This window comes from Paroedura picta, chromosome 9 (genome assembly GCF_049243985.1).
Source record: "Paroedura picta isolate Pp20150507F chromosome 9, Ppicta_v3.0, whole genome shotgun sequence".
Classification (NCBI taxonomy): domain Eukaryota; kingdom Metazoa; phylum Chordata; class Lepidosauria; order Squamata; family Gekkonidae; genus Paroedura; species Paroedura picta.
In genome coordinates, this window is record NC_135377.1 from 42,540,767 (window position 1) to 42,612,855 (window position 72,089).

The window sequence follows — 72,089 nt, forward strand, 5'->3', positions numbered from 1 at the left end:
TATTAGGCTTTATGGACAGTGACTGTATTGTTATAGCCAAGAGGATATTGAAAGTCCGTTCCTTATAAAAGAGAGGAGAGACTGGTGGGGTGGAACATATAAGAAGCAACAACAGAATACTTTCCACCTTTCATAGAGTGATTATATCGGAATTGGAGCAAATTAGTATCAAGTCTCCTCCCACAATGATTCATGATGGTGGGGGGGGGGGTAGTCTGCACTTAAAGAAACCTCAGAAACACATCCTTATACACAGGGTCTCAGCTATTGAGAGCCAGTTTGGTGTAATGGTTTGGATTGCTGACTTAAAATCTTGCAAACCAGGTTTGATTCCCTGATCCTCCCCCCCCCCCCACATACAGCCAGCTGGGTGACCTTGAGCTCACCACAGCACTGGGAGAGCTGTTCTGACTGAGCAGTAATATCAGGGCTCTCTCAGCCTCACCAACCTCACAGAATGTGGGAAGAGGAAAAGGAAGGGGATTATAAGCCACCTCCCAGCTTCTCCTTTGTCCCCCCCCCCCACCCAAACTCAAGTCCAAGTAACTAGCAGAGGGTAAGAGGGTAGAGGAAATGAATTAATTTTTAAAAAACTCTGTTTTTATTATTGTAAACTGCCCTGAGTTTGCAGGGAAGAGTGGTATAGAAATTTAATAATAAATAAATAAGTAACAATGGATTTGTTGTTAGGAGATGAGATGTTTAAAGCAAACTTGGGTTTTCAGAAGGAATGCCACATCAGCCAGTAGATATATTGCATCCAAGGTAGTTTGGAAAAATGGGAGGAACACAGAATGAAGAGAAGAAAAATGGATTAGGCAACTTATGTGAGAAAGGTACACACACACACACACGTGCTGAAAAACCTCCACTATCTGGCAGCAAATAGCCAGATATTGCTATAGCTGGAGACCTCTCAGCAGTTGCTGGTGGTAGAGGGCTTGCAACAAAACTTAAAAGTCACTTTGAATCATGGTGATGCTCTAGAGTTCACAGAAAATTCTATGGTTTAACCATAAAGTTACAGGCCAAATAATCAAGTTTCACCCCAGCATAATAGTGCATGATAGTGCAACTCTTCCAGGTTGCATTAGAAATGATATCAAATACCCCGCCCTGCAATACAGCAGGATCCACCTCTCCAGGCTCATCCCAGTTGGCAGTCATCCCTATTTACAAGACTGAAATCTTCCAAATTCTTCAAAAAAGATGGTGATAGGAAACAATCCATAAAAACAATTTTTATTAGAATGTATTCCCCTCTCTGTATGAAGCCAATGTACAAAATTATTGCAATTTTAGCGACATTTCTTACAAAATTTGATTATACAACTTTTGGTAGGGCATGTTTGCATCCCTACATTATTAAGCATTGTTCCTCATTTAACAACAGAAAGACCTGGTTTAATTGTGCATGTTTCTTGACTGAAAGTCAGACAGAACAAAATTGTTTGTGCATTTCCATTCTGTTTTGGAAATGAATTGCTATTTCTGTAGTAGCCTGCAGTTTCACAAAATGCCAAGCTATTGCAAAACCATTTCCATTTGTGCAATAAGCTTAATTGAGCAACAATTTTCATGACAGGGCATACTTTCTGTCTTTTTTTATGCATCCCTGATAACCATTCAGAAACTGCTGCTGTATTTGGAACACTGTTCTGCAGCTGCGAATGATTTTCATTTCCCAAAACAGTTTCAAATATTCATTGCATCTTTAGTGACGTCAAGTGTATACCACCTATGTCTTGGTACATAACAAGTGTTCAGTTTATCCTGCAAGCTCTTAGTAATGGATTGCCTGACTTGACTCTTTCCTTGTGTCATCATTCAAAAAGCCAATCTTCTGTAGCAGGTGGCAGAATAAGTTGCATATCTCCTAACCTTTACAAAAGAGGATTAGAAAAGGGAAGCCATTGCCAGTGTAAGAACAAGGCCTAGTTCCTTGAAAATCCTTAGCTTTCTCACCTGTGTCTGAGCACATCAATCTGAGCTAACTTGCTGCTTGATCTGGTCAGAGAAGCAGTTCATCCATTAGCTGAGTACTTGAACCACCCATAGCGGGGGTAGTCAACCTGTGGTCCTCCAGATGTTCATGGACTACAATTCCCATGAGCCCCTGCCAGCATTTGCTGGCAGGGGCTCATGGGAATTGTAGTCCATGAACATCTGGAAGACCACGGGTTGACTACCCCTGAACCATAGTACTATTTTTTTGCAAGCATCATGCTTTTAAGCCCAATTCTGAACAATTTATTTTGTGAAAGGAGAACAAAAGAAGGTAGATGGAAGAAGAAGAAGAAGAAGAAGAAGAAGAAGAAGAGTTGGTTCTTATATGCCACTTTTCCCTACCCGAAGGAGGCTCAAAGCGGCTTACAGTCGCCTTCCCATTCCTCTCCCCACAACAGAATCCCTGTGGGGTGGGTGAGGCTGAGAGAGCCCTGATATCACTGCTCGGTCAGAACAGCTTTACCAGTGCCGTGGCGAGCCCAAGGTCACCCAGCTGGTTGCATGTGGGGGAGTGCAGGATCGAACCTGGCATGCCAGATTAGAAGTCCACACTCCTAACCACTACACCAAACTGGCTCCAAACTGGAAACCTGCCATGGAACCAGATTAATGTGAATGGCTTCCTGATAGTGCTGTTCTATTAATATACTTCCTGTTCAAATCCTGGTTTACCTCTGGAATGAGGAGATGTCTTGGAGGATTGACACAATTACTCCCAGGTACCCTCTTTCAAGTGTTAGAGCCCAGATCATTGCTGCAGGGGCTGCATGTAATGAAAAGGCAAGGGAGATAGCTACAGCAATAGTGAAGGAAGACTTGGGACAAATTCCATAAGACATAGGTGAAAGCTCATTTTAAAGCCTATTTTATAGCAGCAACTGTGGCAAAGAAAAAACATTTTCCTACCACCATTGCATCTTTACAATGTAAACCAGAGGAGATGTTCCAGGTGGTCTGTTGGGACCTGTTGGGAGGAGGTAGACTACTTGGTGGCCTGCTGTGAACATTTCAAGGCAAAATCTCTCACATCCATTCCAACTTAGACGGTCCATTAGCAGTCACAGGGTTAGATGGTGCCAGGGTGCCCAGGTTTTCTGCCATGATTTTATTCTGTTTCATTCATTTGATTCTGTTGCTTGCCAAGGTGTTCCTTTGACCTGTATTGCCCTAACGTAACACAGGCGCTGTGGTTTGACACCCCAAGGTCATTTCCTGCTGCTATGTTTTATGACTCCATATCCTCCTTCCACATTTCTCCCCTCCCTTTTGTTAGTACCCCATAGTTTTCCAAATTTGTTGTCCAAAGAGCCAAATGGTTATCTCTCTCTTTTGACTCCTTTGAACTGTGCCTGGTTCAAATTCCCATGGGAGAGGGGAACGAACCCCTATATTGCTTGCTCTATGCTTTGTATCTCAGTCCTGACTATGCCTTCATTTTGGATGCTCTCATTTTCTTAAATAATGAAACTTCCATTTCTATGAGGTTACTTTTATTTAGAAATCGAAGTTCTCACAATTGAGTCTAAGAATATGAACAGGCTCCTTGGAAGTTTGAGTTTTATCACCTGCTTGAATGGTTACTTATGTCTGCTGGGTGGTGGGGGTTGGTTGAGTTTGAAAGGTGGTTCAAAGGTGGGGGCCACTTGTGTTTGAAAGATAGTTCATGCTCCCTTCTAAAGAAGCCTGACCTTCACGCAGGAGATCTCAAATGCTGGATTCTTGAGCAAGGTGATTGAATGGTGGAGGCTGGAGATTTTCAAGTTTTCCTGAATGAAGCAAATTGTTTAGTTCCCATCCAATTTTGATTGGGCCTTTCTGCAGTACTAAAATAGTCTTAGTTGCCCTGGTAGGTGACCTGTGCTGAGAGAGAGAGAGAGAGAGAGAGAGAGCAACTCTGTTGATTCTCCGTGTCCTCTCAGTAGCTTTCAATATCATTGATCCTGGTAGCCATCTGGACCACTGATCTGAGCTAGGATTGGGAGACAATGTTCTGTGGTATTTCCAGTCCTACCTTGAGAATGGGTTTTGGAAAGTGCTGCTGGAGTGCTGCTGTTCAGCCCCTTGGTCAACAGAATCCATCCTCTCTTTCTCACCTGCTTGTTGGATTCATCCCACTGTCTAAATGTATACTGACCCTTGTATGGTAATAAATGACACTGACCTAAGGATTAGCTCTTTCTCCCCGTAATGGATTGAATTTCTCAATTGCAGTGGGTGCCCTTGTCTCAGGAAAAAGGAACAAAAAATGTGATAAATCCTGTGACTCTTTTGCTAAACAAGGAGTTTTCCTCCTGTCAAGAAAGGTTCCTCATTTAGTGGAAAGGAGTTGTTGGATCTGTTATCTGCTTCTCAACCATCCAAATAATGGCATGTTTTTCCAATCCTCCCTTACTTTCAAGGCTAAGTGATTTCAAGTGCTTGACATTATTTTCCAGTTACCATCCCCTCCCTATGACTCTATATCCATCTTGCATTTTAAAAACTGATTTGCTGAAGTGCTCTGGGTTTCGTACGTGAGTCTGCATTCTTCCTGATAAAATCAAGTTCATATTTGGCAGCAAAGCACAGTAACATTGTAACTGAGCTATTATGACATATGTGCTCTTAAATCAAGTAATTATGTTATCTAGTTGCTTCTTTTTCTCCTTTCTTATCTTATTTGCTCCCTGTTCATTGTATCCAAATTCATCAGGTCATCTGAAGTGCTGGCAGCCCGGAATGGAACCCTGCTGTCATATCTGCTCTATAAATGGTCTTGAATATTTTTGGGACACTGTGAAAATAACTGTTCCAAGTGGTGCGGCACTGTGTGAGGAGGAAAGAACAAGGACAAGTTCTGAAAGATTGACCAGTGTATATTATTGTAATTCTATAACTTTCAGGTATATTAAATAAAAAGAATCTTTTTAGCAAGATATGTAAGCAGCTTTACAAAGGGGAATGATTCACATTGACCTTTCTGCATGACAGCATGAATAGGATAACTCTCCCCAGGAAATAGCTGAATGATTATGGTCTCTCAACTACTGTGTGGGAGTATATGGAGCTCAGTGAGAGTTCTGCAGACGGATCATTTCCTTGATCTTTCAGCATATGTTACTAGTTCCCAAGGAGCACCATTTATTGGTGGTATACTCGCTGTGTATCACTGCATAGTCCTCTTCTACTGAGCATGAGCAGTGCTATTTTGGATAGTGACCTGAGCCCTTCTGATTGTATCTGAGCTTTCCTATTATCACCAGTAGCCAACAGAAGGACCTGTCATTGAATTGGTGGAGGGTATCTATATCAAGTTACTATCACGCACCCTATTATTTGTCCAATGACAGTGCCTTGAGATAAGTGTTTCAGAAATGACATTTGAGATGACAGGAAAGAAATTTCTTCAGTAAGAAACTCCAGCTCAAACTGTCTCTTGAGCCATAATACTGTCAGTCAAACATGGATATTTGCAAGGAAGTTAGAATGGCAAGAGTAAAAAAAAAAAAGTGTATTAGGAAATCATAAAGGCCTTGCAAAGGAAAAAATGAAAAATTCCATAGAAACAGCTATGGGATTCATATTTATACTTCCAAATAGGTCCAAAAGCAACTAGCAACTAGCTCCCTTTCCATACAGCTTTAGATGTGCTTCTCTTGTCAAATTACATGAGTACATTAAAAATTAGACCAATTCCTGGAAATATTGGGAATACTTGCTCATTGCCAGAAATTGGAAGTACGTATAAAATGCAGGGTTTTGTTTTTTGGGGGGTTTTTTAAATTGTTTTTAGAACAATTGTATGTTCTAATAGGTCTGTTCTTAGGCATAATTCTTCGAACACCATGTATTGACTGTGATGGAATATTGGCCGAATGAAAGAAATTAGTTCTTATATAACTTTGTCAGGATCCAAAGAGCCATTCACCCAATCCATTTGCCCAGAGGGGCTTTAAATTGTCTTCCTTGAACAGCAGGCTCCTATTCCATGTGGCAAAATGGTTTTAAAACTTAGGGCATGGTAGCTGGCTGTTTTAAATATATTTATGCTTTCTAATTTCACTTGACATGTGGAACTCATTAGGTAGACTAGAGATAAGTAGCTGTCTGGATGCTAGCCTTATTCTCCAAGGCAATTATGGACTTTAGAAGCCTAAAGTCCCATATGGTACCATTTCATTTTTTAATCTATTGGATAAATGCATAGCTCTTCTTGCTGAAGTGATACTTCTTCTCCCACAAGACTAATGTACATTTTAGGACCAGCAGGTGCTTCTGTGGCTTAGACATTTTCCACACAATATTGCAGAACATTCTTTTGTAGCATGACAGTTATCACAATAAGCAATAGTCTTCTCTTATGTATATTTCTTTGCCTCAGCTGTAGTCATAGTTCTAAATTTGACTTCAGTATAAAAGATTTTTGCCTTAACCTAGAGAAAAACAGTTACACTGTAGATGAATTTAATAGGACTTCAGTTAGCCATAACTCTCTTCTAGCACTGATTTCAACAGGTAACTTTCTTTGGACTATGCACTGAGCATTATCCAGACACGGTTCATCAACTTCAAGTTCATTAATTTCAATTAAAGAGTTAAATTAGGACATAGATGTAACAGGGGACACTGTTTGTATGCAAATGAGAAAATATATCCTTTGAAATATTTACAGGATATTTATACAGTGAAAGAAAAGAAGAGATAAGTTGGTCCTGACTTTCAGGAGAAAAGGCAAAACAAGAAGGGTATCCCAATATTTTCATTAGATTACAATGAAGACTTTTTCTCATAAAGTTTCATGGAGACCCTGGATCAAAAACTCATTATGTTCCATAGTTGTTTTCATTTTGGCTTTTGTGAAATGGCTTTTAAAGAGAGCCCCCAGCAGCTACAAGTTCCCTTGATGTCTAAAGCCAGCTTAGAGTAATAAAAGAAAATAATTCTCTACACACATGAAACATAATGAAATTTTTTTGGTAATGAATGTAGACAGTTGTATGCAAGGCTTTATTTTATCCAGTCTTCTTTTCATGACCCTGAGGGCAAGTGTTCATGGCAGCTGGTCTAAAGATACCCACAGGAACTAGGATGTGTTTTTTATTGAACAATTTCACACACAGCTATGATTCTAATGCCAGCTCAAAATTGCACAGTCTCTGCTTGAACTCTTCAGAACTTTTTTGCCATCACAGATTCAAGCTCCATTCATGCAGCAAAAATCCTTTATTTTTCTTATGGAGATCTGGCCTCCCCTCTTCCCCCCCCCCAAAAAAATTACTAATCATGTAGTATCATTCTCATGGTAGTATCAATCTCATGGTATCTCATGGTATCAATCTTATGGTAGTAATGGCTGCTTGTTGGCCAGAGTTCTACAGAAGACAGACAAAAAATTAAGGGTGCTGAAGAAACTAAATATGGAACTCATCATTTGCTTTTAAAGCACAGCTAATTTTTGTTACTACCTTGTTATTTTTTCCCATTCAGATGTGTACAGTACTTCAGTAGTTGGGACACAATGGGAAATCATAACCAATCTATCATCATCCATGTCAAATATTATTTAATGCATGCATAGAAGAATCATCATAAGCAACAACAGATATTACAATTAGTATTAATACAATGGCTAATTTCCCCCATAAGCCTCCCTAAACAGTTTTCCCCACTTTATTACAATTAGTATAACTGACCTTTCTGCCATCATGGATATCAAGGCAGGATAGAGTTCTGAGAGGGTCACTCATCTAAGTACTAATGTGACTGTGGCATGCTGTATTTCAAGAAGGAGGCTTCACACACACACAAACATACAATCTATATTCTAATAGTAAATTCAGCCAAATCTGAGGATACTTAAATCCAGTGATTAGAATTGTGAATGAGCAAGAGTGATCTTTCTACAAACCTGAAAAATGTGCCAGATTTGCAAAAACAAAAAAATCTAAAACGACAACAGCAACAGCAACATGGAGAGTTTAAAAATCCTAAAAGGATAATTGTAGCACCTGTAGCTTTAAGCAACTGATTCCCTCCGTTAACCATTGCTAAGCAATCACAGTATTTCAGACTGAGTTCTGTCTGTAAAAGGCATGGGGAGGGAGACTTTGCAGGCCTCTCTTAGGCTTTGAAGGAGGACTCATTTGGTCTAGACTTGCATAGAGTTGCCAGCTCCTGGATAGAAAATTACAGGACATTTGCAGTGGAGCCTGAGGAGGGCAGGGTTTCAGGATGGGAGAAGCTTCAGTGTGATATAATGTCAGAACCCATCCTTCAAAGGAGCCGTTTTATCCAGGGTGATAGCTCGCTGTCATCTTGAAATCATTTTTAATTCTGGGAGAATTCCCATTCCCAACTGGAGGTTAGCATCCCTGGACCTGGCAGCAATCTCTATCACCCAGCTTGTATGGCTCATCCAAGACTCACTGCTGGCTGCACCATCTGGGCCATTTTTTGTCCCTTCCAAGATGTTGTATTCATGGTCCAGGTAGAAGGGATGGGGAGTGGGCTGGACCTGGATGACCTGACTCTTCTTTTCCAGATGGCCCAGGTCTGACATAAGCCCCATTGCCATGTTCCCTTTCCCCAGGGCAACTGTGGGCATGAGTCTTACCAGGCCTGGTATGGCCCCAGTCTGGTGCAGGCATCAAGTAGAACCAGGAATTTGCTCTGCCACCAGATGGTGTGGAAACAGTGAGGAAGAGCGAGTATGGATGGACTCCCTCACCCTGCACTTGCTTTCTCTCCTGGAGCTGCCAGCTTACATCAGGGAATGCCTGCCCTCTCCATCCTTAAGGAACTAGCTGGCATCAGGGAAGGGATATGATTCCCGCATCCCAGGTAGTGCCTGAGAAAGGAGGGGGCATTTAAAGGGCGCACCTAGCTAATCTGTCATGATCAGCTGATTGGTGGGTCCTTTAAATGCCTTCTTCCCTTTCTGATGCAGTGAAGAATTTTTGTGCTGCCTGGAAAGGGTGGTGATAGAGAAAAAAATCCAGACCATTTCAGATTTGGCAACCTTAGCACCAGGGGAGCAGTATAATGGCAAATTTCTAGAAACTTTTTTTTAAGGACCTTGATTCCATTTTAGATAGACCTTAGCAACATGTGATCAAGTGAGTCTTACTTGTAGGTTGGCACAAGTATTTCCTATATTACAACTCTATTCATTGAAATGGCTTACAGCAACTCTCCCTTGAGTGAAAATTGTAACATGGATTGCATCCCTTAGGCATAAAAATGTTGCCAGGTATCAACTTTGCTCTTTATATAACACATTCTATTACATTGCCTGTGGGCAGATATTGAAAAAGGCATTGCAAAATCATTTCATGGAAGCTGGTCTCTTATGCCACTTTGTTTGTTTCTCATTTTTTTTCAGCCTTTCAAAAAAAGGAAAGGAATGTAATCCCATTGAGTACAGAGCAGAAGACATGGAAAAGCTATGCCTTGGGAACTTAACCCCCCATCCCACCCCAAAGCTTCCAAAATATAACAAAATTATATTTTGTGCAGTGATTGTTACATTTGTCCTTTTGTTTTACATTGTCAGTCACACTATGTGCAGTATTTTCTCCAATATTCAGTGTTGCATATCACCAAACAATATTTTAAAGGTTTTATTTATATTTTATTTTACTGCATTTTTAACTCACTTTTCTCAATGGAAACCCAAAGCAGCTTACATCATTCTCTTTGCCTTCATTTAATCCTCACAACAACCCTGTTGTTAGGCTAAAAACATGTGACTGGCCCAAGGTATCACCCAGCAAGCTTCCATAGCAGAGTGTAGATTGGAACCTGAGTCTCCTTGATCCTAGTCCACTGTTTAAAGAATGTGTCAAGAAACATAGTGAGTTATGTATAGGAAAAATTTCAATATGTGCCACCACAGTAGAGTCATGTCCCATTCAAAAAATCTGTTTAAACTAAGGTGACCAGATTGTCCCACTTTTGGAGGGGCATCTGGGGGTACCTGGCAAATTGTACTTATGTTAAAATTAAAAAATATATATTACAATACTATATTTCCATTCTATGCGTTCTATGAAACGTTTTGTTGCTCCATATAGACCAAATTTTTAATCAAGGACACCCCCGGTCAATGATGTCCCGCTTTACCAATGTTAAAATCTGGTCACCTTAGTTTAAACCATTTAGAATTACCTATGAAAACATGCCATGGTTAATAATTTGCCTCAAAAAATCACAAAAGGCAATAATATTGAGCCCCTCTTTAAGAAGAAATTAACATATGGTTCAATTGTCAAGGTTGTCAACAGCTTCCCTTAGTTGTATTTACACAGACTTTGACCTTGCTAAATGAAGAGAGTCTGAGGTACTTCATCCACGTACTATTGCAAAACTGTTAGAAATATGGAAGGGAGGTGATCACCACCCAACCCAAACTCCTGCTTGAGCCCTGAATCTGATCTAAAATCAAGTGCTTATAACTGTCTACTCAGAGCAAAGCAGTGTGAAAAGAGGAGTGGGATGTGCAAGGTAAGTGAACTAAGTTACATTAGAAAAACCCAGTATCCATCACTGTCTCAAGAGTTGTGAGGATGTTTGGTGTGAAAGACAAATTTCCCCTTCTCAATTCTAATCTGAAACATAAACTCACCAAATGGCTTTAGAAAATTTAGGCCGCACAGTTCTATACAAACTTACTTGAAATAAACCAAAGTTTACTTGCAGCTTATATCCAGTTCAGCATGGCTAGAACTATACTACAACCAAGCTCCATCTGCACAAAATAATAATGACCTATTTTATAGGGTTGTTTTGAGGATGACCAGAACTGTGCATGAAGTGCTCTATGAATGCTCAGAGGTATTATTATCATGAACATTCTAGGGGTCAGTCAGCATAGCCGTTTGTATGATAAAAGAGCAAGGGAAGCTGAGGATTTCAGAGAACAAAAGCTTTCATGTCGCATAAAAATCCATAAAGTCTCGACTCACACCACACATATTTATCTTTAAGGTTCCAGAGGGCTCTTTCTTGAGTCAGGGATGCTGGCAAACTCCATACCAGTCTGATTCAATGAAAATCTAAATTTCCTTGGTGGCTCCTAAAGACTCGAGATGAAAAACTAGACAGTGATTTCCTAATAATTTTATTAAAGTTTGACAGGGGGGGAAATCGGCATTAAAATGGACTCTTCTTGTCAGAGATTAGGAGTTAAAATGTTTCTTCCCCTTCCCCAGTAGTGTAGCTGACCTTTGTTATGCCGATGAATCCGAATGGCCAGCAGGTGTTTCTACAGAGAGTGTAAATCGTTAAAAAATCATTCTTGGTATCTTTTAGAGAAAATTATACTTTCTAGTTGAGATGCAGAAGCAGGCTTAGTTGGGGGGAGACAAAGGAAGAGAGGGGAGAGAACACAAATGAGAGTTGTGCTGTATTTTATATTCTTAAATAATGGAAGTGTTACAAAATGCATTAAGACTTCAGTGCTTTCCTCCTCCAAAGAGAAATAGAAACCATGCCCTTAGAGCCTCAAATAAAAAGCAGACTTTTTAAAGCAGACATTGATCTTCTAGGAGCAAGATAAAAGATAAAAGTTGAGATTATTCCAATGTTTGAACAATAACAGCAGTAAGCATCACAATGGACCAAGAGACCAATCACACATGTCATCCTGGAGAAGTTAAAAAAGTTGTAAAACAGAAATCAAAATATTCATTAACAAACTGCATCTGACTCTCTGCCATGGCGTCACAGACGGCACAGCAAACAAACAGAAGCTACGGCTCCTTAAGCAGAGTGAAATGAAAGTCCCTCCAAACCAACGAACCAGCATTGGAATTGGGATAAGCACATTGGAAAGTCTGGCCTCTCAGGTGTAAGGCTTATCTGTATATCTGCCTGTTGGTGCCTGTCATTTACATAACCACTGAGTCACTGTTGCTTATTCTCCCTCCTCTCTTTGAGGAGGCATACTGAATAGAGAATACTGAAAATTTCCAGCTATTATTGACCATATTTAATTTTTAGAATAACAATATTAAAGATTAAGACATTTTCAGTTATTTGTTAAAAATAATTCTAGTCTAAATGCGCATCCCTAGGTATTACATAGTTAACTTTTTTGGAAACCTACCACTTTTCATAGAATCATAGAATAACTGAGTTGGAAGGTACCTCCTGGGTCATCTAGTCCAACCCCTCACACAATGTAGGACACTCACAACCCTATTGCTCATCCACTGTAACCTGCCACCCCCTTGAACCTTCACAGCCTCTCCATCAGAGTCTATCCAGCCTATATTTAAAATTTTCCAAAGATGGAGAACCCACCAGCTCCCGAGGATCCTGTTCCACTGAGAAACCGCTCTAACTGTCAGGAACTTCTTCCAGATATTTAGACAGAATTTCTTTTAAATTAATGTCAACCCATTGGTTCTGTTCCATCATTTTGGGGCAAGAAAGAACAACTCTGCTCCATCCTCAATATGGCTGCCTTTTTAATACTTGAAGAGGGTTATCAGATCCCCTCTCAGTAGTCTCCTTTCTAGGCTAAATAGACCAAGCTCTCCCAACCTTTCCTTGTCTGTCTTGGTCTCCAAACCCTTCACCATCTTTGTCACCCTCCTCTGGACACGCTCCAGTTGGTCTACATCCCTCGTCAACTGTGGTGCCCAAAACTGAACACAGTTTCTCATTATCTCAGCAAAATAAAACATACAAAAATACATGTTTACTGTGTTTAAGGACAGTCAAGCCCTGAGAGGCTTTTTAAAAATTAAACTTTCTCTGGATTGAATAGGTGGTAAATAACATTCATTTTAGAAATGGGAGAAAAGATGAGGGGGAGAAATAAAGTTGATTATTTTTCTTATATTTATATACTGCCCACCCTCAGGGTGGTTTACAGAGAACATGGAGGTTGCAACATAGGTACAATTTGGTTCAGTAACAGCATTGGATAATAACAACAGCATTAACAGTGATAACAATAGCATCGAGTAATAGCAATAATTTCACTAATAATTGAAATTCTATTTTGTCACAGCTTGCAGGTTTGGCATGTGATGGAGCCAGTTTGGGGAGAATTTGGTCTGCGCTTCGAACTCTCCAGGTTAGGGGCCTCCTTATGCGGCGGCAGGTCTGTGAGTAAGGCTGAACTAGCTGGGGAAGTATGGGGCTCACAGTGCCAGGTAACCCAGGGTGGGGCCAAGGGAGGCGGGCACCTCTCCTTGGCCCCCCATGGTTTACAGTACCAGGTGGCCTGACTCCTGTCTCTCGAACATACCTGGTATTTCCCCTGAAATCTCCTGATATTGCCCAAGCTGACCTGGCAGCCCTCCATCATGAACAACAGAATTAGATGATTTCCAAGATGGATTGCTCAGCATTCCGCTGCCTCAATATTGGTATCAGAGGTGACACAACAGCCATCACTAATGTAAGTTCCCAGAACATCTGAGTGAGTCATGAGTTATTCCATAATAAATCTTAAATGTAATTGTCCCTACAGTAAATCTTACATTTGCACACAAATTTTGCAGATTAACCAGTCATGATAGATTAATTTCTACATGTATTTAATCTTTCTTACGATAGGGACCAGTGAAGTATTTGCTTGATTTCATAAATCTCTCTCTTTCTCTCTCTTTCTCTCTCTTTCTCACCAATGTTAGAACATGTGCTGCTGTGTAGGAATTTGCAAATGTATCCAAAAGCAAAATACAGACTATGAAGGGAGGTATTTAATGGAAGCTTTCATAAATTATCCACTTCCTTGCTTGCATAAAAACTTCAATTAAATAAACATAAATGATAAATTCTATCAAATTGCACATGAAATATATGCAAGCATGGTAATCATAAATGTAAATGTTCTACATTTGTACCAATAGATGGTGCTAGCAATCGCCATATTTTTCTGTCATTTTACTCGGCCCACAACATTCTTCTGAAATTGCTTGAGAAGCCATTCTGTTCTGATGCTGATTAACAAACAGTGAAAAGGGTAACTAAGAAGCCTTTAGCTATTCACTAGCTTCTGTGAAGATGCACAGAAATTTAAACGAGAGAGCTACTTTTATCAGTCCAATAGTTTATTGACCACTCTGCAAAAATATTTGTATGGTATACTCAAGTTCTTAGGGAATGCATATAGTTATATATAGTGTGAATTAGACAGGTGTCAAACAAACAATATGAGGAGTCTGCAAGTCATCTCAAATCTTTCAGTCAAAGCAATCATTCTTGTGCTTCCTTGTGCATTTGTGCTTCCTACTTAAGCTGTTCGTTCACCACTTCAGATCTTGGTACCATCCTTAGGTTGTCCAGTTTTACTGTTTCTAGATATGGTTGCCAACTTCTGTCTAGGAAATTCCTGGAGATTTGGAGTGTAGGCTGGAAAGGCCAGGTTTGTGGAGGGGAAGGACCATAAAGCTATAGAGTCCATCCTCCAAATGAACTATTTTCTCCAGGAAAACTAATCTCTTTCATCTGGATCAGTTGTAACTCCAGAAGATTTCCAGACCACACTTGGACATTGGTGACCCTAGTTTCTAGATAGTACCACATATAACTCAGTATAAAGCACCTGTTGGAGTGCTTTTTACACAAGATGTGTCCAAATATTTGATCAATATATCATTGCCATCCAAAGCAAAAATATACCCTTCTAATTCCATTGACTTCACTAAATTAAGGAATACAATTTATTTAGGTTTGTACTGATAGTTTACCAACAAATGTTAAAGGTAAAGCTAATTAATGTATTTTAACTCTGAAAGTTTGGCCAGTCAGCCTACCTGGCCTTTCTCCCTATTTCATTTTTGCCTTTCCTTTCCTTCAAGAAGATTAGATCAAATCCTTTGTCAGTTTATACCCACAACAGCTTTGTAACATAGGTTAGAATGAGAGGTGGCACCTGGTCACTCTAAACCAAGGTATTCTTGCAATTGTCCTTTTTACATTGCCCAAGGATTAAGCAACTGGATATTTTGAAGGACCACTGTGCATAATTGGTGCAGGGACACCACACGCCCCTGTCAGCTCCGCAGAGCTGTGTAGCTGGCTGGGGCATTCCCCTACCCCCACCTTGGTGGGAGAGTGGCATGCTGCTCCCCTATCATCGTGTAGTGGGGGCCCCATGCCCCCTGCTCTCCCCTGCTGCTGCCATCAGGCAGCACACCGGGCTTTCCAGCCCCAGCGTTGTACACATGCTATGTCAGGGCAGTTCACGTACACCAGGGGATTCTCTCCCCTGCGCATACATGGGAAGGAGCAGGGCATGCCACCCTGGTGCAAGGACCCGGCAGCAGCCCAGTGTGCATAATCGGTCCACTCAGCTGTTTTTCTGGATTCCTTCAAACACTGTTTAAAGAAACTGCATTGCTTTTCATTGAGGCTTTCAGAGCCATGAACCAAATTAACTACTTCAGTTCATTAACAAGCCTTGGCTCAGTTGGGTTCAGGGTTTGGTCCATGGGCCACCAAGGATGGTGAACCAAATCACGTTTTTCCAGTCCGTGCCCATCCCTCATTCAGACTTCATATATTTATAGCTGAAATTACTTTGTAAGTTTCTATAATTGTAAGTGCAAGTGACATTTGGGGGACCATATATATAGAGGAATAAAGTGGAAGTGGAGGTGCTGTTTTAACAAGCATCTTTCACTGATTTTTCAGTGCCTGCATTCCCCTCTTTCCTCTTAAGTATTCAGAAAGCCAAGAAACACAGAATTAACTATTTGTAACCCCTCCACACAAAGATCCAGTATCTCCTCCTTTTGCTAGAAGTGGCTCACCTGAGAATAAGCTGATGTTTTCAGAAAGTCTGTTCTGCAGAATAGGGATTCTGTTTGCCTGCAATTAAAAACAAGTCTACAATTCAGAATATTCTCACCCTTTTCTCATTTGACTCTAATTAACATCAGACAGTTTTCTAAGAACATCTAAAAACCTGCTCCCACAAGCATAACATAAAGGATTTTCTTTAAGAATAACATATAAAGGGCTTTCAGAAACCACCACTACTATAGGTACTAATGCAATTTATAATTCTCAGAAAGATACAGACATGTTCTAGTTAAAAAGGGAAATAGCAGTGTCATCCATCACTGTGATGTTGGTGAACAAGTCATCCTTTTTTTTCTTTCTGTATATCTCTTTATGAAATATACTCGGATATTAATTCAGAAACTGCCCTGAAAAGAGAACATATTTAAAAATGCATGAACATATTGGAATAATCATAAAACTGTAAGACTGAAGAGAATTGAAAGGTCACTGGCAAAAAGATCCTTCTGTAAAAAGCTACTCTTATTATTTTTCTAGATGTACTTTCTTACGCCTCATAACAAGATTGGGGAAGATGTAGCAATTTATGCCTTACCTCTATGTGCTGTTCTACCTTGGGTGGCTGGAACCATCCGTTCTGGAACTGCAATATGTCCTGCCTACCCCTTATCCAGAACTTGGGTCATAGAGCCAAGAGGGAGAAAGAGATCAAGAAACTAGAGTTGCCAACTTTGGTTTGGTAAACTCTGTAAATTTGGCATGAAGCCTGAGGGGCTGGTGGGTCTTGGGAAGGCGAGGTACAGTAGGGTATTATCCTTTCCGACTTGCCAGTTATGATAAAATAAAATCACGGTATTCCATCCCAGATGATTTATTAAGAGCACAAGTTGATGGGTTTTATCTGAGATATTGGATCTTTAATACTGATGCCATACTGGATAGACAAACAATAATAAAATCTAACTTTTCCCCTTTGTTTAAACTATTCAAAACAGTCTATCTCAGATCAGACTATTTAGTAACCATTTCTGTACAAAAACTTTGAATGGCGTTTGCTCATTTATGCTTTCAAGTTATGCCATCAGCTTTACGCTCAGGCCGTTTTTCTGGTATACCTTTTGCCCTTTGCCTATGTATTTGTGGAGAACCTGCTGTTGAAGACCTTTATCATTATGTTTTGGATTGCCCACTATACTTGGAGCCAAGAACCAAATATATTGAGAGAGGTTTGAATGGCCAGAACTTCCCTGCGAATTTGGACTAAATAGTCTTTTTATTATCGGATACCAACCCCCTAATTAGTTACAATGTTTCACTATTTGCATTAGCAGCAAGGAAAATTCAAGCCAAATTTATGCCACCAGAGAGCTAGAAATCTGAATTCTTATTGTCTTTTATTATCTATGGACTACCGCATGTATTGTTCTAATTCTTTTACTGTTTTTATATCAACTGATATGATATTGATCACATTTTAATGGCCTATGGCTGGAAACAATGAAGTCTTATGTATGTATGTATGCAGTAGGGTATGATACCATAGAATCTGTTCATCAACAATGTTCCCTCCATTTTCACTCTGACTAAGTAGAGCAGTTCTCATCCTGAGAAGAAAATATGTACTATAAACTTAAAATGGGCAATAGACAATGCAAGATTGACTCCAGACTGCTGCTAAGCAGAGCATATGTGGATATAACAGGCCACTACTTTTATTGCAGTAAGAAGATCAGCACAATCAAGAACCAGAAAAACCTGTGCAAGTGAAGCAAAGGAAGGTAAGAAGGGAAAGCCATTCAGTCAGTATGTGGCCTGGGCCCCTGGAGGGAGGCATTTCAGCCAAGCAAGCAGACCAAAATGGAAACTGGCTGCCTCAGGTCTGCCTGCTCAGCCCAGCCCCCAAGGAGAGCTGAGACAGCCGCCTGATAGGGTGTCTGGGTGAAGAAAACACAGGGAACTACACGAGTCTCTCAGGACCAAGGAATGCTGGCCAAAGATGGCACATGGCCAACCAAGCCATTCTCCTATGGGATGCAAATAGGGGTCTCAGTACACAGGGGGCCCATTCTTTTGGATAATACCTACATTCAAATAGGCATCACCTAGAACGAGTTCTGAATGTAAAATGTTGATCGTAAATGTGTGTAAGGAAGTGGATTTTCAGTTGTTAAATAGATTAGTTTCAAAATGTAAACTATAAAAGGTTGAATATAAATGTATCCCAATAAACATAAGTTTTATAGTCTTTTATAGGCAGTGCCAGAGCCTCTTGTGGCGCAGAGTGGTAAGGCAGTAGACATGCAGCCTGAAGCTCTGCCCATGAGGCTGGGAGTTCAATCCCAGCAGCCGGCTCAAGGTTGACTCAGCCTTCCATCCTTCCAAGGTCGGTAAAATGAGTACCCAGCTTGCTGGGGGGTAAACGGTAATGACTGGGGAAGGGAATGGCAAACCACCCCGTATTGAGTCTGCCATGAAAACGCTAGAGGGCATCACCCCAAGGGTCAGACATGACTCGGTGCTTGCACAGGGGATAGAATCATAGAATCATAGAATCATAGAGTTGGAAGGGGCCATACAGGCCATCTAGTCCAACCCCCTGCTCAACGCAGGATTAGCCCTAAGCATCCTAAAGCATCCAAGAAAAGTGTGTATCCAACCTTTGCTTGAAGACTGCCAGTGAGGGGGAGCTCACCACCTCCTTAGGCAGCCTATTCCACTGCTGAACTACTCTGACTGTGAAAAACTTTTTCCTGATATCTAGCCTATATCGTTGTACTTGAAGTTTAAACCCATTACTGCGTGTCCTTTCCTCTGCAGCCAGCAGTAACAGCATCCTGCCCTCCTCCAAGTGACAACCTTTCAAATACTTAAAGAGGGCTATCATGTCCCCTCTCAACCTCCTTTTCTCCAGGCTGAACATTCCCAAGTCCCTCAACCTATCTTCATAGGGCTTGGTCCCTTGGCCCCAGATCATCTTCGTCGCTCTCCTCTGTACCCTTTCAATTTTATCGATGTCCTTCTTGAAGTGAGGCCTCCAGAACTGCACACAGTACTCCAGGTGTGGTCTGACCAGTGCCGTATACAATGGGACTATGACATCTTGTGATTTTGATGTGATGCCTCTGTTGATACAGCCCAAAATGGCATTTGCCTTTTTTACCGCTGCATCACACTGCCTGCTCATGTTTAGTTTACAATCCACAAGTACCCCAAGGTCTTGTTCACACACAGTGCTACCTAGAAGCGTATCCCCCATCCAGTAGGCATGCTTTTCATTTTTCTGACCCAGATGCAGAACTTTACACTTATCTTTATTAAATTGCATCTTGTTCTCATTTGCCCATTTTTCCATTGTGTTCAGATCTCATTGAACTCTGTCTCTATCTTCCGGAGTATTTGCCAGTCCTCCCAATTTGGTGTCATCTGCAAACTTGATGAGTAGTCCCTCCACCCCCTCATCTAGATCATTAATAAATATGTTAAAAAGTACCGGGCCGAGCACCGAACCCTGAGGTACCCCGCTACTCACCTCTCTCCAGTCTGATGAAACACCATTGACAACAACTCTTTGAGTGCGGTTCTCTAACCAATTCCCTATCCACCTAACGATCTGAAAATCCAGATTGCAGTCCTTCAACTTATCCATCAGAACATCATGGGGAACCTTGTCAAAAGCTTTACTAAAATCCAAGTAAATGACATCAACCAAATTTCCCCGATCCAGCAAACCTGTTACTTGGTCAAAAAAGGAAACTAGGTTGGTCTGGCAGGACCTGTTGGAGACAAATCCATGCTGACTTCCTTGGATCACCAAATTGTCCTCCAGATGTTTGCAGATCGCTCCCTTTAATATTTGCTCCATTATCTTCCCCACAACAGAGGTCAGACTCACTGGTCTGTAGCCTTTACCTTTTATAGGCAGTGCCCCAAAACCTATTAATATAATGAAGGGGTTGTGGGGAAGAAATATTTCTATTTCAAATATTTTGTTATATATACTTTTGTTATATACCTTTTGATATATATAATTATGATATGCAATCATTTTTTTTCTTTTCTATATATTATTTTATTATTGCTTTGCTTTCATATATATATATATATATAAAGAGAGAGAGAGAGAGAGAGAACAGACATAATTTTCAAAGAAGCATTTCCCTATTTGTGAGAACTCCTATCATATTCATTTGTATAAACATTTTTAAAATACACATTTAAAAGAATTTTGTTCAATTAATTAGGAAATCTTTAACATATGTGAAAGTATTTTAATCAATTAATACCCTAATTAATGGACTAAACATTGCAGCCCTGAATATTACAAACTTTGTACAAGAAATGCCAATGAATTCCCATCATCAGTAGACTGCAGTGCCTTGAGAATAAATTGGAGCCTGGTTAGGTTGAAAAATGTGACAAATGAGCTGTGAGAAAAGCTGCATTGTCAGAAGTGAACAGTAAAGATTTCTTTTGCCCTTTACTATTATTTTGTTAACTACTCATTACTAATTCTGCAAGAGTGGACCACTGCGTGCTCATTTACGATCATTCATAAGAATGTTTGGAGAACTCAGGTCCATGGATTATTATTAACTCATATTTAAGGAACTGCTCCGAATCGTGCCTATAACATTAAAGCCAGAGAGATTCAGGGTTTGTAGACAGAAAATGGCTTGCAATCATGTTTAAATATGAAAAAGGAATTGAGAATTTCAGCTATAGCTGTGGGGCAAAAGGGTGGTGAATAAGAAAGCATTTTATGGGAAGTGATTTATGAGGGGTTGGGTAGATCAGTCATCTCGCAGGGGATGGTAACAAAGAGTCTATGCAGACTTACACTTGGAATGTCCCCTTAAGGAGAAAGTAACATGTGACTCCAGACTTCCAAGGGTCTCACTACCACTGCCAGACAGCAAGCAGGATACTGAATTGCCTGCAGAGAGAGGCAGTGGTATTTGCTGAGTCAGCCTCTAAACAGCTGCCAGCCAAACATGAGTTATTGCACTTTACAGTGGAATTCTAAACATTTATATGTTTGTAAGCCCATTGATTTAAGCAGAATTCAAGAGAATTAGAAGGGTATAACTTCAAGTAAGATTGAGATACAGGGGCAGTGCCTGAAGAAGGTGGAATTTAGGGAAAGGAATGATGTGATGCTTTGGAGTCGTTCCTCCAAATCTGCCCTTTTCTCCAGGTGTCCTCATATCTGTCATCTGGAGATGTAATTCCAGGAGAACTCCAGGTCATTTTTGGAGGTTGGCAACCTTAATTTAGAATGGCATTTGTAACCTGCTGATGTCTAAGGATTCCCAAGGGCATGGCAACATGCTAGTGAAATTAAGAGTTACACATGTGTATGATGGTCCAGAAACACATTCTTGAGAGTTTGCTTGTTTGCAATAACAGTGCACAATAGGGAAGGAATTGTACAAGGCTTAGCTCTGAGCTACTTTACTAATTCCATCCCAATTTAAATCATTGTGGTTTCAAATTAAAGACAAACACTGAGGGAGAGCAAATATAGGCAATCATGATGTAGCACAAGAATAAGATTCTATTGGAAAGAACAGAGTTGCTGTGATTTACTAAAGGCTATCATATTTACATTGTCATGAGATATGCCAATCACTGAGAAATCTTTCCATCTGCTAAACCTGCTCTTTATAGAATCAAAACAATTTTTTTCAGGAGTTACCTAGCACAGAAACATACATTAGCAGTTCTATATATAGCACTGGGATAATATTTCTTTACCACAAAATTCAAGTGGAAAGGAGCAGATTATGGACTGGAGAAGAAAACAGACAGAAGAATGATAGGGAAAGCATCACAGAGGTTCAAGGACAGGAGAAATGTTGTGCTACTGGCACAAACTGAATGTCACGAACTGAATATCACAGATTTATTTAAATAGACTCCTCTAGCAGTTTTGACTTAGTTACATTTACATTTTGTTTGTGCAACACCACTAAAAGAAAATTGCCTTTTAGATCCAGAAAGCACATTCCTGGGTTGTAAACAGTCAAAAGCACTCTTGAGGATTCCCTGCCCTTCAGGATGAACTTCACTGAGTGACAGAGTTTCAAATAGGAGGAAAAAATCAAGCTATTGCTGCCTTTTGATCCACCTTCATTTGCCAGCCTTACCATGGATATATCATTCAGTCCGTATCTATACTGCATGACAGTCTTCAAGACATTGGGCATGTTGATCCAGATTCAGGTGGTTCAGAGGAAACATTGCTGAATAGAGCTCTCTGAAGACGGTGTGTCTCTGCTGCTTCTTCACAATGCAGACAGTTACACTTCTCTATTCAAGAAGATAGTATGTTACAAATAAACCACTTTGAAGTGGTTTTTGTTTGGGGTGTGGGTGGAGGAAATCAGTATAAACAAGAATGGAGACATGACGAAGCCACAGTTCTGACTTTGCACAAGCTGTTTTGAATTCACTCTTGTCTCTTTTTGTGTGTGTTTTTAAAAAACTTATTCTGGTTGTGTTCAAGAACCAAACAGCACGATTCACAAATTATTAAGTTTTACGTTAATTCAGTGTCCTTAACCCAATGTAACTATTTATTTACAGTAGTGAATGTTTTATTATCATTAAAGAATATTAGAAGAAGAAGAAGAGTTGGTTCTTATATGCCGCTTTTCCCTACCCGAAGGAGGCTCAAAGCGGCTTACAGTCGCCTTCCCATTCCTCTCCTCCTCCCCATTAAAGAATGTATGAAATTTTACTCAGTTTCAGGACCGTGTACAGGATTTTTAGAAGGGGGGAGGGGGTTACAATGCCTTTCAGAGCTTTCATGAAACTTCTTTTAAAAAATGTAAACCTTTTAAAAAATTTAAAACTTAAAAGATATTTTTTCCATTTTGTACCATCATTAATAAGTTTTCATTGAGTCAATGAATAGTTTTTTGTATTATTTATTTTACTCAATTTTGGGGGGAGGTTAAACCCCATCCTCCCCTTGTACACAGCCTCAATTTATAGTTCCACACCACTACAACCACTGAACACTTCTCAATAAGACACCGTAACCTGCCATGAGCTGGTCAGGGAGTGGCAGGGAATAAATCAAATAATAATAATGATAATGATAATGATAATGATGATGATGATGATGATGTTGATGATGATGATGATGATGATGATGATGATGATGATGATGATGATGATGATGATGATAATCATAATGATAATATAACACATTTCTATTATTTTACATTAACATCCTCAATGCCTATGTGTTGGTATATTAATTTATACATTAATACTGTTTTCTAAATTCTGAAATTCTATTCATTTATAGGTAATGCTTCTTGTTATTTTTATTGGGATATGATACATGGTCATGCTGCTGTTAATAAGCAATTACTTCCCTATCTGTTGCTAAAACATATTATTTTAGATAACAGAGCAGTGTAACTATGGGCTCTTGCCAGAAATAATGGATTAGGCATGGGCAGTTTGACTCAGACAAACCAAAAAGTACCCAAAATAATGCTGATTCAGGTACTTTTTGGCTCATGTGAGCAAACATTCCCTGCATTCAAACGTGGCCAAATTGTAATTCAGTGATTCGGCTACAATTTGGCCATTTTAATGCACTCCTCCTGCTTTCTCAGGCAGCACCTGAGAAGGCGAGAGGAAGAGCACATGCTGAATATCTGATAATGAAAGGTGACCCACCTGTTCCCTTTAAATCCCCCCTCCCCAGCTAGAGAGCTCTTATCTTATAAGCTAGAGTCCTTATCAGGCAAAACTGACTGTGAAGCTGGGGCAAGCATTTAAAGGGAGCAGCAGGAACACTGAGCAGTCAGTAATGACAGATGCCCTGCCCATTCCCTTTAAACCTCCTCAAGCTGGGGCTGTCATTATGAGCTGTTAGGTAGCCACTCACTCCCTTTTAATGATCCCTCTACCTTTTACAGACAGCTTTGTTTGAGAAGGTATGGGGGACATGCATGTGCAACCCCCCCCCACACACACACACACACAACCACACAGACAAAAACCTTTTCAGATTCTGTTGAATCATAAAGTGAAGCAGCATTCATACATTTTGGATTTGGCCGAATCATTTCAGGCCAAATCCAAAACATTATGACTTTTGTGTGGGTGAGTGAGCATATGCCTTGATTGGGTAACAGGATGGGATGAAGATATATGCAGGAAATCTGTTCCCATGAAGGGACATCTCCAATAAGCACTAGAGAACCTAGATATATATGAGCCGATCTTTTAAGTGTGAAGTAACAATTTTATATAGTTTTGCAAAAATCTTATTTTAAATCAGAATATATTAAAATACAGTCTGATGCAAGAATTGCTATTGTTTCTTTTTGTCTGTATTTATTCCACTCTTCCTGCAAGAAGCTCAGATTGGAGTACATCCTGAAACATACTCTTTTGGATCTGAACCAGCTATTTTAGTTCTGGCCATAATATCCATAGTTGCATCCTGCTTCCAGTTTCCATTTCCTTCTATCATGTTTAAGTTAACATCTTCCACAGTAAGGAGATGAGAGTGTAAGAAAAGGCAGAATGATTTAGGTAGCATTAACAGCTTGAGGCTGGTAACTGGCAGGAGACTTACTAAATAACTGGGGGTCAGAATTAACATCATCACATAGGAGCAACACTCTACCATTTGCCCACAAGTTTGGGGCAAATGCTTGAGTGTCATCTGATGTGATGATGAGTCACTTCAAGAGTGACATCATGATGATGGTGTACTGCATGATGCCATTCAACCCCAAAGTAATTTCCCACAGCATTTCTCCCCCTGCCACACAGTTGAGCCAGTGTGGAACTAGAGGTCTCCTGTCAAATTGGAAAGTTTAGAAACCATATAAAAATTATCCCACACTTGAAGAGAAATCTGAAATCTTAAAAAAGAAAGGTTAAAAGCATGCCAAATAATAGAAGTAGCACCTGTACATTTGAGAAACAAATGCCCTTAATGGCAATTTTTAGGCAACCACAACAATTGGTCCACCCTTCAAGCCTTGGTTTCTCTCAGTAAAAGGGTTTTATAGGATTTTTCTGGTCTTTAAGGGGAGACTCATTATGACAAGCTGGGTGAGTTGCAACCATGTAACTTGTATGACTCATCGGCACTGGATGCTTGCTACTGTTCAATAGCAGCCATCCCAGAAAAGCTAATTTGGTGTTGTAGTGGAAACGCAGATTTGAGACCCCATTGTTCCATGGAAGATGATTGGGTAACTTTCAGCAGTTACATATACTTGGCTTAACTTACTTCACAGTGTTGTTGTGAAGATATCATGGAAGAGAAGCAAATGATTGAAGCTGTCTTGGTCCCCACTGTGGAGAATGGCAGGGTATAAATGAAGTGAATAAATAGTAAGTGGAACTGAGGATGGCAGCAGATAAAAGGTTGGCTGCTAAGGAAGGAGAAAAAAGCAAAGAAAGATTAGAATGTTTGAGTTGATGATCAATCCCTCCCTTTCTCTAAGTGCAGCCATTAAGAACATTATCCACAATTCCATCCATTTATGATGAAAGCAGGACAGGGATTTAAAAACAAACAAACAGAGTGTATTACCAAAGTCCTTTCATTCCATTCCTTCCAGCATGGAGTAGTTGTTAGAGAGTTAGGCAAGGATCCTGAAAATCCAGGTTTGAATTCCTATTTGTGCCATGGAAGCTTGTTGGGTGACCTTGGGCCTGTCAGACAATCTCAGCTTAATCTACATCACGGAGTTTTTGTGAGGATAAAATGGAGGACAGTAGAAGGATGTAAGACACTTTGGGTCTCCATTGGGGTTAGGGGTAGCATGTAAATAATCTTATTTATTTATTATTCAATTTATAGCCTGCCTTATTCTAAAGCTCAAGGCGGTTTACAGAAATCTTGTACCCCCAATATAAAACCTCTCCCCTAAAACCAGCACCCCAATAAAACATCAAGATAATTAAGTTCCTTCCTGCCCTCTACAGACTTCTACCAGGGGGTCTGCTCAATGATATAGCATAGCCTGAGTGGGGCCCAGTGATCGTAAGAAACCAGCCTCAACCCAAGACCTGGTAGAAGAGCTCCATCTTACAGGCCCTGTGGAATGCTGATAATTCCATCAGGGCTCTCATCTCTCCCAGGAGATCATTCTACCAGGTTGAGGCCAGGGCCAAAAGTAGTTTTTGTACTGCACCACTGGTTCAAGCACTACATTTCCTCTAATCACAGTGCTGCTCTTATAGATACTGAAAAGTGAGTTATAGAGACAGGAATGAACTGGCTCATGAACTAAAGTTCATGATGAATTTGGGTTGGTTCATGGTTTGCAAACTGTTCCGTTGTAGTATATAAGATAAAGACACCACAGCCTGGACTTATGAAAGTCCGTTCCCTCATGTGCAAAATTGGACAAGACAACTTCTAAGTTACATTTCTGCCAAACAATTCTGAGATCTGAATCATTAGAGCTGAAGCCAACTCCAATAAGTAGCTGTGGGTCTCATGGCTGGTGGTGAAGTAGAACGGCACTGCTGCCAGGATGCCCTGCCTGCACAACATTCCTGAATCAGCAATTTCATCTGCCTGTGATTCTTTGGCATTGCAAAAGCTGCTGCTGAATCACATTGATCATTTAAAGCATAAATATAAAGAACTTTGGGACTTAGCATCCATAGCTCAGATCAGCACTTAAATGATTTCACTTAAAACCAGCCCATAGAATTGACCCATAGAAATATAGCTTTATGTTAACTGTGCAAGCAGCTATGGTGTGACATCATCAAAACAGCTTTAAATCAGATCTCGGTGATAAATGCTCAGTATTCAGTGACTCCAGTGGATTTAGGAGGGTATACCTTTGTTTAGGATTACAAAACTAAAGTTCCTCCTCTCCTGTGCCTGTGCAGATTTTTTATTTATCTGATGTTAAAAACCTATATCACTGTTCAAAGTACCAGAGACCTCAGCATAGTGCATACTGAGCTTTTAGGATGTCCCTGCGTCATGCTAAACTTTATGGTATATATATGGAAATCTATGGCAAGGTAAGCAGTATAGCAAGGTGATATCATCAACTCATGCTACTCTCTGCAGATCAATAGTTATGGGTAGGATGGTCTAGTAGTTATTTCAGGTTCAGTTTTAAAGGTTTCCTCAAGTTGATACATGGAAATAGTCCATTTTACCCATTTCTATCTAGGTGACTGTGCTTTATGAGACTAATGTGTTACAAAATTGATAGCACCACCACTGAATTGGTGAAGGTCTTCACATTTGTATTCTAAGAAAAGGGAAGTATGCTAACATTCAGAACTTATTCCCCTTCAGAAGTTATTCAAATACGGCATGAGGTACTTTCTTTCTACTAGGGAGATATTTGCACAAAGGAAATTATACTGTATGTGATCTTTTAAAAAATAAGATTAAAAGAGCTATTTCATCACCAGGGACTGTCATTAATTGCTATGGGGAAAGGTAGGTTGACATATCCCTGGATGGCACATCTGTTAACTGTATGTAGATGGCAATCAGTTTAATAGGTTGTCCAACAATGGCTTGTCAAAGACCTGACACAGGAATTACTTATGCATAATGCTAGCCATTCATGCGTCCCTTTAAAACAGTCCATGCACAGGAAAGTGAAATGTAAAAAAAAAACAAACAAAAAAAAAAACAATAGTAGCCACATTTTATTTCTCATTCTCTTCAGTCTTTATAGCTCTCATTTCTTACCACCACTCAAAACTTGATAGATGCTGGTTTCATTTTGTGTGTGTGTGAAGTGCTGACAAATTGCTTCCAACTTATGCCGACCATATGAATTCATGTTCTCCAAAATATCCTATCATTAACAGTCTTTCACAGATCTTGCAAACTAATGGCTGTGGCTTCCTTTATTGATTGATCCACCTCATATTTTGTTTTCCTTTTTTCCTGCTTTCTACAACATTTCCTATCTTTATTGTATTTTCCAGTGAATCTTTTCTTCTCATAATATGACCAAAATACAATAGCTTCAGTTTGATCATTTAAGCTTCTAGGGACAGTTCTGACTTGATTTGATCTGGAACCCATGCATATTTCATTTTGGCAGTCCGTGGTATCCATAAAGTGCTTCTCCAACACCGCATTTAAAAGAAATCTACTTTCTTCCTGTCAGCTTTGTTCACTGCCCAATTTTCACATTCATATATAGTAAAGGGGACTACTATGGCCGGAATTGGTTTGCCAGTGACACATTATCACACTTAAGAATCTTTTCTAGCTCCTTCATGGATGTCCTTCCCAGTCTCAATCTGCTTCTGATTTCTTAGGTACAGTATCCTTTTTAGTTGATGATGTAGCCGTGGGATAGAAAATCTTGAACAATTTCAATTGCTGCATTGACAACTTTAAAGTTGTATAGTTCCAGTATTTTTGTCTCCTTGATGTTCTACTTTAATCCCACTTTGATACTTTCTGCTGTAACCTTCAGCAGTAGTCATTTCAGGTGTTCACTATTTTCTGCCAGTGATATGGTGCATCTCTCAAATTGTTAATGTTCCTTCCAGAAATTTCCACTCCAACTTCATCTAAATCTAATTCACCTTTCCTTATGATACATTTTGCATATAGGCTGAAGAGACAGGGAGACACTGTTGTCTGACACCGTTGCCAATTGAAAACCATTTTGGTTTTTTTCCCATATTGTGTGCAAACAGTAGGTCTTAGCTAGAATACAGGGTGTAAACCAAAATAATCAGATGCTGCGACATGCCCATTTCCTTTAAAATCAACCACATGATCTACACAATCAAAAACTTTGTTACTGATTTGTTACTGAAATTCTCTTGTATGTTCCACTAATCAATGTAAATTCGCAATATGTTTTCCTTTTCTGATTCCAGCTTGAACATCTGGCATTTTCCATTCCATATATGGTAATAGTCTTTATTGTAAGATTTTGGGCATTATTTTACTCATGTGAGAAATTACTGTGATGATCTAATAGTTGCTGCAGTCTTTGACTTCTTTTTACAGAATTGGAATATAAACTGAGCATTTTCAGTTGGTGGGTCACAGTCTTGTTTTCCATATTGATGGGCACAATTCTTATAAGATCATAATGGACTCAGTTTCTGTGGCTTGTTATAACTCTATTGATATCCCGTCTACTCCTGGTGATTTGTTTCTCCCAGTTGCTCCAAGTGCAGCTTTCATTTCACTTTCTAACACTGTTGGTTCTTCTTTGAAAGATTCTTCTTGAAAAGAATCTGTTATACTTTTATCTTTTTTATTTATTTTAATTTATTTCATTTATTATTGGTTTTGTATACCAACCCACCCTGCTTCAACTAAGCAGGAAAAAAGTTTAACACATGCTAATGCAGTTTGAATGACAGGCAACACAGAGGATGATGGTCTTTGAATAATATTTCAAAATGCTGGCACCATATTAGATAGCCTTATATATAACATATTATTTGGAGCATCACTTTATAGATTTATTATGACCTAGTAAGCCCTAATGTTTTTGTTGTTGTTGTTTTACATCATAAGTGCATTTAACTTACTTTTCCACTAAGGAAGAGCCTTGGAAATCGAAATGCGTCCTCATATGTTTTATGTGTTATTGTTGATTGTATTAAACATGTGTGTCTGTGTATGTATCAGTGTTTTTAACTTTTATTATGTGCACATAATTATAAGTATTTGTATTTTAAACATAACCATATTTTTGCAGCTTAACCTTTATGTTCCTAGCAGGAAGCAATGATGTCAAAAGTCAGGACCTTGGAGCCCACTGGACATTTGGAAATTAATCTTCTTTATGTACATAGTACATTTTAATTTCTTCCTTCCTGAACGGAGATCTGGGCAATATAGATCATTCTCCCTCTGCCATTTTTCTGCACAACTCTGTGATATATGTTAGGCTGAGAGTGACTAGTTCAAAATCAGCCAGCAAGCTTCAGGGGATTTGAAATTGGGTCTCCCAGAATGTAGTCTGGGACTACTATAGCATATTTAGGGTTGCCAACTGTAGACTGAAAAATTCCTAGAGATAGGGAGGGGGTGGAGCTGGGGATGTTGAGCACCCTCCAAAGCAACCATTTTCTCCAGGGGAATTGATCTCTGTAGTCTGGACATCAGCTGTAATTCTGGGAGGTCTCCAGGGATCACAAAGACATTGTAATCCCTAACTAGGAATGCCGGTCCTCAAGTGGGACCTGGGAATCACCTGGAATTATAGCTCATATCCAGACTGAAAAAAATCAGTTCCTCTGAAGAAAATGGCTGCATGGGAGCCTGGACTCCATAGCATTGTACTCCTCTGAGGCCCCTTCCTGCCCCAAATACCACCCAACTTTCAGCTCCATCCCAAAGTCTCCAGGTATTTCTCAACCCAGAGCTTATCTAACCTAGCCCTAATCATGCTAACTCTAAACATATACCCATCTCCCAATAGAAATAATAGCAATAGAAACAGAAAGTGAAATAGAATCTGAATGTTATTCATCATGATTGTTGCTTTGTTGCCTGCTGCTTAATTATATCAATCATTTCTGCTATATCTGCATGACAATTCCAGGACTGCATTTTTCGGCGATGTTTATAATTTCCACTCTTAATAGCACCAGCCTCAGAGCAAGTATTCTCATTCTTCTATGGCTTTCTGAAATATCACATACTGCGGATTTTTAAAAATTTCCTTGTCTTACTTTTATCCACCACAATAGACAACAGAATTAGCATTAGTTTCATTTTCTTAAACCTTTAAATTTGTATACATAATTAAAAATGGGTCATGGTTTCCAAAAGGCCATTAAAATGTCTCTGTGACAAACCTATTGTTTTTTTCTAACCCAAAGAAGTTTTATCCTTTTTCTAATACAGCAAACAATAAACCATAAGGGACTATTGGTCTTCTATTAGCCAAAGAAATATGGCATACAATTCATTGGTTTAAGATTAGCTTCATCTTTTGTTGAATACTGATACCACCATTTTTTAATGTTCATGATGGTGTTCAAATCAATACTGTCTTATTATGGAAACTGCAAACAGTTGTTAACTGAAAGAATTGAAGCTATTTATTGGTTAAGCAAGTTTCCTTCAAAGCATCTCCAAATTATGATCATGGTGTGGAAGTTGGGCATCCTCAAACAATGTTCAAGTTAATGTTACATTAGTAACATTTACTAACAAGAGATTGTCAGATCCCTGGCTCATAAGATAATCTTGAGCCAGTTGTTGTTGTTCTGTGATTATTTGTAGTCATTTGCTACAAATCCTTAGCCTGCTTAAAAAGATGGATCTGCAAATAAGAGTCACTAGAATACATAAAGCACCTATTAGTAAAATTACTAACATATAATATATCAGCAGAAAATCATAGCAGCAAAATGATGACATCAAGAGCAAGTGCAATATAGTAGTTAAAATAATAATAAAATAGACCTAGCAGTCATAAACAATTTCAAAATAATGTAAAGCAGTTTCATAAATAAAAGTAGCTTCAAGGGGCTATATAGACTCCATATAATTAAGAATAGGCCTGCTCAAATGTGAACATCTTCACCTGCATCTAAATGATATCAGTTGAATCTGATGGGGGGGGGAGGGAGTATTCTGCAGCCAAGAATCTGCTGCTACAAACATGTTATCTTTGGTCAGCACCCACTTTATTTCAGAAGGTAGGAGCACACAAACCAGGGCCTTAATATGTTCCAGATCCCTCTATCACTCAAGCCACTTTATTTGACATTATTTCTGTGTAGCTACAACCAACAACCTTGCATCAGTTGTGCGGGGGGGGGGGGGGGGTTCTGTTGCTCCAATTCCAACTGTAACTACAGCATCAGCATCAGTCTATGCCTTCCCCATCTGCTTTCACATTCTGAAATGGTCCAGAGAAGAGACTTGCCATTTCATTCACAGATCTCTGTTGGCCAGCTAGCAGAAAATAAGGTAAAATGCCTCCCAACAATTTTACTCCCTGCTTTGTACTAAGTGTCAAAAGCCTTGGTGAGACAAAAGCTGTGGGGGGAGGGGAGTGAAATTATGGAGCCATTTAAACCCTTGCTTCCTGCTTCTTGTCACTTTTGTTGGGGACCAGAAAGCAGGGATTTAAATTTTTAATGGCTCACAAATCTATACAAATCAGTTTGGTTTGTAAACCTACCTCCTAGTTCATTTATATAAACCTCTTGGGTTTATAATTCAATTTGTGGTATGGTCACAAACCATGATCCAGATCAAACAACAAAAATTAGGTTCAAGCCCATTCCTATTCATCACCGCATACAAAATTCAACTTTCCCCATGCAGTGGCTATGACCAAGAAGGCTAATATGTGTTTACAGCCAAGTCTTCCATATTGCTGTGGTCAAGTATGCCAAGTCAATAACAAACTGTGGATAAAGAACTGCTGGTTTTGCAAGAGGTGACCTGACAATTATATAATTAGGCTGTCCCTAACTTGAATAAGCCCTCATTGACATAAGCTAGATTAAATAAGGCATCGTAAGAAAAGAAAACTGTAAGAGGCATTGCTCATTCACACAAAAATAAAGATGGTCTAAGAATAGTTCCATAATTTTCTCAAGTAATGTTTGTGGTATTCATAATATTTCTTTGCAACTGACACAACAACAGAGCATTTATTTCTTTGTGAGGACCTTTTCCCCACTTGGATGATAATGTCACTGTATAAATTCTTGATTGCATTTTCTTGCTTTTTGACATTGTGCTCTGTATTTGCCATTTGTATACATACATATGAAACAGCTTTCTGCTATATTCTGTCGGCTGACTCACCTTGAATGACACTGTAATTTATTGGATTGTAGTATACAATTTAGAAGGACATGGACCTTTAATATGCACTTGAGACCCAGGAGTTATTACAGGGCTTAAAATTAAAATAAATAAATTTAAAATAAAAGATTGAATATATAAGAACAGCAAGTGAAAAATGAGTTTATGGAAGGCAAAGGGGAGCTTAGAAAAGATTACTTGAGAGACAGCTAAAGTAGATTTCCTCATTAACTAGCAGGCTGGAATGTTCCAGGCCATGCAGTATACTCGAATACAAAATACAGGAAAACTATATTTCTTTCTATCATATAAAATTGCCAAAGCTTTATTGTGAACATGAGCATCAGCACACCAAGAGGGTGGATCCCAGCCATTAATGACACATGACCCCATTTGAAGCTCCACACTCCTGCAGGCCAAAATTTGGGGAACCGAATGATACCGGTGGTCACACACACCTTAACCACTAGGCCTGCCCACAGGGCCAGAGCCAAGGTGTCAGGCCAGGCCAGCCTGCCTATCTGTTCCCTTGGGAGGATGGTCTTGGTGGAGGCAACACAGATGTTAGCCTCTTTTAGGGCTCCCACCATCACCTGCACAGTGATGGTGGGAGCTGCTGGATGGTGGGAGCTCCAAAGAGGAGCTGCTGCTCATTGTGCACCCAGCCTCCTATGGAAGCTCCCAATACCATCAGAGCCTGGCATGCAGGTGTGAGCTCCTCAAAAATAGGATCTTACTACCACCGCCAGCTGTGATGAGGAGAATACCCATTAGCAAATGCAACAAATCATACATCAACAGAATGACTAAAGGAAGGGAGGGTTGGAAGTAGCTGAAGGGTCTGGGAGCCGCAAGACAAAGAGAAGTCTCCACAGCAGCTCCCAGGTTAAAAGGCTCATGGGCCCACCCATCCTTCCCTCATGCCCAGCCCATGGCCAGGTGAGCCAGGCACAAAGCACACACATGGTGAGCGGGCAGGGAGAGGAGTGGGAAGAGAGAGCTCAGTGGCACCTTCTGTTTGCGGCTAGATCCAGCCACATCATTAATGGTGGTCTGCTGGCGAGCCATCAGCTGCACTTTATTTCATTATTAATTACAATAAATATAAAAATTGAGTATTTTGTAATTATCATAATTAATAAAGTTAAATAAATATAGTGTTTCTTTTTTGTTGTTGTAAATTTTTTCATTACTGCAATCACTGTTTCTGATGGTTTCATTTTTGCAAGGCACTGAATATAGATAATATTTTCCAAAAGACAGCACAATGTTTTTTAGGGAAAACATGGAGACAGGCTTTGGACATTCTTGACTGATGGCAAGTGGTAACCACTAGGATTACATATATGTATAAGGTATACCAACCTTGGAATATATACGGTGGAACTCAGCATTCATCTTTCTTCCCAATATGTATTATGCTGTGTCAAATTTTGTAGTCTACACTGCCCTGCTTGCCTGTTACTCTCTATCCAGGCAAATTCCCATCCAAGTAAATCTACTTCAAGCTCTTCCTGCTGCTGCCTGACTGTCCAGTTGCCATACAATCCTTGCCCCACCAAATGCCCTTATTTTGTCAATCTGCCTCTTACTTGTTATTATTATTATTATTATTATTATTGTTTCGATTTATTTCCCGCCACTCCCAAATGGCTCGCGGCGGGTTACAATGTCTTAAAAAACCCATTAAAACTCCCATTAAAAGACTTTAAAATGTCACAACATGGCAGCACAATAATAAGATCCCCTTCCTACCCCCATTCCTAAAAAAAGGGGGGGTGGAGGAGAAGGAGGTCAACGATGTTCAAGAAGCCCGGGGGAGAGCAGTCGATGTACCCCGGCAGCCCCAGCCTCAACCATAGACCTGGCGGAAGAGCTCCGTCTTGCAGGCCCTGCGGAACGTTAAAGGGTCCCGCAGAGCCCGCAGCTCACCCGGGAGCTCATTCCACCAGGTGGGGGCCAGGACCGAAAAGGCCCTGGCCCTGGTCGAGGCTAGGCGTGCTTCCCTAGGGCCGGGAACGACCAGAAGATTCTCACTCGCAGAGCGCAGAGCCCTGCGGGGGGCATAGGGCACTAGACGGTCCCTCAGGTATGTGGGTCCCAGCCCGCGTAAAGCCTTAAAGGTTAGAACCAGAACCTTGAACCGGATCCGGACAGCAATTGGTAACCAGTGCAGCTGCCTCAGCACAGGCTGGATGTGGGCCCTCCAAGGTGTGCCGGTGAAGACCCTAGTGGCTGCATTTTGTACCAGCTGGAGTTTCCGGATCAGAGACAGGGATAGGCCCGCGTAGAGCGAGTTACAGAAATCTAATCTGGAGGTGACCGTTGCATGGATCACAGTGGCCAGGTGTTCGGGGGACAGGTAGGGCGCTAGTAGCCGAGCTTGGCGAAGATGGAAAAATGCCTGGCCGTCTACTTTCTTGACCTGCGCCTCCATAGTCAGGGAGGCATCAATGGTCACACCCAAGTTTGTGGCCTGGGACGCGATGGTAAGATGCGCCCCTGCCAGGGTGGGTAAATGCGCTTCCTGTTCCCGCCCCCTACTTCCCAGCCACAGGACCTCCGTCTTGGAGGGGTTGAGTTTCAGGCGACTCTGCTCAAACCATTCTGTCACTGCTTCCAAACATCTGGCGAATGGTTCCGGGGGGGAGTCTGGGTGGCCGTCCATGAGGAGATAGAGCTGGGTGTCATCAGCGTACTGGTGGCAACCCAGCCCAAAACTCCGCACCAGCTGGGCCAGAGGGCACATGAAGACGTTAAACAGTGTGGGGGAGAGGACCGCGCCCTGTGGGGACCCACAAGGGAGTCCATAAGGGCGCGAGAGCTCATCCCCCACTGCAACCCTCTGGGTCTGGTTCTGGAGGAAGGAGCGTATCCAGCGCAAGGCTGTACCCCGTATCCCCGTACCGGCGAGGCGGTGGCCCAATATCTCATGGTCCACGGTGTCGAAAGCAGCCAACAGATCCAGAAGGACCAGCACGGCTGACCCGCCTCTATCCAGCTGGCGACGGAGATCATCCAGCAAAGCGACCAACACCGTCTCCACCCCGTGGCCAGGGCGGAAGCCAGACTGATATGGATCGAGTTTCATCCAAGAAAGCTAGGAGCTGGTCTGCCGCAGCCCTTTCCACCACCTTGCCCAGGAACGCTAGGTGTGACACCGGGCGGTAGTTGGCCGGGTCCTGCGGGTCCAGCGTTGATTTTTTCAGGAGAGGGCGAACCACTGCCTCCTTCAGCCACTCGGGGAATTCCGCGGAACTCAGGGAAAGGTTGATAATATCCCTGAGTTGGCCTCCTATCCCCTCTCCGCTCCCCTTGAGAAGCCAAGAGGGACAGGGATCAAGGGGGCAGGTGGTCGCCCTGACCGACCCCAGCAACTTGTCCACTTCGGAAGAAGAGAGCCGTCTGAAGCCATCAAACCTCGCTGCCAAAGACGGCCAACAGGTCTCCAGTTCTTTTACTGTATTAATTGTGACAGGAAGGTCATGGCGAAGCGACAAGACTTTATCCGCAAAAAAGCTCGCTAATGCCTCACAGCCAAGTGCCAATTGACTAATATTTTGGTGCCCCTGAAGGGCGGTAAGGGATCTAACTACCCTAAATAATTGGGCCGGGCGAGAGCTTGCGGACGCGATTTCCATGGCAGAAGGCCGAATTTCATCTCAAATTCTTTTTTTTGCTCTTTTCTTGCTGCTGTGGCCTAGGCCCTCTCCTGAGGTGATAGGAAGGTGTTAGTGACCATCATTGAGAGAGGAATGATAATTGGGAGCTAGGTTCAGCTGAATTAGGTGGAGACGAGCTAGGGGCCAGAGAGAACCCCTGAGATAGGCGGGATCTCACCCCTACAGTGCTGCCCACCTCTCCAGCTGTTAGATTAGGGTGGGGGAGGGGGGGAGGGTGGTGAGAGAGTTAGTGGGGTCGGGAGGGTTAGGGAGGGTTAGTGCAGCTGGGGAGGAGGCGGGACTTAGCATAGGAATTAGGATTGACGTCCTCTCTCGAGGGGGGCACATGGAGAGGGAGGGTCACCTGGGAGAGATGGCAGATGCTGGGGCCAGGATCCAAACGATCATGGGCTATGGCTGGGGGAGGAGGTTGGACAAGAGAAGGGATGGGAGCACTGGTGTCCCGCATAGGACCTGGCGGTGGAGACACGGCCGGCGCCCTGGGTGTGCTCGATCCCCTTCTAACCTCCGTCCCATCCCCAGGGCTGTGAGGGTGGAGGCTAGGGAGGGTCCGATCTTGGTCCTGTGCAATGCAAGGTCGATTAAGAACAAGACCTCCACTCTGCAGCACTTCTTTGCAGAGTCGGGGGCGGACCTTGCTTGCGTGACCGAGACCTGGGTGAGGGAGGGGGAGTCGGTGGCCTTGAATGAAGTGGCCCCCCCAGGATTCTCGGTCCTACACCAATCTCGGACCCATAAGAGGGGAGGGAGGGTGGCAATTCTGGCCCGGGAGACTCTCGCCTGCAGGGCTCTCCTGGTGCCGGAAATCAGTGGAGTGGAGTGTGTCGGTATTGGGTGGGGCTCGGTCGAGAGCGCGGCCATCTGGCTGGTATACCGTCCGCCCAACGCTCCACCAGATGCCCTGCCCCGCCTGCTGGAGGCGGCGGCCGCCTGGGCGTTGCAGTTCCCTAGGCTCTTAATCCTGGGTGACTTCAATGTCCACGCGGACTCGCCCACTTCAGGACTTGGTGGGGACCTGGTGTCATCCATGGCGACACTAGGGCTCTCACAATTTGTTGCCGGTCCCACTCATCACGCCGGCCACACGCTTGACTTGATTTTCGGTGCCGGGATAGAGGTGGTTTTGGAGCCAGCTTTGGCCGTGCCATGGTCAGACCACTATGCCCTGCGGGCCTGGCTTGGGATGCCACCCCCTCCCCAGTTGGCTACTGTTCTTCAAGCTAAGTGGCTGTCTGTGTTATTGTTTGACCTTTTTCGTATCAATTATCCTGTGCACTTCAAAACCTGGGTAAATTTCAATAGCTAGAAAGGGGGGAAATCATTATATGTTTGAGATTTGACTCTGTGAGTATCCTAGGAGAGTATTGCAATGTTGATGGAGAAAACAATGATGTTACAAACCCATAAAAAGAAGTGGGTCTTCCATTGGAACTAATAGATGATAATAACAAAATAGAAGGATGAAAATGAAACAACTATAATGGGGGAAAATAATGAAACCAAAGCACATGAAACAGTCCAATAATGAAACAGTTCTTTTTGAAACTAAAAATAAAAATGAAATAAATGAAACAAACTCTCATATACAAGTCTAATAGAAATAAGGGAGGGGAAAAGAGTATAAGTTTTGGTGTCTGCTACAGACTGCCTGACCAGAATGAGGATGCTGTCCTCCTTGAGCTGCTTGATAGAAAATCCAGGCAACAGGACTCTGTAATTATGGATTACTTCAATTTCTCTCATGTGCACTGGGAAACAAACTCTGGTAAGTGTCCAGAGTCATGCAACTTTCTGACCTGCCTGGCTGACAATTTCATTTATCAAATGATGGAAGAACCTACAAGAGACTTGACAATACTTGACTCAATACTAGCGAATGGACAAGAGTTGGTAATGGGGTGAAGGAAGTGGGGATGCTGGAGAAAGTGCCCATGTCCTCCTAAAATTCCTTTTGAGATTTGAGGCTGCAAAATTTACAGCCAGATGTGTATGGTAGACTTTTGTGGGCCAGACTGTAATAAAATCAGGGACAGGATAAGAGTCATCCCATCGACAAGAATGCTGGAAGATAGGAGCAAGTGAATGGTGGGCTCTCCTTAAGAGCTATTGCATTCTCAACCCATGAGTATTCCATCAAGATGGAAACATGGTAGGGGATCCAAGAAGCCTTCAGGACGATCTTAGGAAGAAATACCAAATGTTCCAAAAATGGAGGGAATGACAGACTTAATTTGGGTCAGGAGAAGAGAGTCTGCTGGAGATTTCCTATGAATTTGGAACCTGTAGCACTCCAGGGTCTGTTCTGCTACATCACAAAACTTCACACATTGGTTTAGTTCTTATAAAGCCATTTTAGTTTCTGGTGGTTTGTGGCCCATCACAAACCATCATGTACCCTTTTTTTCTGGTTCTGGATAATGAATATGTTGTTGTTTAAATTGTTGGGGTTTTATGGGGATTTTATTGGACTTTGTGAACCACCATGAGACAAACCCTTGTGAGTGGTGGTATATAAATGGCAATATAGATAAATAGATAAATAGATAAATAGATGTTTCTGCCCAGACTAAAGCCAATAGGAAAGAGGGAAAAGGATCTCCATTGAGGTCATAGACATTTTCTTGAAGAAGCTAAGAACTGCATATGTTATCTTCTAAGTTTCTGTATAATCAGGTATAGGATAGTAAATATTCCCAACTCATTACATACAGCTCTACTCAACACTAGTGTTTACTTTAGGGTTGTTGTTTTTTAAATTTTTCTCTATATGTTAACCAGCACAGTTAACCAAATTATTAAGCAGATATCAGTTCCAAGCTAGAACACAGGGCCTAAATAAATAAATGTCTACACATGCAATCTTATGTTTATTTGTATCTTTAGGATTGTGTTATATATAGGTTTAGTTTTATCCATGCATACTTATGAGTAAGCCAATTGAGCTCTGCATGTTTTATCAATCTGAGATATAATTCTAATTAATTATCATTAAAACATTGGTAGAAAAAGTCTCACTAGTTTAATTATGTTCCACATGTGCATTTTATTCCCTCACTAATAATTACTTCCTTCCCTATCCTTTTAGATCATCCCCTTGAATTGGCATGAAATACATGCCAAGTTATGTAACAGGTGCCATTCTAGCTATACATCTTTGGATGTCTATTGCTAAGGAACCTGCAAACCTTGAGAAATGTAGCAGCATCCTTTGAAGCTAACAATATAATCACTCTCACAATTACCCTCTCCATCATTGTATCATATTGATACAGGTTATAGCAGATTTATGTTTTATTGGGTCTTAATGGAGGTACTGAAAAGCATAATTGCGTACATGATTTTCATTATATTATGTAAAAAGAATGATACTCCACATATAAATTGCAAATATGACACAATACCTTCCTATGATGACAATAAGATGGTCCTCTTCTGTTTGCTCAGCAATAGATATTCACAAAGAAACAATGACTGTCAGCAAAATGTAATGAATATGTATTCTTGGTTTTAGAACTGAAGCCTGCATAGATTTGTTATGGAAATGGGGAGGCTATATTCTAAAAATAGGATCTTATGTTATTAGACATTGAATCTGCACATATTCTTTATTGTGAAGAGAAAGAAAAGGATCCATGAAACACTCCCATTTATATTTCATATTTGTACAAACTTTCTTTTCTCAGTTGGATTCAATGAGAAATTAATACTTATACATAGCTCTGGCCAGTATATCTATGGCTTGATATGAAGGGTTATTTTTGAAATGGTAAATCCAGAATTTTACTACTGTCAAAAATGAAATCATTCTTTAAATGAATGACAAATCAGTCTGTCTACCTGCCTGCTCGCCCACCCAGCCATCCACCCACCCATCTATCTATCCATCTATCATCTATCACCTAACTATCTACATTTACAGGGAGCTGTATAGTAGGTGCTGAAAGCATGATATTTCAGGTTCAATTCCTGGCATTTCTGGTACATAACTAGGAAAGTTGGAACTACTGGAACAATAGTCTGATGTCTTCATTTTTATTATTTCTTTATTTAACATTATTTATAGTATTTATAGTCTGCCTTTTTCATTTGGAATCAAAATGAATTACACAGAATGAGTCAATACAATTGATGGATGGGACATTCAATAGACAATTAGAGAACCAACCAGAAGCTTAAAAGAAGAGCATACTTATTAGCATGACACATTAATGCAAAATTCAACAATAGGATCTTAGTTTCGGCACGATATACACAGTAGTATAGGCCACGGTCTCTAAAACATTTTCCCAATGGTTTTGAAATGGCTTACTATCACCTTCCCTTTTCCTGTCCCATAAACAGACCCCTGTGATGTAGGTAATGCTGTAAAAGCCCTGACATTATTGCTCGGTCAGAACAGTTTTACAGTCCTGTGGTGAGTCCATGGTCACCAGCTGGCTCCCTGTGGAGTGGGGAATCAAACCAGGGCCTCTTCTGCATGATGGATAAGTGGATGAAAACTGCTCAGAAGAGTTAATTTACTCTGCAAAACTGATTTTGTTCTGCATGGTGAACTGCCTCTTCAGTGCTTTAAGCGTCTTTTAAGCGTTGTTTCTGAAAGATGCTTTTCACCAATTCATTTCTCTCCTGTCTGCCTGACATGGTCTATTAGCCATGCAGAGAAGATCTTTAGTTATGCAGATTACTGACTGCATTAGAGAACAAAGCAGAGTTGGCAAAACTACAGGGGGCAGGGCTATGAATTGTTTCATGCAGAGAGCATTACAACATAATTTTTCAACAGACTATATTCAATGCAGAACAACGATTGTAATATAATAAAGCGGTCTAAACTGGTTGTTTTTTTTTAACTGTTTTATTTGGCTCCATGCAGAGTACCTCCTGGATTGCCAGATTAAAAGTCAGTGCTCCTGATCACAACACCATGCTGGATCAACTGCGGCTGAGCCTACATAGGCTAGAAAACCATTATAGCAGGATGACCTGGGCCATCCAGTCCCTGGCACTCTGTTGTGTGTTGGGGAAAGGTAAGAGCCCCCCCCCCACCGGAAGAGTCCCCCACCACCTTAGCCAATGGGAGCCCTTCTGAAGCCCTGTACTACATAGTGACACCTGCCCATTTCTTGTCGTGTTCCTGCTGGCCTCCCAGCCATTTCAGCCATGTGCTGGGCCGCCACCCCCCCCCAGCAAAACAAGAGGTGTTCAGGGTGGTTTGCCATTGCCTGCCCCTGAGCAGTGGCCCTATCCTTCCTTGGTGGCCTAACGTCCCAGTACTCACCAGAGTTGACTGCTGCACCTCCCACTAGAGATAACTTTAACATGGGAAATCCAGGCTTCCTCGGGAGGTGGTGGGTTCTCCATCTTTGGAAATTTTTAAACAGAGGCTAGATAGCCATCTGACAGAGAGGCTGATTCTGTGAAGGCAAAGGGGTGGCAGGTTACAGTAGATGAGCGATTGGGATGTGAGTGTCCTGCATAGTGCAGGGGGTTGGACTAGATGACCCATGAGGTCCCTTCCAACTCTATTATTCTATGATTCTGTGATTCTAGGTCACCACAGGCAGCCAAGGTAGGGGAGAAGGGGTTGGTAATTTTGTCATTTTCCCTTTGATAACCTCATTTTTCCTTTAGACAAGCAGATTGATGTTGGGAAAGGGTTAAAATTTGCCCCTTTTTTCTAACTTGCAGTATATGTTGATAAATCAGAATTATTGGGAGTTAACACATAGGAAACATACTCTGTCTTCTAAAACTCAAACAATGCATTTATATGCATTTTTCACAAAATAAAATTATTATGCATATTAACTTTAATTATGTAGAAATTAAAGGCATTAAAATGTTTTTAAAAAGTCAACAAGGAGCTGATGAAACAGCTTAATTTGTAACTTTAGAAAATGAATTTAGGAAAAACTTGGACTCCTCAAATGTAGGTAAACTCTACAGTTTAACAAAAATTGAGTCCAATATCACCTTTAAGACCAACAAAGATGTATTCAAGGCATGAGCTTTCGCGTGCAGGCACAGATATATGGAAAACATAATTCAGTGGCAAATTAGTAAACTATGTCATAGTATCCAAATTATGCCATATGATAATTCTTTGCTAAAACAATTTATTTTCATAACTGGGAAAGTTTCTGCCATTAATTACCAACATGGACAATTTTATTTCTCCAATGTGATATTGGACTCAATTTTTGTTGTGCTACTTCAGACCAACACGGCTACCCACTTGAACCTACAAATTTAGGCATCCCCATCAATCACATCACATTCTGTGTGGATATCATATACTGTGGAATAGTATGAATCAGCCCTACATATGTGCAGATCCAGGAACCTAGCACAAATTAATATCCTTAAAAAAAAAACACCCTGCATATTTTTTATCCTATATAAATAGGATATTAATTCTTTGCCAGATTCCAAGACCTATACACGTGTAGGGATGATCAAAGTGAAAGTTGGTCACCCACATAGTTATTGCATTGCTATATGCAGATTTTCCTTTCCTTTATTTTCCCCCCTCTTACGTCCTAAGTTCTTGCTATGGTGTTACAGATTACAAACCCACTCAAGTAGTTAATCATAGGGCTTTGGATATTATAAGCAAATCCCATTTTGAAAGCAGAAGTAGAAAAGAATACGCAAAATCAATTCACTTACTCTGGTTTCACAAAACCACAACAACCCTGGAAAGCATGCTTTTCTAGGATTCTGTTCAGATACTTGATTAAATTCACCGTTTACAACCCTGCACTGATAGTATTATATCAGCAAGGCCAGTTCCACTATCAGCTTCATCAGCACAACACAGCCAGCAGGGACATCTTAAAAGAGCTCTTCGGTTTCACCCTTAAGTAGTTTCAGTATCTGTAGTTTAAAAATATAATAAAGAATGTATAAAAATCAAAAACCATATTTCATGCTGATGTGTTCCAGTACATTGCTGTTAAATTCTAACAACTGAAAGGAGTGGGAAGAAAATAGTTTCAAGAAGGTTCAGAGGATAATGAAAAAGCTATCAAACTGGCTTTGATAAACTGGCCAAGCCTGCAATCAAATCCCAAGAAGTTCTCAGTAACAGTGATCATCTTTTAAAAAATAAAGTATGTAAGATTTCAGTTGATCATTACACAGTGTTTTCCAGCCTTTAAAGTATTAATTGAGAGATTCTGCAGCCACAGTCAAGACAAGGACAGCTAAGAGGCCATCTATACATTATGTCAGGTAATTGTTTTGTAATTTTCTTTAAGTAAATGCAATGAGGGTGGCAGATATTAATTTATCTAGGAATGCATAACAAGTCTCATTATTTATTATTTATTAAATGTATGACCCACTTTCCTCCTGGGACTAAAGGTGGGTTACATAAGAATAAAAAATCCCCTAAAACAGTATCATTCCCACAAAAACTAAGATAGCAAGATTCCTCCTAACTCACACAATCAGCTAACAAGGGGGTGCACTAGATGTTATAGCAGAGCTTGAAGGGAGCCCATTGATCTTATTAACCTGGCCTCAACCATAGACCTGACAGAAGAGATCCATTTTACAGGCTCTCCTGGGAACTCATTCCACCAAGTTGGGGCCAAGACCCAGAAGGCCCTGGCCTGGGTTGAGGCCAGGCATATCTCTCTGGAGCCAGGGACCACTGACAGATTAGTACCTGCAGAGCAAAGTGGTCTGCGGGGGGCCTAAGGACATAAGCAGTCCCTGAGATATGCTGGACCCAAGCCACAGTCAAATCCAGGACCTTGAACTTGATCCAGGCCAGAACTGGTAACCAGTGGAGCTGCCTCAGTACTGGCTGGGCATGGATCTTCCAAGGTGAACCAGCGAGGACCCTAGCAGGTGAATTCTGCAGCGGCTGGAGTTTCTGGGTCAAGGACAAGGTTAGGCTAGCATAGAGCAAGTTACAGAAGTCCAGTCTAGAGGTGACCATTGCATGGTTCATTGCAGCCAGGCAGTCTGGGCAGATAGCCTTGCTTGGCAAAGATAATAAAATGCCATGCATTCTACCCCTGTGACCTGTGGCTCCATTGTAAGGGAGGCATTCATGACCACTCCCTAATTCCTTGTAGGGGGTGAGATGATAAGTTGTGCCTCCACAAAGGTAAGAAAACATGCTTCCTGTTCTGCCCCTTTCCTAATCCACCTCCATTTTGGAGTGATAGCATTCAGGTGACTCTACTCTAACCATTCCGCAATGTAATTATGAACCAGCTGTCTTAGAGGATGCATGAAGATATTAAATAATGTAGGGGATAGTACCATTCCCTGTGGTACCCCACAAGGGATTCCTTAAGGGCATGATAACATCTCCTCCACTGCCACTCTTTGTGTCCGTTCATGGATAAAGGAACACCGCCATCGAAGTTCTGTTCCTCAAATCCCAGCCCCGGTGCAGTGGTGGGCCAGTAACTCATGGTCAACCACATCAAATATGGCCATGCATGGATGGTCATCACCTGGTCATGCAGTGAAAATTCATCACAAAAAAGGTTCATCACCTGGGTCATGAACATTCGTTTGGGATGAATTTTCACTGATTTACAGTTTGCAAACACCACAAACTGCCAAAAATTCATCACGGAAAAACAGAACCTTTCCAAGGCAATTGGTACAATAAATTTTATATATCAACTAGATTTAAAGCCCATTTCACATGCAAATGAAATGGGCGCTAGATGGCCTGGGAGAAGGCTCTCTGGAGCCTTCTCCCCACCCGTGGCTCTCTGGAGCCTTCTCCCTACCCGTGGCTCTGTGGCAGAAGGCTGCCCGAGCCACCCCCCACTTGAGGCTCTCTCGAGGCTTCCCACGTGGATCAGAGGTACTGATAAACTTCGGGCTCAGTGACCCGGTGGGGTTTTTGCATGCCACGCCTGCTTGGCAATGAGAATCCATACGGGTGCCCATTGACATTCCAACTGGGGGGCCAAGAGAACCAGACCCACTATGCCATCCACCCAAGGAGATGCTTGGCTGGCCCTATCTAAGGCTGCACCCGCACTTTGTGGGTCGCCACCCTTGAGCCCTGAGTTTCCCTGCGAGGCCCCAGCCAGGCGAAAGGCCGACCTCCTGTGCGGCGAGCGATGCGGCTTACCTGCCCTTCCAGCTGCAGTAGTCGGCGGCACATAACTGGAGCAGGAGCAGTCAGAGGCGCAGGAGAGTGAGCGCAGAGCGCCTGCTCTGGAGCACCCGCCACGGCAGGGAGGACATTGGCTGGTCTCCGAGCCAGTGCCAAGAGGGGACAGGCAGGCAGGCAGGCTCCCTCCTGCGATGCCGCCTGGGCGCTTTGCAGAAAAGGGGGGGAAAGAGCCAGCTGCAGGGACTGAAGGCCTGACCCTCCAACGCAGTGCCCCCCCCCGGCCGCAACTCTCTTGAGCCTTCATGAGCCTTCAACTCTCCCGAGGCTCTCTCTGGCCTCCTGGCTGGTGAAAGCGCCGCAGCCCACCACTCACCCGTGGCTGTCTGGAGCAGCTGGGCAGATTCCCTGGGTGGGTGAAGCAGCCAATGGGGAGCCGCGCTTTGCGCGGCTCCCCATTGGCTGCTTGGGGCGGGATGGACACTCGGAGGGGCCAATCAGGAGCCGCTTTGCGGCTCCTGTTTGGCCCCTCCGAGTTTTTATCCCGGACAGGGCCCGCCCTAACTCCTCCCACACAGCCCTTACTGCTTTATTCAGTCCGTGGTGCTCTGCGCCACGGGGCTGTTTAAAGATAATTTTTTAAGGACCAATCAAAACGATTTCTAGATATACTCCGTTTTCACAATTTTTCTTCAGTGGTTGATTCCTTATACTCTTATCAAGCAATGTATATATATATATAGATAGGCCACCGGCTCTGTATAGTATTGTGGGGAATGTGAGTCAAAAAACATTCCCCTGACTGACATTCCCCACAATACTTTACAGAGCCGGTGGCTTATCTATATATATATAAATTGCTTGATAAGAGTATAAGGAATCAACTACTGAAGAAAAATTGTGAAAATGGAGTATATCTAGAAACCGTTTTGGTTGGTCCTTAAAAAAATTATTGATATATAAAATTTATTGTACCAATTGCCTTGGAAAGGTTCTGTTTTTCTCTGTTTGTGTTTTGAACCTTTCTTCCTTTCTCGTATTATAAAAATTCATCATGAACAAAATTTGTGAACTGAAACCCACCCATGAACCTCCATCATGTTTTGAGGTAGTTTATCAAGATTCATGGGAAGCAAAAAGCAGAAGTTTAAACCCCTACTTGGTCCTTCCTGTGGAAGCCACCAAAAGACTGGAAACAACTGAGTCTGCTCCCATAGCTCAGCTGTTTAGATCAGAAACATTTGAGCTGTAGGGGCAGCCTGTTCCCATGGCTCAACTATTTAGAACAGGCTTTTTCATCCAGGGTTTCATGGAGATCCTGGACAGGTGTCCTGAAAGGGTGGGAGTTAATCAATAAAATATATATTTATTGGGTGATATGACCATATATGGCCATGTCAACATACCCATCCCATCCCAAAATGGCCAATGATGGGCCTGGAGGGAATGGGAAGAGGAGGGCCCCAAGTGGGTGTGTATGCTTCCCAATCATATTCTGCATGATTGTACCAATGTTTCAGGGGCTTCTCAACAGTAAAAAACAATTGAGAAAGGCTGATTTAGAACCTGAAACAAGTGAGCCATGGGAACAGGCTGCCTCACATACCAGTTCAGTTCAAATGTGAGTTGACTGGGTTTGTGGGGTTCATGGTTCAGTTCATAGTTCACTCATGAACTGAACCAAGCCACATTTTTGTGGGTCATGTCCATCTTTAATTACAAGCCTGGAAATCTTTACAGTATAATCCTGAACATAGTTACTCCAGTATGAGCCCTTTGAAATGTATTGCCTTGGACTGGAATATGTTTAAGAATGCCTGTTGATATTATTCCACAGTAGCACATCCTCAATGTAAATCGCCTCATTTCTCAAGCTGCTGTTTGTTTCTTGGGTGAAAATATGACATCTGTAAAACAGATTTTTTAAAAAATCACATGAAGAATCTTGAGAGGGTGGTTGCTAATGCCATCTTAAGCAGAGTCATACTGCTCAGGATTACACTGTTAGAGTGGGGAAATGGAACATGGAAAGCGTAAAGCAACACACCTCTAAACCTATTTTCCCAATAAAATGATCACATACTGTTTTTCATTTTTAAAAAGGGATAATGTATCATTTGAGCCATCCTGCTTTGAGTCCTCTGAGAGATTGATATAGTTGGTAACTCCTTGGTCTCTGCCTGATGGTGAACCACTGTCTTGAGTCTGCATGACTCCTGGGGGAGTTCTTCACTCCAGTTTTATTATCTACATAAGCTGATTTCCTGATAAGAGGGCCAAGCACTCCATTTGTGTCCCCATGTACAGGTTTTGCCGAGTACCTTCATTTCCTGTTAACTCCAATTAGTTTCCTCAGAGATGGCTTCACTTGAGAGCTCAAAAGATCTAGCTATCTATTGACAAAATTCTTGAGTTTCAAGCCAAAAAATTCAGTTCTCTTCTCCAACATTACCCTGAATAACTGTATTGATTTTGTACAACTAAGTAACTGCTTTTATTTTTCCCCTAGACATGCTGTTGTTATAGTTTTATTATGGTATATGAATATGTCAAGTATTTTTATTAATTTCTATTGACAGAGACGAGAAAGGTGGCCTTCAAGGAATACTGAGGTCATGGGGAAGGCAATGGTATCTCTGGACATCTTTTGCCTAGTAGCCAGACAATTTTAGGATCTCCTGGCTATATTACACCCATGCCATATGATAAATAAATAAAACAACCTATGAGGCACTCATATTTTCATTGCTGATTTTACATTTAGAATTTCTCAGTTCCCCTTTACTATTTTCTACAAGGGGCAATATCACTGAAAAGAGCAGGTGAAGGGTTTTTTTGGGGGGTGGGAGGTATTTCTGGCCAGCCCCATATTATTACATATGTAAGAATAACTCTGAGCTTGTCAGCAAAAGCAATTTTCTACTGCCTGTCATTGTAAAACATAGAATGATATCAGGTACATAGTTCTGCTAAGAAACTACCTTCCAGGGAATGGGACTGCTTAGAGCCAGACCCTCCAGAAGCTATGTAAGTTCATGGTCAATATCACATTTTCTGGCAGTGAATAATTTAATCATGACTTTTAAAGAACTCTATATGTGAAGGACTTCATTTGTGTATTTTGCAGTGATCCTGCATTCTTGGATTATGGTAGAAAGAAAATTCTTTCTGTTCCCTTCTTTACAACACACATAATATTATAAACATATAATGTCCCCCATTATCAGTAATCAGTAATCTAGACTTAAAAACCTCACTATCTTTAGCCATTCCTAGTTGGGAAGGTATATCATCACCTTGATCATTATGTTGGATGCTTTTTAAGATCAGGTGGCTGGAGCAAGATCAGAAGAGCAATTTAACTTTAACAATTTTGTTTTCAAGCCCATTCCTAGTAGTTTCTAGAATAAATTGTCCTTTTCAATGCTATAAAATAGATGGCTTTATATACCACAATAAAAGCCTCTTGTGGCGCAGAGTGGTAAGGCAGCAGATATGTAGTCTGAAAGTTTTGCCTTTACCTTATATACCACAATACCCAAATACATTTTGTGGTTCTCAATAATAATTTAAAACCTCTGAAGGTACAGATGAAGTGTGGAGATTTTGCTACAAATTGTTTTGGTTTTAACATACATACATGGAACCTCATTTGTCAAGCTGTCAAGTTGCTATCTATTTTGTAAAAATTCTTCTGGAGCTCTTCATAGTTTGCTTCGGCCTTCATCATCAGAATCTCTAAATACAACAGTAAGAGGGATCTGGGAGGAGCTGGGACTCATCGCCTACCAATTGGGTAGGCTGTCCTGACTGTCACATCCCTGATTGGCCATCCATCCAATGAATGACCAATCACAATTGATGTCCCAGCCCTGACCACACCCCCTCCAAATTCCTCCATAAGGAAGAAGTGCCAGCCTGGTAAGCAGAAGCTGGGAGGAAGAGTGGAGGGCATGAGACTGTGGGTGGTGGGACTGGGGGTGAGGATAGGGTGGGAGAGGGAGCCCCCACCAGCACTCAACCCTGCCAGACCCTGCCCATGCCCTGAGCAGTCCTGGCCATCGACTCATCAGGCCTTGGCAGCACTGTCAGAGGGAAGAAGGATCAAGTCCCTGCCAGCACTTTTGGCCCCCTGAGCAGTTCTGGCCATGGCCTTGCCAGGCCTTGGTGGGGTGGCTTGAGCAAGTAAGGAGAGGAGCAGACTCCTCATCAGCATTTTCCCCCTGCCTTAAAAACATCTGCCGAGGCCTCTGGAGGCTTCGGTGAGCCTTTTGGGGGTGGCAATGGGAGGAGCTGGATCCCTGCCAGCACTTCTCCCTCATCCTGCAAAATGCCTGCCAAGGCCTTCCCAGGCCTCAGCTGGCCTGCCCAGGGTGGGGTGTGGAGGGCTAGTGCCCATTGTATTTTTATATCCAACGGGTTTTATTGCTAGTTTTGAATAATATGAGGTCATTTAACCACTATGCTTTTGTGTTCACCATTAATCCCAGATCATGCAATGGTATTTGTCCTAATGCAGATCATTAGGGGACAGCAGTGATTTCTTCCCTCCACATGATGATCTCACATGATGTTCCGTCCTTTTTATCCTACAACTTCTAAATGTACTCATAAACCTGTGGTGATGGATACAGTTAATCTTTTGCTGAATAATTCTGTTTTTAATAATAATTCCACCATTTTTCTTATGGAATACATTATATTGATGGTTCTATAATTTTTGTATTCCCTTTTAAAATTGATGTCAGATGTGTGGTTATCGAATCCTCAGGCAATAAATCCAAATTTAGTGTCAGATATTAGTACTGTGATTTTTGTGGTAGAATTAAGAGAGCTCAAGAAACATCTTAGGTTTGTTTTTATATTTAAAGGCTGAGAAAATTATGTAATTGAAAATTGGAAAATTATGTAATTGAGACCCAGTGACTTGTTAGATTTTAATTTTTCAAATATAATGTTTAAGTATTTAGAACATTTCTATGCTGCCTCTGCAGAGACATTATTGAGGCAATCCATGAAATAAAAAATACAATAAAATAAATAACTGTGAACTTTTGTGCTCATCTGTGTTCATTTTTAACAAGAAAATAAAGCCTTTTGTTGAAACATACAAGTACATTTTGGAGACATAATTGAATAATAAAATACTTTTTTCCTAGTTTTGCAGCATCAGCCATGGCCTTGATTTTTTTGTGTTCATTTAAACAATATTTTGTTAAAGTTCAAATAATAAATATAGGGACATTCCATTAAAACATTCTTTCTGAGTTCACTTGATCAATTAGTACAAGGTTTTAAAGTATGCCATCATAAACCAAATACTGGAGCCATTAATAAACAGATCTGTTCTTGCCAGATATACCATAAACTTAATTACTATTTTCTGGCAGATGGTATACGGTAAAAGAATATGATTTCTAATTGAACAGATTGGTGTTTGATAGAAAATTCTACAAGCTGAACATAGTATATATATCAGGACTCGGATAATGACGAAACTTCATCCATTGCTAAAAAACATTCACTCTGTAAAATAAGACTGGCATGATATGTTAAGGGCCTCTTTGAGATGCTGCAGAGTAATGGCCTCTAGTCCTCCTGTCATAGGAGTGCAAATTTAGGATTTGCTGCTCTCTGTGAAATACAGTTAGGACTAGAGTTGCCAGAAAGACAGGCAACTAGTTGGGGAATTTGGCAAGTGGGAACCTACCTATCCAGCATCCCCTGGCATTGTGATGATAGTTCCAGTATGAATTAGAAGTGACAAACATGTCAGAGCAATCCTCTAATATAAGCTGAAACTCTATGGTTTGTATTGGAAGTGATTTTGTAACACTGGGGTGGAGGATGTTGATTTCCTCCCCCATCTTTTTTTCCTGTTCTGTTGTATTGGTTGGTGTAGTGGTTAAGAGTGCAGACTTCTAATCTTCTTCTTCTTCTTCTTCTTCTTCTTCTTTCTTCTTCTTCTTCTTCTTCTTCTTCTTCTTCTTCTTCTTCTTCTTCTTCTTGTAAGTATGGTAAATTATAAAAGCAACAATTTAAGAATCATCATACTACATAAAAACTGCATGGACCTTCCAATGACAAGCAGCACTAATTGGCTTTCACTGGAGCCCCTAGTATGGTGACAGCAGTCCCTGACTAAGGGCCAATAAGAGGCTCTTCCCTGCCCCCTGCTCCTGCTCCTCCATGTCACTTCCTAGCACTTGCCATGTGGATGAGGAGCAGCCATGAGGTAAACCTGGGAGCTGGCACCAGCTGTCCGACTGCATTCTGAGCACACTACCCACCATCCTGGCTTCCAGGGGACAGTGGAGAAGGCTAACTGGGTATACTACATGCTAGACATGCTGCTCTCACTGGCCTCTTAGGCACCAGGGGAGGATGGGAAAGGCCACCCAAGAAACATCCACAGAGGCTGTGCCACTCTCCCCAGTCTCCTACCTGCCAGGAGAGCTGGGAAGGTAATCAGGCCACCAGTCAGTGATAAAACAAGCCAGGAGCATAAAAACAGTACAAAATAATATTTAACAGCCTAAAATGATATTAACAAAACACTTATGAGAAAAAAGAAGCAGACTATAAAACAGCTAATAAAGATGGATCTACTCAGTTATAAGCCTGGGGTTAAAAAGTTTTTGCTCGGGAGGAGGAGGCCAGAATTTATATGAATGCAGGCTATTTTCCAAATACAGCCAGAATCCACACTATAACTGGCTGAGAAACCTTCTTTTCATTATCTGTTGATCCAAGCCTCAAACTCTGTTTTATATCTACCTAGAAGAAATTCTCAAATCTAGGCAATGATCCACCTACCATTCATGTGTTCATGCCATAACAGTGAAAGGAATTCAATTTACAGTATAATCCTATATAGAATCCCAGCCTAAATCCATGGAAATTAATCAATTTAGACTGGAGTAACTTCATTGGAAGACAATGTTAGTAAGATTTCAGCATTACAAGATAAATAAATACTGTTAATGATCTGTAAAGGAAGAAGAAGGGACCACAGGGGGGAAACCCAGCATTTTTTTCACATTTTTAAAGAATATCAGTGTGGGTCTCAGACCTCCTATTGAATAAACAGACCACAGGAATTGTCAGTGGTCAGATTATTATCCTATCAATGTTAATAACAAGTTATGGTTGTTAGGAGTGCAAAAGAATTTTTTTCAGATACACTTGTTTGATTTGAACAATGACGTTTTTATTTCTTTTGTACCATTAAGCAGAAAGAGTAAATAAGCAGGACTACCTGCTGCTTGGTGCAAGGATGGATGAGCTAAACAAGCTAAAACTTAATCCCAATCCCAACAAAACAAGAGATTAGAAGGAAAATGGACGCTCCAGTCAGATGCCATGCTTCCAGTTGCTGCCTAGTCTATTTACTGTGAGAGCTTACAGGAAGCTGTTAACTGTTGACTCTTTTTTCCCTTTCAAAAAAGCAATGCATATCTGCAGGACAATAGGACCCCTAACAGTGTTACTATTGTCATCAACGCTAAAAGCTTTTTCCTTCCCTTTACCTGGCAGAATTCAATTAGGGAAATCACTAACATGCTTGCCACATCAAGTCAGCATTCTGTCTCACCATTTAGTGGTCATCAAGAAATCACTTACAGTTTTAGTCTCACAGGCAATGCATTCATGGCTTTGTTTCTTTTCTCAGGAAATATATTAAGAATTCACCCAGGTGAATATATTAAGAATTCACCCAGGAACACAGGTATTGTTCCAACTTGGAGAAACTTCTGGAGTTTTATCCAAGGTTTTGTCTAAAACTAGACAAGACCATCCCATGCCGTCTAGTTTATTTATCATATACACATAGTCACTACATTGTTTTAGGGGCTACAGTACCCAACCTTATCCTCAAGATACAAATCTAGCTATTTAAGCAGGCACTCAGAAAAGTGTGTGTTTTTTTCCTCTGGATGTCCTGCATACATTGTCTGCTAGCTTGGAGGTTCCTTCATCTTTTTCCAGAGACACTGTTTATTTCTGCTGTGGACTTCTTCATCTCTTATATTCTCCTATTATACCCTCTCTGATTTTTCTTGTTTGGGCATGTTTAACTTTGTGTGAAAGTTTGTTAGTTATTTTTAATAGAGTTATCCTATTTTGAAAAGCAAAAAAAGAAGACATATTTCCCAACTGGCTACTTCAAATATTAGATTACTGTGACCAATCTCATTTTAAATATCCTTACTATTTAAGCTGTAATAACAGCTATTAGCTAGGGACATTCCTAACCATCCAACTCAAAAAGGGGATATTTTCACCTTAACACAAAAAGCACAGAAGAGGACAGTTGCTAAAAAACAGGATGTGTCATCTAAAAAGAAGATATCTAGTAATTCTAATTTTAACCCTGTTGTGACTGTTCATCACTTTTCTCATTTTGTTCTTTGTTTCATTTGTGAAGGGTTGATTCTCTGCTGGATGTGCCCTTCAGGAGCCTTTAGGGATTCATACCCAAGCTTGTCACTGTAATTGTAAAAGCATTTTTGTGAATATTGACTGGTGAGGGCTGTGTTAACGTTAATGGTTTAGAATGGTTGCTTTCTCAGTGGAGCTCCTGAGCACAGAGGTGTCAAGGCTATTTCTTATGGTAGCCAGATCTGACATAAATATCATTGTCAGGCTAGGTCATGTGTGCCATACAATGTAATCAGGAACCCAAAAGTTGAGCTGCAAAACAATATAAAAAATCATTACAAATATTTATGAAACAAAGTACATTGATACAATGTATTAAAAACAAAGTAAAAGCAACACATATATAACTGCACATGACAGAATAGACCCAATGCATTTCTGTTTTACTGGCATTTTGAAATCTGACTGTTTTTTTTCCCCCTCCTTCAGGGAGCAGTGCTCTTGATGGTCTACCCTGCACTAGAGTAGGCACTGTCTATCCCATTATTCTTTGGCTAAGCCTATCCCTGACTGCTCTGTCATTGAGCCAGGGTCCTCCCTTCAATTCACTTCAACAAGGAAAACATGAACCCTGGTAGAAGCTATACAAATATGTGAAATGGAAGGTGACAAAGCAAAGCCAACTGAACATATTTAAGCTGGCAGATGATTTTGGAGTTCTATTAGTACACCATTTGCTTTATCATTATTTCAACAATTAATGTGTTCCTGGGAGATGACTGTGATATGTATATAAATAAAAATGAGGGTTAAAGAATTAAAGGTAAAAGGTAAAGGTATCTCCTGTGCAAGCACCGAGTCATGTCTGACCCTTGAGGTGACGCCCTCTAGCGTTTTCATGGCAGACTCAATACGGGGTGGTTTGCCAGTGCCTTCCCCAGTCATGACCGTTTACCCCCCAGCAAGCTGGGTACTCATTTTACCGACCTCGGAAGGATGGAAGGCTGAGTCAACCTTGAGCCGGCTGCTGGGATCGAACTCCCAGCCTTATGGGCAAAGCTTTCAGACGGCTGCCTTACCACTCTGCGCCACAAGAGGCTCTTGTTAAAGAATTAGAAAAGAATAAAGTTATCCAATATACTAAATCTGATGCGCTAAGGATAAAAGTCAGTTATAATCCTTGTATGCTTGCAAGGATTATAAATTATATATTCTGCTGTACTATCTGGTATACAGTAACTCTATTGAATAGTTACATAGCTAATAAAATGGGGGATGAGGGAAACAAAGCAACAGGGTTTTCATCTTAAGCAGTCGCACTGTTCTCCACTTTGGAAAGGCCCTCAAAGTCTGGATCAGAGTGCGCTTCCTCTCTCTAGTTATTTTGAGTCCCTTATCTTTCTCACAGCTTGCTGATTCCAATTAACTCTTCAGCACACCTTTGATTAAAATAGTAAGCAGGACAGTGCATTCCCCAGGAAATGTACAGTTAAGGGTCTGAAAGGTAAAGCAAGATAAAGGAAAATAGAAGGAGGAAAAAATGAATACAAATCTAAAATTTTCCATTCCCGGAAATGCTGTGAAATATTCTTCCTTTCAGAAAGTGGCATTAGGATAAGTATTATTATACTACCACTGAAAGATTAGTTTCTTGTATAGAAGCAGATTGCTCCCCTGATTTCACTGCAGCTTCTGCCGCTTGTCTGACACAAGGAAGGAGCTCATGCTGTCATATGCAGGGCTGTGGAGGTGGCTTAAAAGCATGACACAACACAGGTTATTTTTGTTGTTCTGAACAAGATAATGTACCAGGCCTGGCTGCTTATTCTAATAGAGAAATTAACATGTTGTCTGCTAAGACTGATTGCTCATGTTTCACCGAAAGTATATATTTACTAGCAATAGCAGAAGAAAGTCACTGCAATCCATTAGAAAGGCATACCATCTCTCACTGTTTTGCTCCCTGCACTACAGCAAATACTTTAATTCAGAGTCATTTTGATGCCTGCATGTATCTATTTAGAATAATCTTTGCTAAGCCAAAAGGGGCTTTGAAGTGAACTTTGGTTAAATGCTAATACAGCCATTTACATGTGATTTTGGAGTTCTATTAGTACACCATTTGCTTTATCATTATTTCAACAATTAGTGTGTTCCTGGGAGATGGCTGTGATATGTATATGAATAAAAATGAGGGTTAAAGAATTAGAAAAGAATAAAGTTATCCAATATACTAAATCTGATGCGCTAAGGATAAAAGTCAGTTTTTTTCTGTTCTAAATGTAAAGGTGACAGATGTTAAAGCAACCTATCTCGGTTGTAATAAATTAATACTAATATACATCTTTATTATGACTTCTTGAAAAACAGAAACCAGCATGTAGTCTCCTCTCTCAATTTGCCTTTTCACTAGGGGCACTGTAAGACCAGTATTGGAGAACCGTAGACCATATCATTCAACTCAAAACTGAAACCAACATTAAGGATGGGCACAAACTGCACCAAGAAGCAAATTTCATTGTTTGTGAACAGAAGTTCATGATGGACCTACTGTCATGAATTTCCACAAAGTTTTAAAGCAGTTAATGGTGATTTGTGGATGGAGAAGAAAGCAGGGGTTTCTTGAGTTGAGTCCCTTTAAACTCCTGCTTTCTGTTCCCTATGAAAGACACAAAACAGCTGAGTGGCAGGGGAAGTTCCCTGCTGTTCAGTTATTTCAGGCTGCAAAATACAAACCAAATATCTGAGTTCAAGGAATGCCTGCCTGCCACTCAGCTGTTTTTTAGAGGGCTTTCTTCAAAACCTGCTTAAAGGGACTTGCAGTCCCTTTCAACAATGTTTTTAAGGCCACAGGCCATGAACCAGTTCAGTTTGTGAACTAACCTCTTGGTTCAGTTTGTGGTTTTGAACCACATTTTCCCAGTCCATATGCATCCCTAACCAGCATGGCTATGCACTTAATTTTCTGTCTGTGAAACTTAAAATTGCTTTCTGACAATTAGCATGAAGAAAACTTATAGCCACAAGCTGGATTGAGATGTAATGCAAAACCTTAACTTATTTTAAATATAGTTTTAATCAGAGATGATTCACTGTGATCCTGGTTTGACTGGACAAATGCTGGTTCATCAACTTTGCTCTGGCCAAGTGTCTCTGTAACTTGGCCAGAGATTCTGGAGCAAGGCATGGCTGGCAACTGGCATGAGTCAGGGGGGCGGAGGGGACATAGAATGGCATAAAATTCTGTGAAGTGGAATCACCAGTAACTGTATTATATATCTTAGCACCTGAATTCTCAACTTTTGTCCTTCCTGGCTGATAAAATCTGTCAGAAGGAGGGAGTGGCTGAGTGAGTAAAGGAAGTAGTAAATGTTTCCTTGAGAGCTGGAGTTATGCTATTCATCCTTAAGATGGCAGTTAAAAAAGAAAAGAAAACCCCTACTGTACTGGAGCCGTTCTGGCCGGTCTCCAACGTTATATTCTTGGGTATCTGAAAAGCACCATTTTTTTCCTGGTTACATCCCTATTATTGATACTCTTGAGACACTTTGATAGGCCTTTATACAAGGCAGGTACTATTAATTATGGTGAAAATGAAGAATTTTGAATCAAAAAAAGAGAATGATGAATCTCTCAAAAATTGGAATGAGGTTAAAAAAGAAACCCTGTAAGTGAGCCACATGAGAACCACATTAGATCTTTATACAAAATGGTTTTAGTTATTTCAGGATCTGTGTATTGATTAGAATTGCAGGGTGCAAATTCATGCATTTCTCCCTGAATAACAAATCCTATGAACTTTTATGGCATTACTATTTTTCACTAAAGGAAAGATCACTGGCAGACTGCCCTGATATGATGTTCTGCTGTCTGGATATATGAATAAGATCTATAATATTCTTAACTAATTTAATTTATCTACATCAAGTGGGAATGAGGTCATTTTTCAAGTGTTAATGTGCTGTGTGAAGATCTTAACATTTAACAAATGGGATGTCAAAATATATATGAGCTCTTTATGTCTCTCATCAAATGGACAGTTTAAGAAGTTTAACAGCTATTATTGGTAGGAACAACTACTCCCTGTTAATCATCTTCCAAAGTTCAAAATGGGCCATCCCTACTAATGAACACCTTATTTCATGAACCGGATTGGGTAATGAACATATTGGTGCCTTGTGGCAATTTGCAGGGGGTTCCCCTAGAAGATACAGGAATGAATAAAAGAAAGTAATGTAGACAATTTCTTGTATTAAGAATTAAAGTCAAATGATTTACTGAGTTTGTTTCTAAGCCATAACTCTGCTGTAAAAAAAAGGGTAGTCATGTCAGTCTCTTGTCACAGACTTATGTCAAAGGCACCATACAACTTTTATTCTCTTTAACTCGAAAGAAGTTACATTAACCAGGAATGTTCTGTCACCCTTGATCACACATTACAAACAGCTCCCCCAAACATTAAAAATTTGCTTCCTTTGAACATTCAAATTAGGATTCAAATGCTTGAAATCTCATTCTGTGCAGTACCTTTCCCTCATCTTTGTGTTGCAAAATCAAAAAAAAAGGGTAGGGTGGGGTGGGGAGGAGTTCCAATCATGCTGTGGTTTTTCTGAATGGTTTTGAGTAAAATTGACCCATGATGAATCTAATCTATACACATAATTCCAAAAAACGCAGTAACTGTGAGAATGACTTGCCAGAAATTACCTGGCAATCTACCATGCTCCATGTTGCCACTACCTATATATAAAAATAATCCTAATATGCTCATTTTAATTGCAAACATGCTATCAAGGTGTGTGACTAGGTAGAAAACACTCTGAATAATTTTCAAACATGTGATTTGTGAACCTTGCCCAAATAAGTGGTCACAGAAGACAGCATAGATGACTTAGATTGTTAAATTCAGAGGACAAATACGGGATTTTGAAGGTGATAAGGTAGAACTATAATTGCCAATCATGCACAAATTATTTTCTCTCTCTCCTGCATCAGACTCTTGTTTAACACAGCAGATTTTGCATTTTTTGTTAAATGGATCAAATGAAGAGTGTTTTTGACAGCAATAATTATGAGTAACACATTTCTCTTTTCTCTCACTCATGCCCCTCTCCTCAAGCACTTTAAAATGTGTTTCTAGAATATATATATATATATATATATATATATATATATATATATATATATATATATATATATATATATATATATATATATATATATATATATATATATATACACACACACACATACACACACACACACACACCCTGTGCAATGTGATAAATGCATGAACACCCATTTACTCATAAAGACATTCCTTAGGCCCTTTTAAGGCAATAAAATTACACATGTCTAAAACTCAGCAACTCCAACACTCTCTCTCCCATTTCAAGAACATTTTTCTTATCTTTCAAAATTCATTTAATAATCACTTCCACTCCCTTCAGGAATGTTTTCTTTCCTTCCAATTTATCTTCAGAATGAAGTGGACTGCTGTTGAACTAGGAGGAGTGTCTGTAATTAGAATGCAGCAAAAGAATGCACCCCACATTTCCTACTAGCAGGTTCTCCTCTTTCCTTTTTTTCAAATTCCCTATGTACCCTCACAAAGCTATTGAGGGCCAGCTCATTCAGTGATGTACAGGGAAGCTGCTCATGTTCTATGGAAATGTTTGTCTGCATGTGACCAGAAGATATTATCCACCTGCTGGCCAAACAAAACTTGGTGGAAAGGGACAGCCACAGTTCCATGTGTACTTTAACCTTCATGTCTTCGTGCTTTCCTGAAGAGCGAGTATTTATATGAATGTTCTTACTGTCATCGTTTGGAAGAAATGCAGCTTTATTCCCGTTTTAAGAAACCAGTCTTTCAATCTGATGATGTCCAAAATTCACAAATTAAATGTCCAATAAAAGCTTCTAAGTGTAAAAATATCTTCAGTTTTATTTTAAAATTAAAATATAATTGTGAAGCATAATTTTATTAAGCACATCTTTTAAGAAGAAGAGTTGGTTCTTATATGCCGTTTTCTTTACCAGAAGGGGTCTCAAAGTGGCTTACATTCGCCTTCCCTTTCCTTTCCCCACAACAGACACCCTGTGAGGTAGGTGGGGCTGGGAGAGGCCTGATATTATTGCTTGGTCAGAACACTTTTATCAGTGCTGTGGCAAACCCAAAGTCACACAACTGGCTGTATGTGGAGGATCAGGGAATCAAACTTGGCTCACCAGATAGAAGTCAGCACTCCTAACTACTACAACATGCTGGCTCTCTTTTCCTCTTCCAAAAGAGGATTGAACTAGATCTCAAAAACCAACTGAAGTCATGGTGGGCAAATGGGTGAAAGTGTGATCCTTGCCAGCTGCTTCCTTCCTTGCAACCCTTTCCCCAAGCCCAGCTCTCACTTCCACTACTGCACTATATGAGGTGCAGGGGAGGAAGTTCCACATTCTTTAGCTGAGAAACATCTATGAACTTAAAACCAGCTCCCTACCCTCACTTTTCACATGTTTGCAGCAGATCCAGATTGAAGCACATGGGCCTGCCACCATCACACATTGGCTGACAGAATATCACAGTCTTCAACAGTCCAAGAAGATACATGAGTTATATATATATTACAACTGATATTTCCATACTTGAAAGGAAAATTTAGCACATACCCCCCCCCGCGCACACACACACACACACACACTAATTTCAATGTCAAATTTATTGGTATACAATTAATTAAGAAATCACATATAATAACAAATGGTATTTTTGCAAACCTGTAATGGATGAGGGATGCAGCTTTTTTCAATCATAAATCCATAGAACATAAATACATTTTTCCTCTTCAAAGCTTCCTTGTTGATTTGATTATAACATATTATGGGTTAGTTACAAGTACAGCTCTTTTTAAAAATATGTTTTTAATGTTAAAGAAACAAAATGGAATGGAAATTTTTCCTGTTGAAGTACTCTTATCAAAAATCCATACCTCCACAAAAATGGCAAAGTAATTTGAATATGGCATTGCATAAATTGTGGCAGTGTTTATATTTCCATTTTGTTCTTACTTAATAATTTAATTTCTTCTTGTTTTTTTCCCAAGGGGATTGAGATTTGTTCTACTTCGTCCTTACCACAACCCTGGGTGACCTTTGACCAGGGCCCATTCTGCATAAATTGGATAATGCACTTTCAATGCACTTTAGAAGTAGATTATCCTGTTCTGCACTGGAAAATCCAGCTGCAAAAGCACATTGAAAGTACATTATCCAATGTGTGCAGAATGGGCCCTGGTTCCACATTCTCAGCCTAATTTACCTCAGAGCCTAGAGGAAATGGCCATTTCGAACACCTGCACCCATAACTGGACTAGCAAACTGTGACACATTTTCTCCATTCAGAGTGCCTACCATTCTCTATAGCCTCTCTTTGGCCCATTATGCACGGCCGCCGAAACAGCGATTTCGGGTCACATGGAAAACGCGGAGGGGGAAGACATGACGCATACTGGTTATGTACGGGGCGGGGCGCGACGGCGGCAAAACCCAGAGTAACCGATTATGCACGCGGCGATCCGGGCGCCGCTTCTGGTTGCGCCCCGGTCACCCGGAAGCTGCGTTTTCTTCCGCGTTTCGCTGACGCGGCTTTTTCGGCAGCATGCACCGAAGCTGCGGCTGGTTGCAGCCGGCTCCGTGCGTTATCGGTGATTTTAGTCGCCGCCATTCCACCCCGAATGTGCGCTAAAACCCCCGTGCATAATGGGTCTTACTCAGGTTCTAGCTTAGAACTGGGTTACATTTGCCACCCTTCTTGCCACTTTTGAAATATACAGAGATCGTGCCCCTCTCAGATCCTGTCTCTCTCACACAGAGACATTTGTCTATGCTTCAGTCACATAGACACGCAGCCCATATGGTTAAACAAACAAACAAACAAAAAGGCTAACTTTAATTTAAGGTTTAAACTAGGGGTGTGCATTCAGCTTTCTGCCCATCTGCTGTTAGATTAAAATGGCTTTCCCTTTCGAAGAAAGGGGAAGAAAAATAGACCATTTAAATGGCTGCCAGCCATTTAAACCTACCAGTTGACAGGCAAATCCACCAGGTTGTTAGGCTAAAATGGCTACTAACCATTTTAGCATTAAAGTGGGGTGGGTGTGCCCATCCTCTATTAGGCTGAAATGGATGCAGTGGAGCTTTGCATGAGGCAAGGGACATGGTGGTACACTGGCCAGACCCATGCAAGGGCTATAATTTTCACAGATAGAGGGTTACATGGGTTGGAAAGTATGGGAATTTGATGGTTTGTGTTGGAGGGAATAAATGTAGGTCAACTGATATATGGGAAGGAGAAAAGGAGGCAGGAGAGGGGGAGAGGGAAATAAGATTTCCCTGTACATCTTTGCAGGTTACCACTTGTATAGTAATAATGTTAACACACTTCTTTAAAATACAGTGTTTGTTTATAATAATTGGCTGATTTTCTCATTGTTTGTTCATCCAATTAACTGCTGAGCAGCATGCTGTGACAACAGCTCTACAGAGGAGGAGAAAAGTTAGGACTCCCATTGGGCTATGCGAACATGTGCTTGCCTGAAACACTGCTGAGTGCATGGTCCTGTACTGTTTAATATATGAAAAGTAACCTGGTAAACAGCTCAGACTGTGAACAGATCTTGAGTCAAACCACTGACTATTCAAACCACTACACTGATAAAGCTGTTCTGACTGAGCTGTAATATCAGGGCTCTCTCAATCTCACCTACCTCACAGGGAGTCTGTTGTGGGGAGAGGAAAGGAAAGGTGAATGTAAGCTGCTTTGAGACTCCTTCGGGTAGGGAAAAGTTGCATATAAGAACCAACTCTTCTTCTTCTTCTTCTTCTTCTTCTTCTTCTTCTTCTTCTTCTAGACCGTTTATGCACTGGGGGTTTCATGCTGGGCTGCAGGCTGGAGTTTTAGTTGTGGCAGGCTGCCCCACCTCTTCCTGAACCCACACGGGGGAGCATTTGGCCCTGTGTACCTCATCCGTCCCCAATTTGTGCCCCTGCATGGGAGCTGGGGCAGTGAAGTTCCCAGTGCATAAACTGTCCTAGTAAGTATGGTAAGGTATCAGATTATTGTCAGGAGGTATTCTGCCAAAGTGGGAGATCTTGCTGGCTTAGTAGGAGCTCAAATTAAGCTAAATATGGGTGATTTGATGGTAAGTGAAGAGGAGTAAACCCACTCCTCTGTCTAGAAAGCCATTTCTGTCTGGGCAAATAGTATTAGAACTAGATGAACACTTTGGTTCAGTTCAAGTAGCTGCTGAACCCAAGTGGGGTCAAACACATGGCCTTCCATTTTGGTTGTTGCCCAATTTACATATTTCAGTTAAATAGCAATCCATTACACACAAAAGTTCACTACTTTTATTAATTAAATCAAACATGGTGAGAAAGACTGCATCATCTGCCTAGAAGAATGAAGGTAACACTGGATGTTTTTAATTCAGTTAGCCCTTTTGAAAAGAGCTTTGTAATCAGCTTGGATTAAGATTCATGCTATAGCCTCATAAGTACAACTGGCTACCCAGGCCTAAGGCTTGCTGCTATGCCAATAAATGGCTATGCGGGAGTCTATCCACCACTGTGCTAATGCAGTGTCACACTTTAAATTATACTGTGCAAGTCCTTAGGAATGCAGAAGGGAATGAAAGGGACTAGGCTGCAGTAAATCATCTGAAGAGTGCAGCCCTCACATACATTTAGGCTGTATTGATTATCCCAGGCATTTCACTGTGTCTTTTTAAAATATATATATTTTGACAGGCATCATATATATGGGCTGGAAAAACTTGGGTTCAAAACTCTGCTTGCTGTCATTATTCTTTTTCAAGCTAGCTTGCTTTGCAGGACTGTTGTGTGCATAAAACCTGGTAAGCCCATATAGTATGTCTCAAGCTCCCTGGAGGAAGGATTTGATGCAAACATGACAAGTAATAATAAATAATTTAAACTGCAAATCTTGTGGAATTTTGCTACAACACTGCTGATGCTCATTATTCATGTCAGCCATTCATCTTTCATGTTTGTGTATTTAAAGGTGCAACAGTAATCTAGGTGGCTAAAGGCTCATATTTTTTTAATTCATATAAGCACACATATGCTTTTTGTCTCCCACAAATGATTGCCTAATAGAAGGGCTGTTGAGGACAGACAAGAGGATGTACACACAACTCTGGATTTGGCATGGCATTGGCCACAGCTTTATTAACATCCCAGCAGGACTGTTAGAGCAGCCTGGGAAGAAACCCTTGCCCCTTCAGGTTGTGGACCATGAGGAAGGCCAGTCCACAGTGGTGTGACCGGAGTTGTTGAGAACTCAGTACCCCATAGCCACTGGGAACAGAATAGGGGGAAGGCAACCTTATATTGGGGAACCCAATGGGCGTGAGCCTCTGTTTGGTTTCCCCTAGTTATCCAGATATGTGAGTTTGCCTCCGCATCCAGGGAGGCACTGCAGCTCAGCATCTATGCAGCTTCTTATGGAACACCCTCCATTGCTGCTGAAGAGTCCAGTTCTCAGACACGGACCGCAAAAAGGAATCTCCCCGGGTCCAAACGGCCAACTGCGACAAAATTATAACAACAAGTAAAAAGCACAGAATTTGGTTACAACTTTAAAATCCATCAACTCTGATAAAAACCCTTAAATCTGCATAACATATATGGTAACTGTTTTAAAACATATCCCTCATCCCTAACATATACCACTAAAATTAGCCTTACATAAAAGGTAACAATTTGACAACCAATTACTTATACCAACTTAACATTTCTTACAGGGTGTTTGGGTGGGTATAACCTCCCACTGGCCAGTTGAGAAAGTAATAGACCAGCTAACTGGAGGGCCACCTCTTTAAGGATGCAGCCCCATCCCCAATCAGCATGCATGGCAACATCCCGCAGGAGATGCGCCCATACCACCTCGCCTCTCCATGCTCCCTCCTTCACAGCCGTGCTCCCTGCTTCAGCAACCTGCAGCCTAGTGGTAAGGGAGGAGTTGTGATTGCCCATCAGTTCAAGGTTTGTCCCCATATTTCTTTTCTGTTTCTGCAGATACTTGGCAGCAGCATGTTGCAAAGCTGTCATTTGCCACCAAGTCAAAAATATCAGGCACGTTCACTTGACTTTCATTCTCCCTGCAGACTTCTGTTATCAGTCAAGTCAATGGAGCAGGGAATCCCTCAACTGCATTCCTGAAAACACTGGCTTGGGAACAGCTCTGGAGGAACATTATCAGCTTCAACCTTGATGTGATTTGCTAGTAACAATGGTTTCAGTTTACCCAGCACAGTGGCTATGCCAGCACCACATTGGAGTTTGCTCTAGTAAATGTGGGGCTGTAGCTATTCTTGCAGCCATTCACAGCCTTGTTGACCACCTGATAGTGCTCTGGGATATACCCACATGCCTTCTCTTCATACTTTCAGTGTTTACATCAGCAAATGTGCTTCAAACAATTGAGTATTCAAGGCACTGTTTGTGAAACAAAACCTTTGGAATGGTTTCTCCTACAATAACTTTAACGAATGTGATTGATCGATGCCATTATTGAAAAGCCATGAATTGAAGACATCCGAAGGCTTCCCAGGCTTTAGAGGGCAGGCACAAGGAGGCAGACTACAGAAATGGGGAACTATTGTAATACCAGGGTATAATTACTTAATGTGGCTCAAGATACCATGCACCACCTTTCCCTGATTGGCTGTTCTGGTGCCCTTGTTTGCTGTTTCAATGGAAGACATACCCTACTGCAGAACACTGATCTTGATCCTAGCTGAATTAGGGGATTGAAAAATTTGACTGAGAAGCAATTTGATCTTGCTTTGTTTGAGATTTCATATTCAGTCAGTAAAAGATTACTACCACTACTATGGGATGCATACCCTCTAAACTCCTTTTGAGGTATGTACCTTTGTAAATGAACTCATTGGTAGTTACAACATCCCCCAAAGGATGCTTGACTTCAGCATTACTTTGGAAGAAGCAAGCAAAACACAGTCTTAGTAATCCCATGTGGCTGTTAACAATACAGATCTGGGAGAGATGTTTATTTGTTTTTGACATCATGCAGATGTTGAACTTTGATAAGGCTTGACTCACATCCTTGGAAAAATTGAGTTATTAAAGAGCAAAATGATGCCCAATGATTCAGTTAAATGTCATATTTCATGTTACTAAAAGCCCACCAAATAGAAGAAGAGTTGGTTCTTATATGCCGCTTTTCTCTACTCGAAGGAGGCTCAAAGTGGCTTACAGTCACCTTCCCTTTCCTCTCCCCACAACAGACACCCTGTAGGGTGGGTGAGGCTGAGAGAGCCCTGATATCACTGCTCAATCAGAACAGTTTTATCAGTGCTGTGGCGAGCCCAAGGTCACCCAGCTGGCTGCATGTGGGAGAATTGAACCCGGCTTGCCAGATTAGAAGTCCACACTCTTAACCGCTACACCAAACTGGCTCAGCACTGTATACCAGTTATACAGTATTTAATGAAATGCGTTCTTGTACAACATGCAATATTTTGCAATGATTTGTATTTTGCTCCAAAATGTGAAAATTCTGTATTAATGAAGTTAAAAGACAAGTCCTGTAGAAACTCAATTTAAAAAGATTAAGTAATGCATTGAAATATGAGGTGACAGTAGTAGGCCTTTAGCTGTTTCCATATCATCATTGCTGATAGATTAATCCAAATCATGACTCTACATTCTCATTTGCTCTACCATGTTTACATATCTTGATGCACCTATGTTTGTTTGCTTTTCAGTCACCTGGTAGGCCATTTGTACCTCATACACAGTGCTCTAGACCAGTGGTCCCCAACCTTTTTATCACCGGGGACCACTCAACGCCGGGGACCACTCACCGGGGACCACTCAATGCCTTTTACTGAGGCCTGGGGGGGGTAGTTTACTCCTCTACTCTCAACCACTTCCCTAACACTCTCTGATTGCTATGGTAATGTTTAAACATCCCTTCAAAATAAGATACAGACACGCCACAACAATGAACATAAGGAACATTTTATTTTCATGGAAATTTTAACTCATGACAATGACAAATCAATGGGAACCCTGAGCTTGTTCCTCTGCAACGAGATAGTCCCATCTGGGAGTGATGGGAGACAATGACACCCGAAGTGTGTTGTAAAGGGCCTGGGGGGGGGGAGGCGTCCTTCGGGGCCCACCTCCAATTAGTTGAAGGACCACATGTGGTCCGCAGCCCACAGGTTGGGGATCGCTACTCTAGACAATATGCATAGCACATTGTTACCTATGCCTTGAATAAATCTTTGTTGGTCTTTGTTGCTAAACACCTCAGGCTTAACATCCCCTTCTTGGGACACAAAATATCAAAACACTACTAAAATGCCTCAACAAGAAGGGACTTTGATTTAAATTCTGCTTTTCTGTTCTATGCACCCTGCTTTATTGCTGTTCCAAAGATCAAATCAGCCCAAATATAAATATTGTGTATAAAGGCAGCTATGGCATATGTGCTACTATGTTCTAAGCTGAGTCACACCCTTGAAAGACCATGGACTTCAATGGAATTAGAAGGGTGTAACTCTTTTCATGAATGCTCTGTTTTTCTTTTGGGAGACAAAAGACAGAGCTACTCTTGAAAGTTCTGTAAACTGGGTATTATCTTTTCTTCTCACTTCTGCAATAACAAGGTTTTTATTCTGTCAGATAAGTGGAGAAAACTTGAGCAGCAATTTAATAGTGAAAAAGATTCCTAGAATAGTATGTACATTCATGTTTTTAAAAAGGATGGCGTGTGATTATTATTATTTTTTCACTAATGTCAAAAAGCTTTTTGCAAAAGTAGCTTGATAAACATTGTATCCACCCCACCCCCACCCCACCCCCATTTCCCTGCTAATGCATAGCAGTGATGAACAGTTTCCAAGAAGTTGCTTTCTTTTATAGAGAATGTGAAAGACAAATCCTCACTACTACATGTGGGGATGTTTAATCACATCCTGCTTTGTCACGGATGCCCAGAGAGATAGGGTGCAAGTGGGAAAAAAGAAATACTGCTGACCAGGCAAGAAGCTGCTTGATCACTGGCATTCAAAACAGCTGAGCCCTTCTGGCTCGACTTGCATTGTCAAGACCAACCGTTGCAGAAAACGTGATTACCTTGACACAAAAGAAGTAGCACCGCACCACACTCTGCTGAAAGCCAAATTACTCTGCACAGCATTGTAATGGAATGCTATGCAAACCATTAGGAAAGCTGTACAGCTTAATACCTTCTCACAACAGGGTAAGATGTGAGATGACTGCTTCAGCCTTTCTGTCATACTAGTGCAGAACTTGCCTAAGATGTGAGGAAGTGGTATAAAGTTTAAAAATATGGATAAATCAGAACCAACCAATCAAAGTAGTAGAAAATTATGTTTAGTAGAAAACTAGAGCCCTAGCAAGCAGAGCTAAGGCGGGGCCACTACTAAGAGCAGCTCCCAATTGATGCGGGGGTAGCGCCAAATGAAGTGTGGCAGCCATGAGTGAGTGTGTGTGCCAATGGCACGCATGGCCATGCAGAGGATGTGAGGCTGCCTATTTAAGGCACCACATGCAGCGAGCCCAGCCTCTCCACCAGAACACCACTGGAACAATTTCCCTCCCACCCACCCTCATGTTTGGTTAGTTATTATTGTTAAAATTGTACAAATTAGTTGTTCAGTTAAATTGTTTGTCACAGCTACGGTTTAGGGGGCACAGAAATGAGCCTGTTGGCAGGGTGTACAGTCTGCCTACTGGACTCCCTGAGTTTTGGGGTGTCTTCATAAGAGACTAGCTGGCAATGAACATGGCAGACTCATCTGGGTGGCCAGGGGCTCATAGTCAAGTGGCCTAGGAGCCAAATGAGGTAGGCATCCTTTGGTCCCTATACAGGTTGCTTATCCCAGTGGCAAATCCAGGAGGCAAGGGACCTGCCTTCCCAGCTGGGTAACAGGAATGTCCCAGGGTGCCACTGGACTCCAGGTCACGGTGCAGTCGGATGGCTATGGGTTACAGGCTCCCTCCTTTGTGCCTGGGGGGGGGGCAACCTCTTTTATGGTTGAATAAATAAAGCTGTGGCCATATGAATGCCATTCCTTTGAATCACATCTTATTTGGCCAAAGTGCCATCCTGCATGTCAAACACTATATGTAACAAAGTTGTCTGTTCCTCCTGTCCTAAGCTTGGGGGGGGGGGGGCTGAATTTAAAATAGGAGTCATGCCATCTTTAAAAATATTAAGAGATCTGTGGTGGCATACACTTTTATCGACTTGATCCCACTTTACTAAGTGCAGATGACAAAACTGAAGTCTATTAAAGTTTATTAAATAAATCTATAAAAAAATTAGGTACCACAAGAAAAAACATGCACGAAAAAACAAGCAATTTATACAACAAAATTTAACTATTGATATGCAACAAACATAGGGCTGGATCTAACTAGCTTTTTAATGCTGAATTCCCTCCCCCTGCAATTCCCATTGCATATGGCATGAAAATCCCATAATCCTAACACAGCCTTTTGATGGTCAGGGGAGATCCTCTTCTCTCTTTTATACCAGCAGACAATCTGCTTGAATCCAGCTCCTTGTGTATACTCCTTGTGTATACTACTTGTGGAAGCATGCATATTTGTAATAGGATAATCAATATATGATTTGCAGGCACTAACGTATGGATGTGTCTTTAATGTATGGATCAGATTCTTTCTGCTTCCCTAGTGGAGTCATCCAAAGAGTAAGTCTAATGAGAACGGTCCAGTGAGGCCCTCAGAGGACAAGATCCAGATAGAACCCTCTAAGGCAAGACAAACAGTCATAGCAGACTAAGCCAGGCAAAACATTCATTTCAAAAATGTGAAGCAATAAGACTTGGTCCCACTTTATTAACCTTTTAATTATTTATTTTTTTCTTTCCTGTTTTACTTGTATTCAAACGGATCTTCAATGATCAAAAACATGACAAAATTACACAGAAACAATAACAGTAAAGCCAACTCTCAGAAATTCAGCCCTATCAGGATGGATACAAATCTGTTAACTTGAAAACACTGTTCACTTATTTATCAGCTATTGAAAATTCAGGTATGAATCAGTTCAGTGCTGAGAGTTTTAAATCTTACTTTCTTTCCTTTTTTGCTTCTTGGTACCTTTAGGACAAATTGCTCTTTAGCAAGTCTCTCCTGTGGTTGTGCATGTGTGATATACTGAAAGGCATTTTAAATGCTTGTACCAGGTTTCTAAATCCATTGATGGCTAAGCAGGATGGCTGATTTACAATTGTGTTACAACCTTCCTCTACGTTATGTAGATGTGAGTTTATATTTGTTTGATTTTAAAAGTGGAAGTGTCCTGATACTATTTGTTGAATCTAAAAAATACTTTTAAGATTCCTATCGTTTAATTGGTTTGGCCATTTGATTTGATTATTTAGATGGTTTATACATAGAGTGTGCTTGACAAAGGGTCTCATCTCACTACATTGTGAGCAACCTGGAACATCACACCAGTCAGACTCCATTTCCTAGACTCAGCAGGAGACAGCCTAGTCAATCACATTCAGGTGCTGGGCTTTCTCAACAGTTTTGTGCATCTGGTGTCTTTGGCACCATTCCCAGGCAGGTGTAATTTCAAACCCTGAGACCCCTAACAGCTTTTCTATGGATACAAATGTCACTGCTTACAGTTCAATACTTCCTGCAAGCCTACGCATCCGAATTTATTCTATTAGGAAGTGGACAGTCCTAATTTATTTATTCAATTTCTAACTACCCCCTCTCAGAAAACTGTCTTGGGGTGGTTTACAACACTTTCAGGTCACAATAACATTACATTCCCATTCAATTCCAATGAGAGAATAGTTACATGTGCCTTCTTGAGATAAATTGCAGTTTTGCTTTGAATCTATATTATAAAAAGGGAGAAGATAAAACTTTACAAATATTTGGATAGGGTTTTTTTTCTGTGTCTGATGTAACTGTGTTCGTAGGAGCCAAAAGCTAAAATGCTAAACTGTGCACCTGGCTTTTTAAAAATTTTTCCTACACAGCAGCTTTCAACCAAATGCCCGTGAGGGAGCTTAAAAAAATCTTCTAAGAGTTGCTTCAGGAAATACCCTAAGAAAAAAAACTGTTTGTATTTTTATAGTCTCTTGTATGGGCTTTGTTGTCCTATCAATCACAGCCTCAATGAATTGGCTAGGATGGACAGTTTAGATCTCCTTATACAAATCAAATATTAGCCCCATTGTTCTTCTCAGTGCCTTGACTCTCCACGTTACAATTATAGACTCAACTTTTTATCTTACCCTTCAAGCAAAATCCTAACTCCCTTTCACTGCTCCCACTCACCTTGATTCTTCCCTGCAACCTTGTTCCCCTCCCTCTGTTACTGATGTGGAACACATCTTCTGGCACATCCCCTGAAATGGCTGTGACTACAGACGTGATATCCATAGTCCCACCCCAGGGAGTGTGCCAGAAGAGGTGCGGGGGGGTGGCTGGCAGAGGAGGCCAAGGCCACAGCCAAGGTGGTGGCTGCAAAGCCACTGGGAGCAGGGCAGCGGCCGTACAGTCTCCACAGGCCAGCAGCCATGAAGCCACCAGGGCACCACCTGCGCCACCTTTGTGGGCGAAGGCGGAGGCCGCAAAGCCACAGAAACATCTATCAACTTATACCTTAGACTGTAGTCTTATGGACATATTTAGATTATAGGTGGTGAGTCATGTTATGAGGCTTCCTGTCTTCTCTAGTTTTTCTAATAGCAACTACATGAATGAAGAGACTGGCTAGTAATGATGGTACTGGAGAAGGGCTTTCTGGATTTTTTTCTCTCAGCCATTTCCCACAGCTGTCATTTGCCCAACAGAGAAAACATGAGCAAATAGCTTCCATGAGCAATTTACAATATAAAAATGGTGCATAAAATGGATTAAGTCCTCTGTCTTACCAGAGTCCCTGTATAATGATACTATTGCTAACACACAACTATTTAAAGAAAATAGAGAAAAGCAGGAATGTGATCTATTTTGCCTTTCACAAATGTTGCCACCACATTATAATTGGCTCAAATAATGCAGGAAAGACTCACTTAACACAATATGTTAGAAGTTAATACCTGATAGTCCTGGCACACAGGTTGTCAAGAATACATTCTAATTACGTGACTAAGAAACCTGAACTACCTGTAATTGACAGCCAACAGTCTGATCTGTGCCTTGGCTGAATATCCCTACTTATTTTAGTCATCTATTAAATGTTAATGTTTATAAAGCACTTCAGGAGTTAAAAGTGGTATATAATTGCTGTGTATTATTATTCTCATGCTTCCTTTGATCTTTATAAGGTTATCCA

The 72,089-nt window shown here is 41.0% G+C and overlaps 1 long non-coding RNA gene across 1 annotated transcript; it reads left to right on the forward strand.

The window, feature by feature from the left end:
* The first annotated feature begins 31,571 nt into the window (after positions 1 to 31,571).
* Positions 31,572 to 47,967, forward strand: LOC143844834 (uncharacterized). The gene is made up of 4 exons (XR_013234157.1): positions 31,572 to 31,681; positions 41,087 to 41,240; positions 43,159 to 43,446; positions 47,884 to 47,967. It is a non-coding gene; the product is annotated as an uncharacterized LOC143844834 (long non-coding RNA).
* The last annotated feature ends 24,122 nt before the right edge of the window (positions 47,968 to 72,089 follow it).